At 35.0% G+C, this 72,089-nt stretch overlaps 3 protein-coding genes across 4 annotated transcripts in view; all 3 read right to left on the bottom strand.

The window, feature by feature from the left end:
- Nucleotides 1–14,437: 14,437 nt before the first annotated feature.
- Nucleotides 14,438–20,771, bottom strand: LOC140833016 (UDP-glycosyltransferase 74F2-like). The gene is given in 4 exon segments (XM_073197378.1): nt 14,438–15,306; nt 20,076–20,098; nt 20,101–20,455; nt 20,458–20,771. Coding segments are annotated over 4 exon segments (1,374 nt in total). The 5' UTR covers nt 20,722–20,771; the 3' UTR covers nt 14,438–14,574.
- Nucleotides 20,772–45,310: 24,539 nt separating this feature from the next.
- LOC140831759 ((+)-neomenthol dehydrogenase-like) lies at nt 45,311–48,012 on the bottom strand. 2 transcript variants are annotated; one of them, XM_073195507.1, is made up of 4 exons: nt 47,906–48,012; nt 47,404–47,662; nt 46,721–46,903; nt 45,311–45,843 (listed from the first exon to the last, which is right to left on the bottom strand). In XM_073195507.1, the coding sequence occupies exons 1-4, from the start codon at nt 47,962–47,964 to the stop codon at nt 45,442–45,444; spliced, it is 903 nt and encodes a 300-aa protein (XP_073051608.1). In that variant the 5' UTR covers nt 47,965–48,012; the 3' UTR covers nt 45,311–45,441. The 2 variants fall into 2 exon arrangements, with proteins under 2 accessions (XP_073051608.1, XP_073051606.1); XM_073195505.1 differs by having other exon boundaries at nt 47,404–47,665; nt 47,906–48,008.
- Nucleotides 48,013–68,585: 20,573 nt separating this feature from the next.
- The window catches only part of LOC140831374 (uncharacterized), a 4,161-nt gene continuing 657 nt past the window's right edge, over nt 68,586–72,089 (bottom strand). The window contains exons 2-8 of the mRNA XM_073195125.1: nt 71,048–72,089; nt 70,550–70,720; nt 70,341–70,508; nt 69,925–70,058; nt 69,580–69,807; nt 69,401–69,524; nt 68,586–69,214 (exon numbers count right to left, since the gene is read on the bottom strand). The exon at nt 71,048–72,089 is cut by the window's right edge and continues 104 nt beyond it. Of these exons, the coding sequence (XP_073051226.1) occupies nt 68,586–69,214; nt 69,401–69,524; nt 69,580–69,807; nt 69,925–70,058; nt 70,341–70,508; nt 70,550–70,720; nt 71,048–72,089 (2,496 nt within the window). The remainder of the gene's footprint in view (nt 69,215–69,400; nt 69,525–69,579; nt 69,808–69,924; nt 70,059–70,340; nt 70,509–70,549; nt 70,721–71,047) is intronic.

The following is a 72,089-nucleotide window of genomic DNA, read 5'->3' as shown; positions in this document are numbered from 1 at the left end:
CCCATAACTTGCGAAGAGGAGGTTCAACAGACAGTGTCACCACCATTCCCTCATGCATTGAAAAATACAAAAAAAATCAAATTTGAATTCTGATATATATGATATTTTTAAACAAGTAAAAGTTAATATTCCTTTATTAGATGCAATAAAACATGTACCATCATATGCCAAATTTTTGAAAGACTTGTGTACTGTGAAAAGAAAATTGAATGTGAAAAAGAAAGCATTTTTAGCCAAGTAAGTGCAATCATTCATAATAATAATACTTTGAAATACAAAGGCCCTGGTTGTCCTACTATTTCATGTATTATTGGAGAACGAAAGATTGAAAAAGCCTTGCTTTATCTTGGAGCTAGTGTGAATTTACTTCCATATTCAGTTTATCAAGAACTCAATCTAGGCGAGTTAAAATCTATTTCGGTAACACTTTTACTTGTCGATAGATCTGTTAAAGTGCCAAGAGGTATGGTAGAAGACGTATTGGTCCAAGTTGATAACTTTGTATATCCTGTCGATTTCATAGTTTTAGATACAAAACTTATCGAAGTTTGTAATGCAATTCCTGTAATTCTGGGTCGTCCATTTTTAGCAACTTCTAATGCTCTTATAAATTGCAGGAATGGAATAATGAAGTTGTCATTTGGTAACATGACCTTGGAGCTCAATGTTTTTAATCTTTGTAAGCAACCACATGACAAAGGAGATGAAAGTGAAGATGAAAATCTTATTGAAACTCTTGTGGAAGAAAACATTCAAGAAGGGAGTACTCGTGATCAATTAGATATTTGTTCAATTGAAACTGTTAAAGAAAATTTTGAAATTGATCTTGATGATTTTATCAGGTATCAATCGTTACCAGGATCAGAGAAAGAATTTGAGGCGAAATATGAGAACAAAGACGAACCACCCATATTATAGTTAAAACCCTTGTCTGAAGAATTGAAGTATGCATTTCTTGGAGAAGATGAAACCTATCCGGTGGTAATTTCTTCCAAACTAGAAAGTGATCAAGAAGATAAATTAGTTGATATGCTTAAAAGACATAAAAATACAATTGGTTGGACACTAAAAGATCTCAAGGGCATTAATCCACTAATTTGTACTCACAAAATTCACATAGAAGAAAATACAAAAACATCTCAACAACCACAAAGGAGATTAAATCCACACATGAAAGATGTTGTGAAAACTGAAGTTCTCAAACTACTTGATGTTGGGATTATCTACCCTATTTCTAATAGTAAGTGGGTAAGCCCAACACAAGTAGTTCCAAAAAAATCTGGCATCACAGTGATAAAAAATGAAAAAGGTGAATTGTTAACAAGTCGAGTCCCATCTAGTTGGCGGATGTGTATTGATTATAGAAAATTAAATGACGCCACTAGAAAAGATCATTTTCCATTACCATTTTTGGATCAAATTTTTGAAAGAGTAGCAGGTCATCCATACTACTGTTTTCTTGATGGATATTCAGGTTATTATCAAATTCCCATTGCACTCGAAGATCAAGATAAAACTACATTCACATATCCTTTTGGAACATTTACATTTAGAAGGATGCCATTTGGATTATGCAATGCCCCAGCAACATTTCAAAGATGTATGCTAAGCATTTTTTGCGACATTGTTGAAAATTGTTTGGAAATTTTCATGGATGATTTAACTGTCTTTGGGAATACATTTGATAATTGTCTTGAAAATTTGGAAAAAAGTTTTAAAAAGATGCGAGGAAAAAGGTCTTATTTTAAATTGGGAAAAATGTCATTACATGATTACTTCTGGAATTGTTTTGGGACATGTCGTGTCATCTCATGGAATTGAAGTTGATAAAGCAAAAGTTGATGTCATTGCCAATTTACCCCCTCCAAAAACCATTAAAGAAATTCGCTCATTTTTGGGACATGCTGGATTTTATAGGAGGTTTATAAAGGACTTTAGTTTAATCTCTAAACACATTTTAACCTCTTAACAAAAGACACTGCATTTGAGTGGACTCAAGAATGTCAAAATGCTTTTGATAAAATCATTCGACATTTAACATCAGCTCCTATCATGCAACCTCCTGATTGGTCTTTACCATTTGAAATCATGTGCGATGCGAGTGATTATGCAGTTGGTGCAATATTGGGTCAAAGAAGAAACGGTAAGCCTTATGTGATATATTATGCAAGTAGAACTTTAAAAAATGCTCAAATGAATTACTCTACAACTGAAAAAGAACTACTTGCTGTAATATTTGCATTAGATAAATTTCGTTCTTATTTGATTGGATCAACGACTATTGTGTTTACTGATCATTCTGCTATTAGATATTTGTTGACGAAACAGGTTGCAAAGCCACGACTGATACGATGGATTTGTTGCTCCAAGAATTTGACATTGTGATCAAAGATAAAAAAAGAACAGAGAATTTCGTAGCCAATCATTTATCGAGACTAGTAACAGGATCATCTTGTGAAATGACACCAATTAATGATAATTTTCCTGATGAACATCTATTTTCAGTTACTACTACACCTTGGTTTGCTAACATAGTAAATTTTCTTGTGACAGGAAAAATGCCACAGCAATGGAGTTCTCAAGGTAAAAGAAAATTTTTGAATGAGGTAAAAAACTTTTATTAGGATGATCCGTATCTGTTCAAGTATTGTCCAGATCAAATTTTTCGACGTTGCATACCCGACAATGAGGTAAGTAGTGTCATTAAATTTTGTCATTCAGAAGCATGCGGAGGACATTTTTCTTCAAAGAAAACAGCTGCAAAAATCCTGCAGTGTGGATTTTATTGGCCCACTTTGTTTAAAGACACCCACGAAATCTGCAAGATCTGTGAAAATTGTCAAAAATTGGTTGCGATTTCAAAAAGAAACATGATGCCTTTGAATCCTATTATTGAAATCGAAATCTTTGATTGTTGGGGAATTGATTTTATGGGACCTTTTCCACCGTCGTTTGGATACTTGTATATTTTAGTTGCAGTTGATTATGTTTCCAAATGGATAGAGGCAATTCCATGTCAAACAAATGATCATAAAATCGTCATCAAATTTTTAAAAGAAAATATTTTTAGTAGATTTGGAATTCCTCGAGCCATGATAAGTGATGGGGGAACTCACTTTGTTAATAAACCATTTGCTTCATTAATGAAAAAATATGGTATTACTCATAAAGTAACTACCCCTTATCATCCTCAAACAAATGGACAAGTTGAATTAGCTAATAGAGAGATAAAGAAAATTTTAGAAAAAAACTGTTAACTCAATTAGAAAAGATTGGTCTCTGCGACTTAATGATGCACTTTGGGCATATCGAACAGCTTTTAAAACATCATTGAATATGTCTCCCTATAGGTTGGTTTATGGAAAACATTGTCATTTGCCTGTGGAATTGGAACATAAAGCTTATTGGGCGATCAAAACTTTAAATTCAAGCATGGATGATGCCAACAAATTGCGTAAATTGCAACTTAATGAACTTGATGAACTCAGAAATGACGCGTATGAGAATTCAAGGATTTATAAAGTAAAAATCAAATCATTTCATGATAAAACAATTCTTAGAAAATCTTTTGAGATTGGTAAAAAAGTTTTGCTTTATAATTCTCGACTTCACATATTCCCAAGAAAATTACGATCAAGATGGACATGCCCATATGTTGTAAAGCATGTGTATACTTATGGAGCTGTGGATATTGAAAATCCTAAAAATGGTGATATTTTTAAAGTAAATGGACAAAGGCTTAAACCATTTTTAGAAAATGAAATCTTTCAGGAAGAGTTTATTTCTCTTTCTGATCTTTGAATTTTTTTTGTTGCATTTAAGTTTGTTTGTTTTTATTTCAGGTTTCTTAATCTTTTTATTTTCCCAGTTAAATGACGGATAACGGTACTCTGTGACTCTCATAGTCGGTTAAATCAGTTTCCCACAATTGCTGATACAAAAATAAAAAAAAATCATTTATTTTCTTTTCAAAATGGATGAAATTCTCTCAAAAATTTGTAAATATTTTCCCTCTGTTTCTGAAAATGTTCTAAGAAAAATTTATGCAGGAAGGTGTGAAAGATTGAGATTGCTAATGCAAAAAGGAATTCCAGAAGATATTCGTCTTGTAATAGAAGCTAAGGTCCGATTAAGAGGAGAAGTTCCACAATCATTGCTCATTCGGTATTTGCCTGGATTAGGAAAAAGCACTTATGCGAAAAAACGAAGGGCCAAAAGTTTAGGGGTTTGTCATAAGTGTGCAAGATGGACTTGTGACAAACGATGCAGATCTTTGGGATGTGTTTCCAATAACAGAGAAGATAAAATTGGTTTCATTAAGAATGGGCTGAGTAAGGAGTCTTTAGATAACATCTTATTGACTCTTGAGACGCATTCTAGTGGACATGTGCATATTGAACTTCTCCGTTTATGGAAAAAATTCCAAGATGAGCGTCATAATCTTGGGAATCCGACTAAAAAAGACCATGTTTGCCAATTTATAAGAAAATTGGATGGGAAGCATATCATCGACTCATAGAAGGCGTTGAAGCCGTTTCTGGACGTAAAACCAGAAGAAAATTGTGAGCCACAATCACACTACTGTTTATATGCACGTGTGTCATTATTGTTTTTACTATTTATTCTGTTTACAGCTCTGACCTATAGTTTTATCATGATAACATATTACCCCTATAAAATCTCTCAACTTTCTCTCTATTTTTGCAGACCAAAAAAGAAAGTTAAAACATGGTTGGATCTTCTGCACAAACATTGAAAAATATTTGTGTATTTTGTGGGTCGAATCCTGAAAAAATGAAGTGTTTGTAGAAGCAGCGAATAATCTTGGAAAGATATTGGCTGAGAGAAAAATTTACTTGGTATATGGGGGAGGTAATATTGGGTTAATGTGATCTATTTTAACATCTGCTCATCTTGGAGGTAGTCAGGTTTTGGGTATTATTCCTACAGCTTTAGCTGAAGGAAATATTACAGGTGTTACGATTGGGGAGGAATTAAAAGTTTCTTCTATGTATGAAAGAATCACTCAAATGATTGAAAATTCTGATGCTTTTATCGCACTACCAGGTGGTTTTGGTACATTAGAAGAAATTTTTCACACTGTTTCTTGGGCACAACTTAATATCCATAATCAACCTGTGGGCTTGTTGAATATCAATAATTATTATGACAGTTTGTTGACATTTCTTGATAAAGCTGTGGAACAAAATTTCATTTCAGAAAATTCACGACGGATGCTCATCTGTGCTTCGAATGCCGACCAATTAATTGATGATTTGGAAGCTTTTGTTCATAAGCTTGATCCGATGATAACAAAGATAAATTGGTCACAATCAAACAGTAAGAAAAGAAAGTTGGATCATTGATTCAAAAGTCGTGGATTGGTTTGCGTTTGTTTCAATTTGTTATCTTCAATAAAATTTCAGGTGATATATCTTTCATTATGTACTTTTTATTAATAGTTATTTCGACATTAGGGACAATGTCATATTCTGATTGGGGGGAGAAAAAATTCAATATATATATATATATATATATATATATATATATATATATATATATATATATATTTTGTAATAAAATCATGTTTATTGCTTGTATCTTTGTAATTTTTGCAAAAATATCATACATTACATATTTGAAAGTTTTAAATTAGAAAATGTAAATATATATTGTAATAAAATCATGTTTATTGCTTGTATCTTTGTAATTTTTACAAAAATATCATACATTACATATTTGAAAGTTTTAAATTAGAAAATGTATTAATCTATCTAAGGATGTTTAATTTTTATTTGAAAAAAAAGTCACTTTTTATATTCTGATCACTATAAAAATATGATTTATGAAATTTTTTTGAGTGATTAACCATTGTGATAAAATCAGGTATTAAAGTATATGGCCCAAGATATACCTTATAAGAGTGCCTAAAATTTTAAACTCACACATATTTTGTGAGTGAGTGGACAGGACTGAGAAAACAACTTTCGAGCCTTTATTGATCATGAGAGAGACTATCTATTGTTTAGATCTTGAGTTCTTATTTTGAAAAAAAAAATTATATTTCCTGAAAAAAAAAAGAGAAAAATACAAAAAGAAAGATATTGAAGATCTATGTAATTTTTAAGTTATATGCTACGACCCATACATCTCTCATAAAAAAAAAGAAAGAGAGAAATTTAGTGTACAAATTAAATAAATAAATATGTGGTCAAGAAGCATAAACTTAGTCTGATTCCGTGATGTTACGAAAAAAAATATCAGGAAAAAATATATAATAAGAACAACTAGATTTTGAATCAATGGATTTTCTATCTTTTGATTAGTTTGGCTCGTTTGTCTGTCTGCATTCTGTAAACCATTTTTCTGAGCATTTATCTGTATTCCAACTCCATGAGAGAAATCGTTGCCATAAATTGAAAAATTTATTAACTTGTGAGGATATGGAGTTGAGACTCTTAATAGGAATTTCTGAAGGCCGTGTACATTTAACTACCTGAAATAAGCTTTGAATTGATCATCTCAAATTATTTCATAAATTATAATTATGATGATCTTGATATAACTTTGACAGTTTTCAAATTTAATTTAAACAATTAGATAGTTCTGATTACATTTCTATTTAAATTAATCAATATGTTTTGTATTGCTATTAACGCTTAAATTGCTAGGGACTAGCAATAAGCTGGTTGGGAGGTGTGATAAACATAAAAACTGTACATTAATTAAATGTTTTATAATATAAATATATAGTTTTTTTTATTAAATTTTTAAATATTATATGTTTTATAATAAATTGTATAAAATATAAGTTGTTGTGTAATTATAAGTTTTTACTATTTTTACAGGTTCGATAAAAGAAGAATAACCTTGACGTTGAAAATGAGATTAAGATGATTCTTGGACCTGTATAAAGTTGATGATAATATCTACAATATTGGTGACAAATATGAGATAAAAATCCTCTCACAATTGGGATCAAATTAAGCAACAAATAAAGTTACCAAAGGAGTGACAGTTTTACCATGTTTTAGTATTTTGACCATATCTCTCAAATTACTTGGTCAAATGGTCTGAAAAAAATAGCACAATTAGACAACTCAATTATCCACATGTTTCTTTTTGTGTGAAGAAGCAAATTCGGAGAAGAAGATTTTCAAAAGTGATGTGTAATATAATATAATATCTTGGAACACCAATGAAGACTTATGTGTAAAAAAATAATATTTTATTTGTGGTTGTCTCCCCAAATTTGGCTATAAATAGGGGTGTATTGTAATGTATTGAGATATCCCTCATTCTATGAACAAACCTTTGAGTTCATAATATTTCTCTCTATATTTTTCCTTTATTTCTTCATTTAAATATAATTAGCATGATAATTTCATATTCAAAGTTTTACACTTTGAATAATGAATAGCTAACTTCCTAAAGTTGAGATGAAAAGGTGAAACTCTTGGCATGATAATAATGTTACTAAAAGGTAAGAATGTTTTATATTATTTAATCATTATTTATTGTTTATGTTATATTTATTTCTTTAAGTATTTTTATAACCTTCTTATAAGTGAGAGTTTTGATTTATTGTTGCTATATGTTACACTAAATTCTTGGAACCTTTTAAATGTTAGTTTGGTATTACCAACCATTTAAAGTGGATGTCTTGATTTATTATATATGAATATATTATAATATTAATTTCTTGGTACCATTTAAATGTTAGTTTGGTTTTACCAACCATTTAAAGTGGGAACCTTGATTTAGTGTTTACAAATATATATAGCACAATAAATACTTGACCACGTTTATAATTTTTAGTATATATTATATACTTATAAGATAATAATATATAACATAATATAAATATGATTATTTAATATATTGGAACCATTTTATTAAGTGGATTTCAATATTGTTCGTTAATGTTAACTTTATTAAAATACCAAGAGTGGATCCTTTAATCTCAACTATTTAAATTAAAATCTACCCATTAAAGATTCAAACAATTAAAATTAAAATAAACAAAAACAAAAACAAAACAAAAAGACATTGTAGTGGACTTGTAATTACCATAGCTTCCCTGTGGATACGATATCAGACTCACCGAATTATACTACTTGTGGACAACCTGCTCTTGGTAGTGCAACAATCAGAGTCGCAACACTTGGCAAAACAATAAGTCTCGTAGTACAATATAAAGCAAAACCGGTTTATATCATAGATACCATAAAATAGAATCGTTTTTACGTAACCTCTTAAATGATAAAATTATACGGAAACGTTTTACAACTTAAAATAAATACAAGCATATTATGAATGATAGAGATTGAATTCTGAGCACTCGAGCGATGGAAATAAATTTCTGAACGTGAACAGAACTTCGATGACTGCAGTAGCAATTGAGAGGGAATTTTCGAAAATATTGGAGAACAAACTCTAAAATTTGAGAGCTTGAGATGTGTTAGATTTCAAGTGGGGGTGCTGTCTTATTTATAGGAGTGTAGATGCTATCCAACTCACGTATTATCTTCATGTTTAAACTTTTGATTTAAATTCTGAATTTAAGATAGATTATCTATCATCTCTTATATATATCCTAAGGTAGTTCATTTTCCAAAATTACATTCCTTGAAATCCTAGGATTCAAAATCTTCTTGTCTAAGTTTCCATATCTTATAGACTTTTTGTTTTGCAGTACACGTTAATCCATGCATCTTGAAATTCAAAATTTTCTTATGGAATTTTCAAATTCTCGATGATAATTGCCCTCAAGATAGGATCTTGATTTTTTTGACATTCTTCTTTATCTTGATAAGCAAATATTTTTTTTCCTTCTTGGGCAGTGACTCTTGATTTTTTACTAGGAAAATTTTGAAATTCATGCATGTATCTCTTTATAGTGTAAACTTTTATTTATCATCTTTATATATGTAGTTTTTAAAAAATTCCATATATATATATATATATATATATATATGATAATTATAATCTTCTCATTATCCTAATCCGAATACACATTATATAATCATTAATTTTATCTTGTATTTTATTTCCCAAATTTCAAAATTATCATTACAAAAAAATACAAATCAACAACACTCATACGAGTCTTTTTTCTTTTAACAACGGTTTTAACAAAAACCGTTGTCGTAGCCTAAAAAAACCCGCTTATAGACAACGGTTTTTTAAAAACCGTTGATGTGTCTACGACAACGGTTTTCAAAAACCGTTGTCTATGAGCTTTTTTTTTTGGGTTAAAACAACGATTTTTAAAAACTGTTGTCTAACAGATTTTTTTGGGCTCCAACAACGGTTTTAACAACCGTTGTCTATGAGCGATTTTTTTTAGGCAACAACAACGGCTGTTAAAAACCGCTGTCTTTCGGATAGGTTTTTTGGGCTACAACAATTTTTGTTCAAAAACCGTTGTCTATATAAGATTCTGTCAAGGGTCAAAGACAATGGTTTGTGTAAACTGTTGTCTTTCGGATGGTTTTTTAACTACGACAACGGTTTTTTAAAACGTTGTCGTTTCTTAGTGTTTTATTTGGTTAAAGACAACGGTTTTTGAAAAAACGTTGTCGTAGTTTCTAATTTTTTTAAAAAAATCGGTTAATATTTAGCGACGGTTTTATAAAGCACCGTCGCTAATTTAACATTAGCGACAATTTAAACAAAACCTTCGCTACAATTAGCGACGGTTTTCGTCTGACCGTCACGAAAATTAGCAACGGTTTTCTCCATTCCATCGCCGATTTAATATGCACCGTCGAATTTTTAAATTCTTGACGTTTTAAATTAGCGACGAAACAACCGTCGCTATGTGCGACGGTTGTTTAAAACACCGTCGCTCATAGCGATGGTGTAGATAACCGATACAAATAGCGATGGTTTTATTACAGTAGTCACTACTAGCGACGGTTTATTTAAAAATCATCGCTACTAGCGACAGTTTACACAAAAATCGTCGCACATTGTCAATAAATATCCGCATCTTTAGTCATTTTCTTCCCACACCAAAGTCAGAACTCTTCCACAATTTTCATTTCACTTTCACTTTTCAAATTTCTTTTTTCTTCCACGATTTGTCCACGATTTTCATTAAACTTCAATTTAAGTGTTAAAAGATTATAAATATATTAATTTAGTAAGATTGTTAGGTTTATAAAATTATAACCGTAAATTTTTTTATTTTACGAAAAACAATATTGACGGAAATCATACGAAAAACCGTCGTTAGTATGAAAAACCGTCACTAATTAGCGAAAGTGAACATAATAAAAACTGTCGCTAATTGGCGAAGGACAACCTAAAACCGTTGCTATTAGCGACGGAGTTGTTTAGAAAAACCATCGCAAAATTTTGTTTTACAACGATTTTTCAATGCTACGAAAACGATTTTTCACCGTCGTCTTTAGACGTCTACGACAACGGTTTTTCACCGTTGTCTTTGAGCGCACCATTTAACCACCGGGCCTTTAACAACGGTTTTACAAGACCTACGACAACAGTTTTTCACCGTCGTCTTTGATGTCTACGACAACGGTTTTTCACTGTTGTCTTTGAGCGCACCATTTAACCACAGAGGCTTTAACAATAGTTTTTTTGACCTACGTCAACGGTTAAAAATCGTTGTCTTTCGTCTTTTTTCTTGTAGTCTATACACCCAAAATTTGGAAATACACATATACATAATTGTATATAACCAATATCGCTTTATTTAAATTCTTGAATCTTGAGAAGACAGCGAGCGATTTATGTGTTTGGTGAGTTTATTTAATGGGGTGGGGCTCACACATTAAATAAATCAATTCAAAACTTGTTATTCCACATCGAAAAAATCTGAAAACTGAACGAGTGAATTAGTTATAAATAGAGCTCAATTCTTTCAGTTATTGTATCCAAAAATCAAAAGCTTTTCAGCTTTGATAAAAGAGAGTGCATAGAAAAAAAGAGTGTATTTTTTTCTTGAGTGTGGGTAATCTCTTGTGTGAGTTAGAGAAAATATTTTCTCGGTTATACTCGGATTGGGAGTGTGAGATATTGAGTGTATTTTTGTATACACTTATTGTAATATTTCTTCCAGTTATAAAAGTTGCAGTAGCTCCGTGGACGTAGCCTATTTTGGGTGAACCACGTAAATCTTTGTGTTCTTGTTGGTTATTTTATTCCGCATTTTTGGGTGCTATTATCATCGTGATCGGCATCACTTCGGGGTAATTCCCCAACAACTGGTATCAGAGCCTTGTTGTGAAAATTCTTAAGAATTCTGAGTATGCTCTGTGGTTGCAGCGTTGTCTGATCTTCCACATTAGAAAAGAATTTTTTAGATCTTTTCTAAGGCTAGAGAAGTGATGGCCGGAGATGATGGATCGGGACCGAGAATCAACAAGTTCGATGGTACAGATTTTACGTTCTGGCGACTACAGATAATTGATTATTTGTATAGCAAGAAGTTGCATAAACCTCTATCAGGAAAGAAACCGGAAAAGATGGAGGACGATAACTGGAAGCTTCTTGACCGACAAATGTTAGGTGTAATACGATTGACCTTAACGAAGAACGTGGCACATAACGTGGCGGAGGCAAAAACAACGGAGGAAATGATGTCCATTTTGTCGGACATGTACGAAAAGTCATCGGCAAATAATAAAGTACATCTCATGAAGAAGTTATTTAACTTGAAGATGAGAGAAGATGCATCGGTGGCTAAACACATAAATGAATTCAACACGATTGTGTCACAGCTAACATCTATTGAAATTAAATTTGATGATGAGATTCGAGCACTTATTCTTTTGGCGTCTTTACCAGACAATTAGGAACCAATGCGGGCGGCGGTTAGCAACTCTGTTGGAAAAAGAAAGCTACATTTTAATTATGTCAGAGATCAAATTCTTGCTGAACAAGTTCGCAGGATGGATTCGGGTGAAGGAACATCATTGAGATCTTCTCTAAATCTCGAGAATAGAGGAAGAGGCAGGAGTGGCGAAAAGAGTTTTAACCAATGGCATGATAGATCCAAGTCAAGAAATAGAAAAGACAATAACACATTTGAAAAGAATGTGAAGTGCTGGAGCTGTGGTGAGACTGGTCACTTGAAAAAAAATTGTAAATCAACAAAGAATAACGCTAATGTTGTTACTGAAGAGGTACATGATGCTCTATTATTATCCATGGAAAGCCCGGTTGATTCTTGGGTTATGGACTCGGGAGCTTCGTTTCATACCACTAGTAATCGTAATGTATTCGATAATTACATTGCGGGAGATTACAGAAAAGTTTTCTTGGCTGATGGAAAACCTTTGGAAATAATTGGTATGGGTGATATCCGAATGAAGATGACAAATGGATCTGTCTGGAAAATCAACAAAGTAAGGCATGCACCAAAGTTGACACAAAATCTGATTTCAGTGGGACAGCTTGACGACGAAGGTCATAAGGTGACCTTTGGTGATGGTTCCTGGAAAGTGAAAAAGAGAGCCATGATTGTTGCTCGAGGAAAGAAAACTGGAACACTTTATATGGCTTCCAGTTTGAGAAATAAATTAGCGGCTGTGGATGCTGGAACTAATTCAAGTCTATGGCATAGTAGGCTTGGGGATACGAGTGAGAAGGGAATGAAGATGTTTGTTTCAAACGGAAAGCTACCAAAATTAAAGATCGTTGAACACAAGCTGTGTGAAGCTGTATTTTTTGGAAAGCAGAAAAATGTGAGCTTTTCAAAAGAGGTTAGAGAACCAAAATCGGCGGATTTGGAGTTGGTATATACTGATGTATGTAGACCATCTCCTGTGACATCCCTGGAGATCACTCAGGATATTATGGCACTACCGTTGACGATTCGAGCAGGAAATTTTGGGTTTATTTTGTGAAAAATAAATTGGATGTTTATGAGACCTTTAAATAGTGGGATTAGCCATGGAAGATGTGATGGATTCACTATCATCCAATCACATGTGGGAGTTGTCAGAACTTCCTGAAGGTAAAAAAATTTTACATAGCAAGTGGGAGTACTGGTTAAAAGACGACGGTTGCAAGCGGTACAAAGAAATACTTGTTGTAAAATGTGAAAAGAAAGTCATTGGTTACACTGATATTTTCTCTCTGGTGGTAAAGTTAACTACTATCAGGACTGTACTTGGATTGATTGTAAAAGAAGATTTACATCTGGAACAATTAGATGTAAAGATGACGTTTCTTCATGGTGAACTAGATGAAGAAATGAATCAATCACAGGGATTTGAAGTACGAGTGAAAGAGAAAATGGTGTGCAAACTTCAGAAGAGCTTGTATGGTCTCGAACAAGCTCCAAGACAGTGGTACAAGAAGTTTGATAGTGTAATGAATAATGATGGTTTTCTGAGGTATCAGGCTGATCACTGTTGTTTTGTGAAGCTTGATGGTTATTATATCATACTACTGATATATATAGATGATATGTTGATAGCAGGAGCTTGTCTGGAGGAGATTGATAAACTCGAGAAAGAGTTATCAAAGGAATTTCCTTCGAAGGATTTGGGTGCTGCAAAACAAATCCTTGGAATGAGGATCCTTAGAGATCGGGTGAATGGAGTCTTGAAGCCTGAGAAGATTCCTGGAAGAATCAAGCTGATATGCTCATGAAGGCTGTTATCATTGAAAAACTGAAGTTGTGTTTGACTTAAGTTGGTCTCCTAGACTAACAAAGGAGGTATGAGCCAGAGCTGCTGCACTGATGGTGTGAAAACATGATTGAAATCAAGTCTTCAAGTGAGAGAATTGTTAGGTGAGTTTATTTAATGGGGTGGAGCTCACACATTAAATAAATCAATTCAGAACTTGTTATCCCACATCGAAAGAATCTGAAAACTGAACGAGAGAATTAGTTATAAATAGAGCTCAATTCCTTCAGTTGTATCCCAAAATCAAAAGTTTTTCAGCTTTGATAAAAAGAGAGTGCATAGAAAAAAAAGAGTGTATTTTTTTCTTGAGTGCGAGTATTATCTTGTGTGAGTTAGAGAAAATATTTTCTCGGTTATACTCGGGTTGAGAGTCTGAGATATTGAGTGTATTGTTGTATACACTTGTTGTAATATTTCTTCCAGTTATAAAAGTTGCAGTAGCTCCGTGGACGTAGCCTATTTTGGGTGAACCACGTAAATCTATGTGTTCTTCTTGGTTATTTTATTCTGCATTGTTGGGTGCTATTATCATCGTGATCGGCATCACTTCGTGATAATTCCCCAACATTATGTTCATCGAACCATGTCAGGGTTTCCTATTTATCTAAACTATCTAAATTTATTAGGTAAGATTTGAACCCAAATCAATAGGTCTCGCTCCTGCCACTGAACCAATATATTTTTTGAAGTTATTTCGATCTATTAATTCATCAGTCATTAAACCAAACAACATAACGATAATTTAGGCAAATACATCAAATCAATGACAACTAAAAAATTTAACAAAAAGAAGTTATAACATAGACTAAACCCTTTTTGACCTCAAAAACACTAACATTATATTTTATTTCAAGAATCGCATACCCAAATGGCTATGAAGAATCTTTTACACTTAAATTCAAATAAACCATCACCCACGCTTTCCACTTTCAAATATAAATTTGTCAATATTTGCATAAGTAGTGCCACCTTCACTTACTGCCTCCGTAGCCAAATCCCTATATTTAATAGCATTCCTCTTAAATTCTTTACCCATTTCTCCCACCATCACTTCCCTCAAACAAGTCTCGATTTCTTCTCTTCTAACAATCCCGTCATGGTCCACGCGGACCCGTACACCGACCCGCCAAACGTCTTGCACGAATTTCGCGACTGTCGGCTGATCAGTCCATTGGGGCATAACGACCATAGGCACGCCCAAACTCAACGTCTCCGTAGTCGAGTTCCACCCGCCATGCGAGAAGAAACATCCGATAGCATTGTTAGAAAGCACTTGTAGTTGGGGACTCCAGCTTACGAGCAAACACTTCCCCGCGGTCTCGTCGATGAAATCTTTAGGAAGCTTTTCTAACTTGTCCGATTCCTTGATAACCCATAAGAAGTGGAAATTAGTGCTTTTCAAAGCATATGCAATCTCTTCCATCTGGGGTTTTTCTAAATTGACCATGCTCCCAAAAGCAACGTAAATGACTGAGCCTATTGGCTTTGTGTTTAGCCAATTGATAACGTCCATGGAGGAGTCTAATTGAAAGAGGTTGAGTCCATAATCACAATCGTTTTCGACCCTTTTATCCAAGTAAAATGATGGCAACGTTGGGCCAATTGTGAGCAATGGACAAACTTTGTTCATTGCATCTACCACCTGTTTCATAAACGTAATAGAAGTAAAATTAAAATACGTACATACCTTTTCTGATCAAGGGCATACAGTCCATTCGAGGATTTCGTATATATTCTATTATATGTAGGAGTCTCTGATCAGAGCAAGTCGTAAGTTTCAGAGAAACTATAGGCGACGTCACCAACATTGTGAGAGGATGATACATCAGTCAATAAGAGGCCATCGGATTAGTAGTCTCTTTTATTTTCCAACCAACTTGGATGACAGAGGATTGATAATTAATCCTATTATCGTCATGGCTACCAAACAGTTTAATATCTTTCCCTTATCTAGTATATCTCGAAATTTGTGATAAAATAGGCCATTGCTATAAGTCAAGTAGGGAATTATGCTACAAATGTTGGGGATAAACAAGAGCGGAGCCAGGATCTTGGTTCGACGTAGGCAACCATATATTATAATTAATAAAGCAAAAAAGAGAGCAATAATTAATCGACAACTGAAAATAATGTGTCATAAAGTTTGAACCCAAGTTACGCACAGCCAGTAGCATTGATAATTGATGGGAAAACGTCAAAAAAATGAGGAACAAAGACGTGTACAAAATCCGAAATCAAAACAAAATATGTTATAAAATATACGTTCGAAAAATAAGTATTAATTCATTATCGATTGGAAAAACCATAAAATTATAAAACAATTGAATGATCGACAAACATTGAACGAAACAACGAACCTAAAATTTGGTAACATTTTGGATTTTTTAGAGATTATAAAAGATTAAGCAGTAATTAAAATGAATTAGAATGATTGTTACTCAAAGTATATGACGTTCGTGACTCGAGAAAGAAAATACATACAGAAGGCTATATAAAGTGTATACTTAGATACTAATAACAAGTAAAAAATTGAGTGTAAAATTTGGGTTTACAAATTATTAAAAAAATTGGATCAGTATAAACAGCTAAACATGTAATAATAGCATACATAAATTAAAAATTTAGACAAATATATATATATATATATATATATATATATATATATATATATATATATATGTGTGTGTAAACATATAAAAAAAAAAATTTGGCCCAGTGTAGGCAGCAGCCCACACTGGGCCTATGCTCGCTCCGCCCTTGGGGATAAATGCTTATAAAACATTGTAATTAGACTATATTTATATATTAGTAATAAAAATGACATTTATTATTGAACATGTTTGCCTGAAATTATTATCTTAAATATCATAGAATCTCCATAGTTTATTAGATGTAAGCATGATTTTAGTATATATAAAAGTTATATATACAAGAAGATTAAAATTATGGATAACAAACTTAAATGAAATCCGTGATTAAATTAATTAAATTATTATATTCTTAATTAAAACATCACTAATGTTGTCCATGAATATTATGAATATGACCATCTTATGTGGATTGTCGATGTGAAGACATATAGATGGAGTCATTTATATATAATGAGATTATATAGGGCTTGGACTGATTTAATTAGATATTTCATTATAAATTCTGTTTTTACTATGAAGTTAAAGGTAAATCTTAAAATGATCACATATGGACAATTCTCAATTTGATGTGGTTATAAACTCATGTTCATTTCAATGTAATTTTCGATTTGCTAGTTTAAAGTTTGCAATTACGTATTTTCAACACTTGCATTTTAGATTTGTATTTGAAATGAATGACTAAAAATAGAAAATTACAGGCATGAAATTTATCCCTTCTTGGGAGAAGCAGAAAGACAATTCTCTTATTTGTAATTCTATATCTGAGTGTGGTCCTGATCAATTTATAATTATAAATTGAACAACTCACTTGTGAATTAATGGTAAATGATAATAGAAGTAATTGAATAGGCAAACGGAAATTCTTAGCTTCAATTACAAATTGTCTATGCATGACTAATCTATATATGTATGTTTGGTTTAGAAACTCACTACAATCTTGATTTTGATGATAACAAAACTTATTATTTTACTTCTAGCATATTTACTGAAGTGTGAAGTTGGTAACTCAAGATGAAACCTGAAACTCGAATTTAGACAAACTGAAAATTTGGTGAATTCAGTGTTTCGATGATATCTCATAGCTCGGTGATGCAAATGACCAACCGCAAAAAAAAAAACTGAATAGAAAATTCAATTTGGGACAAGTCATATTTCATTCTAGTTGGGCTAAATCAGGTGTAATCTAGGAAAAATGGTGGTAGTAAGGCTTATCATTTTGGTTGATCAACAATGATAAGTTGGGTATGAGTAGTTGCGGTATTTTGATCAGCCTGATCAACTTAGATATCCAAATGAAACGATTGAGTATGTGTTACGAAGTTAAGACGATGATCTACAAATCATATTCACAAGTCAAAGTCTGAATCCGAGTTTAAGATGTTGATGAATGACGAAGAAGACACGAGTTTTTCGGAGACTGAAATCAATAAGGCAGATTTCAGCAGACCTCGTCGGTTTGGTTTAGTCTAGCTGATAAGCCCAACTGAATGATCAGTCTAGCTGACAAGCACAACTGACAGTAGACCTCAAAATCAGTTAGGCTCGGGAAAAGTGTCAAACCAAACGAATTTGACTAATGCAATTTCCTAATTCGTACCCCAACACTTTTAAACAGTCATATTCTTGTGTCTAATATGTATATAATTCTTGAAGAGTATAAATACAACATCTTGAAGATCAAATACAAGTTTTTGAAGGGGATTCAAAGCATGGGTAGCCTATATGAAGAAATTAGCTTGAATGAGAGCAAGCCCAAGTGTGAGGATACATTTGGGAGATACAAATATTGTAATATATTTAAGTCCTCACACGCAATTACTCATACATATAAATGACAATTGAGTTTTACAGTTTAGTTGAGTGAGTCCTCACACAAAAACATGAAAGATTGTGTTTGTAATATTGACATAAGAAACATTAAACATTATACGGATTGTGATATTGCGGCCTACAATCGAGAGTGTGCTAGCAGTTTCAATTAGACAAGAGATAAGTCCTAAGTTGAAATGGATTTATACTTATATAGATTAAAGTCTTCTAGTAAATCATTCTCAATGGGAAGAAGGAGTGACGTATGACTCGTTAATCTACGAAGAATCCATAAACAAATTTGTGTATATTTACCTATCATATTTAATTATTATTTCTACTATTTTAAAGATGCATTTTTGAAGCATTTTATGTGTTCTTCAAATACCAAAATATTGGATATCAAGTGTTTGATAAAATGCTTCAACCAAAAATGTTTTTACACAATCAACTTTATATTTTTTAAATGTTATACCAAAATATTTATTCATTTTCTACGAAGAATTATTTTGAGTGTATTCTGCTTAGTTTCAAAAACAAACTCGATTTATTCATCGATGTTTAATATTTCAAGAATCGAGTTATTGTAACTCAATGATTATTTCCTAATCGGTCATGTCAAGTGGTGTAAGAGCAAGTTGTTATTGAAAGATAATTTGAAACTGATTTTTAGTTTTAAAATTAGTTTTTCATATTTTTCAACACATATATGCATAGTTTAATTTTCGGACAGTTTGCAACAATCGTGGAAAAAAGGCAAAACTCCTTGCTCGAGTTTCGAAGTGACGAACCACTTTTTGCACTGCAAACTAAACTCATAGAAGATCTTAGCGGTATAAAATTTGCAGCCTGGTCATGCCCGTGGAAAAGCAGATTAATCATTAAAATAGTACCAAGTGTGTTGTGGCATTAAACGAGCTATGAAAAAAATTTGGTTAGTCATCCCTCCACTTTTATAAATTTCAAAATTTTAGAGATATAAAGGGAGATTGATTTTAAATATTGAGGGGAGAAAAATTTTGTGCTTAAATTCTTAGGAAAATATGACTTTTTGATTCACACAAAAAGAGGAAGACATATGTTAGTTGAAATATTTGTTTATCCAGGTTTTGTGATCATAAACAAAAGGAGATTGTTGGGTTTAGAAACTCACAACAATCTTATTTTGCTAAAAAAAACTTGTTATTGTGTTCTAAATCATATGTGAAAGATGGAAAAAATTTGTTTCCATAACTTCAAGGCTTGGAAATAAAAATAGTTAAATATAAAATATTAACTATATTTAAATGATATTTTTAGATTTAGATTATTATGATAATATTTAAAATACGTTAATAATATCTTTCATGTATTGAGAATATATATTAAATATTATTTGATATCTAAAAGATGTTATTAAAATGAGATTTAAGAAATACAAAATTTCATATATTAGAATTGGTAGGATTAGAGAAATTCTAAATAAAAGAAAATGAATAAACATAAATTTATTTATTTATTTATTTTTGTTTGTTTGCTCGTTAATTTTCAAACAAGTAACAAAAATTTCTTTAGACAAAAGTTGTTAAACAAATCTTCTTCGGTTTTGGCTTTTGTCTTTTGAAAGTTGAATGGCAAGTTGTACGATTTTTTTAAATTTTTCGGATTCAAACAAAACAACGGGATTTGGACGGTTGTGAATTAATTAAAGAAAGAGAAAAACAAGCCTTCTCTGCAATATTTATAAAAACAATTCTTCCCTATACATAATAAAATTTTCAAGAGAAGAAGGGAGAGAGTTTTTCTGAGAAAATAATTTTGTTTAAATTCATTATCGATTTATATTTAAATGATCTATTATAATTTATGTAATCGCCGTTTTTCGATTTAATCGAAAAAAAATTTAGCCGGAATTGTTCCAGAGGCTCTATATTTTCCAACAACAAATATATAAATAAATTACTTGACTTACTTTCTCCTCCAATTTGTACCAGTATTGACAAGCACAAAATCAGCCTTGTCTGAGTTTGAGAATTGATTCAACACCATCTCAAAATAAGCAGGATAAGTTCCATGCTTGTAGATGAACGACGGCATATCCGGCAAATCGAGCAGAGGCATGCCCGGAATTTCGATCGGAGTCGATGTCACCGGAAGTCGTAGCATCCCATGATATGCATAGTAAAACACATAGTTAACCGCACAAGCTTGTGTGAAAAAACAAGCTCCCTTGATCCCACACCTTTTAGCCACATCCAAAGCCCAAGGCAAAAAGGCATCATACACTATGCAGTCCACGGGGTGACTCGATTTTTGATTAGCTACTATGAGCTCTTCAAGGGTTCTCGAGCCCTGCTGACTTCCATTCGAGCCAGATAATCGGCAATACTCTCCGCTTCCATGAAACCACCTTCGTCGTAACCATCGGAAATCGTAGCGACCGAAACCGAATCCGAATCGAATTTTTGTTGGGTGGATTTGGAAATAAATTTGGTGATTGCAAAAGTTGTTTTGGCACCTTTAGAGGCCAAACTTTTGCAAAATTGGAGCATGGGATTTACATGGCCTTGGCTTGGGTAAGGTACGGCCAAGATGTGAGCTCTATACTCCTTATTCATTGTACCAATATTTTTTTTTTCTCTCTTCGGTTTCTGGGAGTTACCTTTAACTTCTTTATGTATAGATTAAACCAAATACGAGGCATAACAAATCATACGTCATGCTTAGTCATGGTTTGGAAGTATTTCTTGTAATAAAATATTTTAAAACTCCTCCTTTCAATTTTATATATTTCTTCCATTTATTTTAGAGTAGGTTATTGTGAGAGGGTCTCATGAATTTTTATCTGTGAGACGAGTCAACCCTACCGATATTCAAAATAAAAATTAATTCTCTTATCATAAAAAGTGATATTTTTTCATTGATGACCTAAATAAGATATACGTCTCACAAAATACGATCCGTGAGACCGTCTCATATAAGTTTTTGCCTTTATTTTATATCAACTTTCGATGATTTCACAAAAATAATTTTCCATTGTAACATGTTGACTATCTGCGCTAAAATTCAAACTTCAAAAATATATAATATATAGATAGTAACACTTTGATAATTAAAGTTTAGTTGCTAACTCAACTAAAATATATGCCCTATAGTTCAACTTTCCATGATTAAATGTATATATTATTAAAAATACAAATAAGATATAACAATATTTGATTTCATTTAACAAAAATGAAAATAATTGAAAGGTGATTGAATGACCAAATTTGATTTAATTCAGAGATTTCAAAGTCAAAAACTTATATACAAACAACACATGATATTTATATATTATTATATATACCGGTCATGTCATTTTGAGGCCTATTTAATGAAAACAGCTTGAAATTAATTTTGTTTTTTCCTCTTGCCATGTTCACGACTCACGAATAATGCCATTTTTTTTAATAGATTCTTCTCTTGTTAATTCACGGTACTAATCCCTAAAAATAAGGCAACAAATCTCCAAAATTATTCATAAAGAGATATTTGAAATATATTTAACTAGCAAAAGTGAACCCACTCACCTTCAAGTACAATGATTAATAGAATAAATATTTGAATAATTATTTTATTAAATATTTTAATTTCTAAATTTGTCATTTTTATCTGATAATGTGGTAACCTGACATAAATGATTGGTCAACAACCACTCTTATTCTTCCATCACAAATATTTCTTTACTTTTCGTATGTATATGATAATGTGCGTGTTGCATTCCAAATTGTTTTCCTATGTAATGAAATTGTTGATAAATATGGGAGTGGGGTCCACTCTTATTTATGTCTTCTTTGACTTGTTTCCCTTAAAAAAAAATTTGCAAAAATGATGTGAGAGATGATCATTTTGAAAAGAGTAGGTATCTTGTGAGACGGTTTCACGAATTTTTATTTGTGAGACGGAACAACACTATCGATATTCACAATAAAAAGTAATACTTTTAGCATAAAAAGTAATACTTTTTTCATGGATGACCCAAATAAGAGATATGTCTCACGAAATACGATCCGTGAGACCGTCTCTCACAAGTTTTTGCCTTTTGAAAATATGGAAAAAATGATTTTCTATGCTACTTCATAGTGTTTCTTCACCTATAATATTATTCAAATTTTCACATTTAGATCATCATGTGATGTTTGAACATTTATATTTTGATGTTAACAAATGACTTAAGGTAGAACTGATGTATGCTAAACTGAACTAGACTTTCCGCACATGTTTTGTTTAATCCGTAATTTTTCACAAATTTTCAGTTTTTCACTTTATCAATTTCAAAAACCATTAGTTTATCATATATTTGCTATCAGAATTATTCATATTGTTTTTGTAGAAAGACAAACATTTATCACTTGATTTTGTATAACACCAAAAAATGAGAATTGTCGGAACATTTATGTTTTGGTTTTAACAAATAATTTAAGACAAAGCTGACGTAAGCTAAATTGAACTAGATTATCTGAGTCATCCGAACTAAACAGAACTGACTAAGTCCACAAGCTAAACTGGTTTACCTAATCTGGACTAGTCAAAGAAAAAATGATTCGGACCTAAACTGAAGTATATTAAAGCACGTTTTGACTAGTTATCAATTTAAACATCTTTATTTATTCTCAAGGACACCAATTTACACCAAGGACTAAATTGAATATTGGATAAGTTTTTCTGTACTTTGCTGATACAACTTAATCCAACCAAATTACAATTTTGTATGGATGTCATAGAATGATGACCTGGACAAAACGCATCAACAACTATAATTATTTGGAACAGATCTTTTTTGAAGTTTGTGACCGTTGTATCTTAAAGTTTATAAATAGAGATGCAGATCGGTTGCAAAAAGCAAGGGAAAAACAGACAAAACAAAAGATTAGATAGACAGACATCTCATTCAAGCTTACAAGTAAAAATGATCACACACTCAAGTACACTTACATAGTTGTATATGATCATTAAGGATCATCAAATGCTAGGAGAATTCTTTGTAATTCATTGTATTCGAAAACAATTTGTAGTGTTTCTTCGTTCAGTTGAGTAGACTGAGAGTTTCAGTTTTGGCAGTTTTAAACCGAAACTGAACTGAATTTTTGCAAATTGCTTGTAAAAATCAAAGCCCTCTAGTATGAAACTTTCCAAAAGGATGAAGGGGTGACATAGGAGATTGATTTCTCCGAACATCCAAAAACAAACTTGCATTCATTTTTCTTTAAATTTACCAATCAGTTTACATAGCTAGACCATTATTTGAATTGTTCTAATATATTATTTTGGCTACTTTCCTCACATATTTTGTTAGCTAACTGATATTGACAATCGAGAATATTAAATTCAATTTCTAACCAGACTGAATTATTATTGAAGAAAGGAATTATAGAAAGTGTTTATTCAGCCCTGTCTATACACTTCAACAAATCCTATCAAGTAGTATCAGAGCAGGATTATTCTCGTCTTTGAAGATGTTCTAAAATGGCTTCATTCAACAAGATCCTAATTTTCTCCAAAGAAGAATATGATGATTGGAAGATAAGGATGCATGCTCATTTAGCTGCACAAGAAGTTGATATGTGGTACTTCATTACTGATGGACAAATGACAATTGTGAAAGCAAACATTGTTATTGTTGTAACTTGATTGGGCACCCTAGAAAATTGAAAAGCCCAGAAATGAATGAATAAACAATGATCAGAAGAAAGCCAACCTAGATAATGTGTCTAAAGACATATTGTAAAAAACTCTTAACAAGAATAATTTCAGCAAGATCAAGATGTGGAAGACAACAAAGGAAATTTGAGAAAAACCGAATCAGTTGTGTGAGGGTAATGAAAAAAAAAAAAGAAAACAAACTTTCTATTGCTACATAGAAATTTGATAGCTTCAAGATTAAGCAAGGAGAATCAATGTCTAAATTTGATTAACGTGATAGGATCGGTTAATCGAGTAAAGAGTGTTTAGAAAGGGGGGGTTGAATAAACACTGCTCGAATTTAAGATATTCTTCGACAATATAAATTCAATTTTGTTACAAACTGAAACTGAATATCCCGTCGGTCAATAACAATCAGTTAAACTGAATAAAACAGTTGCGAAAAACTAACTGACTGAAAAATTGAGTATCTAACTGAAAATGGTAACTGAAGTAATGACAAACCAACCAGCTACTCAACGTCCTCCTCCTGCTCCTCCTGAGCTGTCCAACCTGAGGCCTGCCCCGTGGGAATGGGGTGTCCAAGAATAAACAAAACCGAGGACGTGAGCGATAAGAACGCCCAGTACAAAAGTATGAGTATACAGACCTATATGAAATGCACATGCTATGATCATGATACCGGGGTAGTCAAGAAACAGGAATCACAAAAGGATCTCAACAATGCTCAGTCTAGAGGCGCCAAGTGGATAGTGCCGCGCGGTACACCTCTGGGTCACTGCATCCACTACAAGACAGACGTGGACCTAAAATGTCCCGGACCACCGAAGCCCTCCCGACCCGTCGGCCACTGTGTACTCTCGGTGTCCATGCGTCCACAAGACAGGGCTGAGCGGCCCCAAGATATAGCTTATCTCGAAAGAGATACAGCTCAACAGCAAAGGCTATCTCGAAGGAGAATACGGCTCAACATGAAATGCAATATGCATCATAACTCGTGACATAATAGCATGCAACATATGACATATATCAATGCACCACATAATCATGCAACACATATATGAATGTATACTCAACCAGGATATCTCGGATAGTACTTTCGTACCTCTATCACAGCAAGCCTAGCCTTACGCAACACCGCTAATCAGGTCTAGCACAAGCCTACGCAACAAAAGCATACCCAATGAACAATACTACCATGCTCGGCTAGCAAAACCAGTACTCCCTAGTACTACCAAAGGTTTAGGGTTTACCTTCGTCCGTCGACAGCCCTTTGATGTCGATTGCCTCGAAACTCCGGCGCTGCTATGCTACCAATCCCGGCAGCTCTTGGCTATCGCTCGAACAACAACTAGCCCTAGAATCCTTCCAAAACTCTCAAAGAGGAGACTTAACTCAAGGAATGGCAAGTCACAAATGAGAAATCCGAGCACTATTTATAGGCCATGTTCGGATCCTCCGAACACCACTTCGGAACGTCCGAACGCTACGTGTCCATTGGTCTTGACTCATGTTCGGATCCTCGTTACGGACAGTCGATCATCTTGAAATAATCCTCACTTCACCTCCGAACTCTTCGTAACATCTCCGATAGATAGCGTTATTACCCATTTTGAAGATACAGTATGTTCTGGATGTTCGGAGAATTGAAATAACTCCTACGTCACCCCTTCTATCACGAAGATAGGATATCCATTAAAAGACTTTGATCAAATACACGACACTGTACTGACCCACTTCAGTTTGGACTTATCACTTTGCCAAAACTGAAACTCTTAGCATACAACACTTTTATAGATCGTAACTGATCTTAGCACAACTTAGAAAATCTATTAAAGATTACAAAGTACTATATAAACTCGAGAATGTAGTCTTGAATACTACTGATACGACTAATAAGCGTGAGCTTTGATTTCTGATTGTGAGTAGATATTTTTGCAGCGTAACAGCAAGTAGAATGAGATAACTGAAAGTCGGTAGTTCTTCAGTTGCTGTCTTCGACTATTTATAGGCTCTCCTCTCAACGGTAACATTAAAGAATGTTTGAATATTCTAACCATTGATTGCCACGTCGATATATTCTGACAATCGTACACTGTTCATTCTGCAATGCGGCGTTCCACTACTAGTTGCAGGTATATGTACTATTTTGTCTGTTGTCGCTTTCAATTGATGGCGTGTACAGCTGAGAGATCAGCTGGTAACGAATCAGTTGCCGAGAATGAACTTCAGTTGTATAGAACAGTTGACTAATGTTCAGCAGATGACGTGTTCAGTTGATGATCAGTTCAGTTGCTTAGTTCAGTTGGTAAGTCTTTTTGTCAAAACACCGGAATTAAGTTTCCAAAAATTTCCTCCTTTATGGTGTTTGACAAAACTTAGAGTAAAAAATAACTGAATAACTGAACTCTTGTAGATAAAATAAGATGAAGATTCAACTGAACTCATATTCTTCATGATTACAAAAATTTAAGATTACTTCTACTTCTAAAATCAGTTCTCTTCTCCCTTTTTGTCAAACAGCTCCATCTTAGAAGATAATTTTCTAACATCAATAGATAGGAGATGGACATAGTCGGAAATATTGCTGATAGCAGTAGTCATGGCAACTTGAAGCAAGTCGATTTTTCTTGAAACAAGAGATTCTACACTGTCGACTCGTTTGTTGATAGAGTCTTGGGTGATAGTGAGACTGGAAAATATCCCTCGGTTTTTCTGTATATCGTCAACTGCAAAAGTCAGAGAGGTAACAGCTGCTTGTATGACGTTTAGTTTTTCTAAGTTGAACTGATAGGAAGAGTCCAACTTCAGAGTATGTGACAGCTGAGTGTTCTGAATCTTCAATATGGCAGTGATTATTTGTAGCATACTTTCTTGCATATGATGAACTTCTTCAAAAATAAGATCAATATCTGATGAAGATGGAGGAGGAGACTGATGAGATGTTCCTGGTTCTCTTGTTGTCTGTTCAGAAATGACTAAAGCTTGTTCAGTTGAAACTGTATCAGCAACATTCTAAACTTGGAACATCAGTTACAATAATTTCTCCTTGAACTGGAGGCGGTGAGGGTGGATTCTGATCGGCAGAAGAACTGGCTAGATGAATGGCAGATGGTGATGAGATCAAAACTGGTGCCTCTAAAGAGTGAACGTGAGAATCAATCGGCACATCAGTCGAAATAGCTTGGTCAGCAACTGGATCTGGCTGATCAGCAGAGTGATCAACTGTATTAGACATATGTTCACTCAATTTAGTATCCTGCACCACTGCTTGGATGATTTCTTCAATGTTTGCAAAAGAAAGCTCGGCTTCAGTATACAGTTGTTGTTCAGCAGGAGATGCTTGAGGCATGTCCTGAACTGACTTTTCAATTGGAACCAAAGCCTGTCCTGAGGATGGTTTTTCAACTGTATCCTCTTCAACAGTATCTGAATTTCCTTGATGAAGAACCAATTCCTGATCCATTTCCCAAAATTTGATCTGAGATTGTAGCCCAAGAAAATCGGTATCAAGCTGAGTGATTACTGCTTGATCAGCAAACGCAGTAGGATTTGTTGGAAAGTAGTTGTCTTTCAATTTGCTGACAATTTGAGCCAACTTCTTTGCTCTCACCTGATCAAACAAATAAGATTTCCTTTCCATTGCCTGAGCAATTGTGGCAGCTTTCACCATTTTTAGAACATAAGCTTCCAGTTTGATGAAGGTGTTCAGCTGAGATTTCTTCTTTAGTTGCTTGGCAAAAATTTGTGTGCGAAAGGCTCTCCAAGCATCGTAGGACTGAATTTTTGAAGCTGCATAGCTATTAACCTTTGCCCAAACAAGGTCAATATGTATCTGAATGGCATTCGAAGGTCTGGGCTCTTCAATCAGCTTACCCTTGCCTTTATCAGTGCTCAGAATGTGAGGGATTTCCAATCTTGTTCGAGTTGATTCCACCACCTCTAAAAATTTTATCCCTTTGGATCGAGCAGGTGCCACAGTGGTAGGGCGAGTGATTTGAATCAGAGGCGCTTTGGTCCTAACTGATTCCTTTTTGGCACCAACTGAAGCTTCTGGTGGAATGATTTTCAAAGGAACTGCTTCTATTGGTTGCTGAGCATCTGAAGAAATAATCGCATCAGAAGGAATGGATACCTCGGCAGTTGTTGATTTAACCCTTTGGGTTCTCAGTTTCTTGGAAATCTGTGGAGATGGAGTTTTCTCTGAGTCAGAAGTACTCAAGATTAATTTCCTCTTAGCCATCTTCAGTTGAGCCAAAGTTTTGGCTTTCTTCACTGATTTTGGGGCTGCTTTCTCAGTCCCAATCTCCTGTTTGATCTTGATAAACTGAGCAGGAGAAATGTCCAGTTTGGTTCTCTGTGGCTTAGTGTTCTTCGCATTAAAAACTTTAAACCTTGATGATCTTTCTGAGTCATCAGCCACTAACCCTTTCAATTTCAGCAGATAACTAAGTTGCACAGCAAATCCCTTGATTGTTTAGAAGACAGAAACATATTCTTCAGAACATTAAATATAAGGTGCTTCCAGTTGAATTGACGATCAGCCATAATGACAGAAATGGCATTGAAATTTCTCCAAAGTAAGGGCAGCAAATGATCCAGCTTTTGCCAAAAGCCTTTTGGCCACAACATCAGCAAGTAACTGAACTTCATACCTCAGTTCTTTCTTTGGATCGGAGACTTTGATCTTCCGTTCATCAGCAGAGAGTGCGGTTTGCATCTCTTCAATATCAGACGCCTTAACATCCGAGAGTTGTGCCAATCCAGCAGAAGGTAGAGAGAAAATTTATCCAAAGGAGTCTTCAGAAATGGTCAGAGACTGATCATTGACCGTAGAAATTATGTTGCCATCAGAGTCGACCTTACCGGTGGAATAGAAATCTTGAAGTTCTTTTGGGTAGATTTCTTGAGATGATTTACCCAAAAACGTCCGTAATCCAGCAGTCTCAAGTTTTTGGAAAACTTTCTTGTACATCATCATCACCGAAAGATAGGATGGACCCAAAATTGATAGCCATAGCATTTAGCATATAAGCGAGAATTGGAGTTGCCATTTCGAACTGATTGAATTCCTGAAAGAAAAGTTGAAGGATGAAACTTGTTCTTGCTCTAAAAAATCTGTGGATAAAACCAAAGTAAAACTGAAATGAAGCGGGGAATGGTACATATGTACGTGACTATTCAAATTCTGGACACGTGTCAGTCCATAGAAATTCTGAATTACAACGTGTGTACGTGTGCCAAATGCGTGTGTACTTGAACAGTTTCAAAGGTGTCCACGTTGACACTAATCATTTACTGAAAAACAGCATTTAATGCTTGAAAGACAGTCACGTCGCTTTATTTGGAATATAATGGGTTTAATTAGTTAACTTATATGAGAAGATGAGTGAGACGCTCAACTGAATGAATAGTTGTCAGACTGTGTCCTTTCAGTTGAGAGCTGACTAATCAATTGTCTTCTCATTTAACCTCTTAAAAACCAATATTCCCCCTTAATAAATGCATTAAAGAAAATTATGATAATATAAGCAAGATTAATTAAGGAAATCCTGATGCTTGGTAGAGTAAACGTCATTAAAAGATTGTCCTTTCGTCTTCCTCGACCTGGTCTATAAATAAGAGTTAAAGAGTTAGTCACAAATATATCAGCAGAAAAAAATGGAAGGTGCAAGTAGCTCAAACATTTCTCCATTCTCTCTGCAGACCAGAAAATCTGCCATTGAAGACGAGGTCTTCTATGCTAGTCTTTCCTACTGGGAAGAGTTACAGAAGCTTGAGCTCCTGTACAACTCTGGAAGGGCTACCACCTTCAAACGGATGGCACAGCTGAGAGAAGTGCGGGAGCACTTAAACATTTCTGCGGGTTGGACGTCTTCAAAGATGGTCATCTCTACCAACTGATGCTTCGAAAGGAGCTGGAGACTCTCAATCGCATAGCTTCTTCGCACAGCTTCTGCAAGACATCTTCCTCAGCTCTAGCTGTTTGGTTGAGGATGTAGATAGCTGATGTAGAAGAAAAGTATGAAAATGTAGTCCTGGCCAATATATATGGTTAAATAAAATGTTTATTTTGTTTTAACGTCGTTTTTCTTGTTTCTTCACGTAATGAGCTTTGTGAGATACTATACAAGCATATGAGCTGATGAAACGCTAACTGATAGAAGATTAACTGACATCAGTTGAGAGTTATAAATTAAACAATTAACTGAAGAGTCAGTAAGTGACATCAAAACTGAAGAATGAATTAAGAACCAAGACAAAAATAACAACTGATTAGGATAAATCAATTAATCCAAGTATATTGTGAAAATGAGAAAACTTAGTCTCAGCCAATGGTTTGGTGAAGATATCAGCTGCTTGCTGCTCAGTTGATACGTATTCCAGTTTGATGTTCTTCTTCAGGGCATGATCTCTGATGAAGTGATGTTTGACATCTATGTGCTTAGTCCTGAAGTGAAGAACTGGATTATAGGTAATAGCAATTGTGCTGGTGTTGTCACAGAATATAGGAGATTCCTTTGCATCAACACCATAATCTTTCAATTGCTGCTGAATCCATAGCAGTTGAGCACAGCAGCTTCCAGCAGCAAGATATTCTGTTTCAGTTGTGGAAGTTGCTATGGATGTTTGCTTCTTACTGAACCAAGAGATCAGTCTGTCTCCAAGAAACTGACATGATCCACTTGTACTTTTTCGATCAATCTTGCATCCTGCATAATCTGCATCTGAATATCCAACTAAATTGAAAGATGAATCTTTAGAATACCATAATCCAACATTTTGTGTGCCCTTAAGATATTTCAAAATACGCTTGGCAGCAGTAAAATGTGATTGCATAGGATTTGCTTGAAACCTAGCACACATGCATACAGCAAATACAATATCAGGACGACTAGCAGTTAGGTCCAATAATGAACCTATTAAACCTCTGTAAAGTGTCGTCTCAACTGATATTCCCCCTTGATCAGTGTCCTAATTTAACTGATAAGCTCATGGGAGTGCTTGCAGCTGAACATGATTCCATACCAAATTTCTTCAACAATTCCTTAGTGTATTTAGTTTGACTGATAAAAGTTCCTGAATCCAGTTGCTTCACTTGTAAACCAAGAAAGAATGTCAGTTCACCCATCATGCTCTTTTCGAATTTATCCTGCATTAACTTAGCAAACTTCTCGCATAATTTGGGGTTAGTTGACCCAAAAATAATGTCATCAACATAAATTTGAACAAGTAGAATATGATCATTCTTGGAAAATTTGAACAAGGTCTTATCAACTGATCCAACAGAAAAATCGTGACCAGTTAGAAATTTTGAAAGAGTTTCGTACCAAGCTCTTGGAGCTTGTTTAAGATCATATAAGGCTTTGTTCAAATGATATACATGATCAGGAAGGTGATGATTGATAAAACCTGGAGGTTGTTCAACGTAGACTTCTTCCTGCAACTGGCCATTCAGAAATGCACTCTTCACATCCATTTGATATACTTTGAAGTTTTTGAATGAAGCATAGGCGAGGAATATCCTGATTGCCTCCAGTCTTGCAACTGGTGCATATGTCTTATCATAATCGATTCCTTCTTCCTGCCTATAGCCTTGTGCTACTAGCCTTGCTTTGTTACACACAACTGAACCATCTTCGTTCAGTTTGTTCCTGTACACCCATTTTGTACCTATAACAGTTTTCGAAATTGGTCTTGGAACTAAGTTCCAGACATTGTTATGGATAAACTGATTTAGCTCTTCTTGCATTGCATTTATCCAGTTTGGATCAGCAAGAGCTTCATCAGTCTTCTTGGGTTCTAGTTGAGATATGAAAGCTGAATGAATAAATAGATTGATCATCTGATTTCTTGTTCTTACTGGATCAGATGGTTTACCTATTACCAACTCTGGAGGATGTGATTTCTTCCATCTGAGTTCAGCATTTATTGCTTCTGAATCAGCAACTGCTTTTGTGGGTAACTGAACATTTTCAGTTTCTGTTGGAGCAGTTTCAGTTGGTAACTGAGTGTCATTTGGTTGCTCTATTAACTGATCATTTGGAACAGCTTCTGGTTCTTCTGGTTGATCCAATACTTCCGGTTCAGGTGTTTGGAGATTGCTTTGATTGATATGGATTTCTTCTTCATCATCATCATCCAAGCTTATATCAGTAAATCTATCAGCTAGCTCAACTTGATCAGTTGGCTTATCAGTTAATATAGTTTCATCAAAAACAACATGAATAGATTCCTCAACATTTAAAGTATTTTTTTTGAAGACTCTATACGCTTTACTCACTGAAGAATAACCAAGAAATATTCCCTCTGCAGATTTAGCATCAAAGGCTTTTAAATGAGTTTTACCATTGACAAGTATAAAACATCTGCAGCCGAATATTTTGAAGTAGGAAACCACACATTTTCTTCCATGCCAGATCTCATAAGGTGTTTTCATATGATTCTTATTAATCATTGATCTGTTTTGAGTGTAACACGCAGTGTTCACTGCTTCTGCCCAAAACCTTTGAGAGATACCAGAATCAGCAAGCATTGTTCTAGCAGCCTCTTTAAGGGTCCGATTTCTCCTTTCAGCTACACCATTTTGCTGAGGAGTTCTAGCTGCTGAGAGCTCATGCTTAATTCCGGCATTCTCTAAATAATTTGAAAGAATTTGATTGATAAACTCAGTTCCTCGATCAGATCTGATTCTATCAATTCCAACTAATTTTTCATTTAATAATCTTTTGAAAAGCTTAATCAGTTGAGCAGCAGTTTGGTCTTTGGACTTGAGAAATATAACCCAAGTGAATCTTGAAAAATCATCTACAACCACCAAGGTGTATTTCATTCCCCCTAAGCTCATGACTGGTATTGGACCAAATCGATCCATATGTAACAGCTCTAAGCATCGGGAAGAAGATTTACGACCCTTGTTCTTAAAAGAAGATTTGATTTGTTTACCAAACTGACATGCTGAGCAAATTTTGTCTTTGATAAAACCCATTTTGGGCAGCCCAGTAACAAGATCGTGATTACTCAAATATGCAATAGACTTGAAATTCAGGTGATTTAATCTCTTATGCCACAACCAGTTTTTAGAAGATTTTGAAGCAATAAAACATACTGGTGCATAAGGTTGATCATTCCAACTGACTTTATAAGTGTTTCCACACCTTTTGCCAGTTAGGATGATCTCTTCAGTTGAGTTTTTGACTGAACAAGAATGTTTGTCAAACTGTACTGAGAATCCATTCTCGCATAACTGACTGATACTGATCAGATTATACTTAAGATTCTCAACTAATAATACATCATTAATGGTGAAGTTACCATGGATAAGCTTACCCTTACCCACAGTTTTACCTTTAGAATTATCTCCAAAACTGATGTTTGGTCCAGTGTATTTGACCAGTTGAGATAATAAATTTGAATCTCCTGTCATGTGGCGTGAACATCCACTATCCAAGTACCATATAGATTCAATGCTTGTACCTTTTACTTGCAATCACACACAAGATAAGATTCTGGTACCCCTTTTTTTATTTGGGTCCAAACTTGATTAGTCCTTTAGGAATCCAGACTTGGGTCAATCTAACTGACCGTCCAGTTGCTGTATTTCAGATGGTCTTTCCCTGTTTGTGTGTGCTTGATGTATGGTGTGCAGGAGATACAACATGTGATTTGCCCTTCTTCAACTGATTGTTCAGCCAGTATCTTTTCTGAACTGGCTTACTTTTGTAGTAATTTGAGTAACCATTTGAGTATTTTTGCTGAAAATTTTTGGTTGCTGACTTCGAGAGTCAGTCACAACTTTTGGGCTATAACCAATTCCACATCTCTTGCCCTTGTTCATACTTTGAGTTGGCTGTTCAATCAGTTTACTCGGCTCAGCTTGTTCTTGTACCATAACTGATTTTACAATGTGAATGTATTTCCCTTTGTTTATATTCAGTTTTGGCTGAGTATCTTTGGAAGGCGAATCATCTTTACTACAGAATCCTAAATCAGTTTTATCAGTAACTGATTTTTGAGAATTCTGTATATCAGTTAAAGCATCAGACGATTTGTTCCAAGCCTGAATAAGCTCAGTGTGCTTTGAATTTTCAAGCAACAACTTTTGAATCATTAATTGATCCCTGCTTCTTTCATTTCTGAGCTCAGCAATTTCCCTTTTCAGACTCAAAGCACACTGAGCTTATTTGATTTTAGTTCAACTCATTTTGCTTCGCTCTGGCTTTTTCAAACGATAAAGCAAGCTTTTGATACTCATTAACCATGTCATGCAATGTTGAAATAAGTTCTTCTCTGGTAAAATCAGTTGAACTAAAATCAAATACCTATTGACTTCTGGTCTCTAGTTCTGTATCAGCAGCCATCAGACATTTTACTTCTTCTTCATCGTCACTAGAACTGCATGAAGTTTCTGGTTATGATTCCTCGCTGTCAGTGTCTGCCCATTTGGCTTTGCTATCTTCAGCTAAGAGTACTTCATGTTTCTTTCTGTAAGGCTTCTTGTCATCCTTAGATCTCCTCTTGTGCTCATACACTTTCTTCTTTCTTTCAGTTGAAACTTGGATGTCCTTCTTAGGCTTGGGACAGTCAGCAATATAATGACCTGGTTTGCCACAGTTGTAGCATGAATTTGATTCATCTCTGGAGTTGTTTCTTTGATATTGCTTCTGAAAATTCCCTTGATTCTTCCTCATGAATCTTCCAAACTTCTTAATGAACAATGACATGGCATCATTGCTTAGTTGATCAGCAGCTTTCTCAACTGAACCAGTTGGTTCTGTTCTTACAGCAGTTAAGGCAGTAGTAGCTGCTGGGGTAGATGGTTCTCCCTCTCGAGTTTGCAGTTCAAACTCATATGCTTTCAAGTCAGCGAATAGGTCATGGAGTTCAACTTTGTTCAGATCTTTAGACTCCCTCATTGCCATGATTTTCACATCCCATTCCTTTGGAAGACCTCTGATTATTTTCAATGCAACTTCTTTGTTTGAATACACATTTCCAAGTGCATTTAGTTCGTTGATGATGCAGCTTGTTCTTCATCATATTCATGCATTGTTTCTCCAACTTTCATTCTGATGTTGTCGAACTTCTGCACGGCAACAGAAAGTTTGTTTTCTTTGGTTTGTTCGTTGCCTTCGCAAAGCTGAATTAACTTCTCCCAAATATCTTTGGCTGTCTTACACATCTTGATTTTACTGAACGTTACTTTGTCCAGTGTTTTGTACAATATGTCATTTGCTACATTATCTAGATTTGCTTTCCTCTTGTCCTCAGTAGTCCACTCATCTCTAGGCTTTTCAATTCTGTGCGGTGCCCCATCTGTGATTGCAACTGCTGTATTGGCTTTCAAAATATTCATGGGTTCGTCAGTTATAACGTACCACATGTCATCATCCTGTGCAGCTAGATGAGCCTGCATCCTGATCTTCCAATCGTCAAAGTCTTCTCTTGAGAACATAGGAATCTTGTTGAATGAAGACATAGTGAACAATTTAAGTATAGATAATCTTTGATAGGATATGACTCGCTCTGATACCACTTGATAGGATCGGTTAATCGAGTAAAGAGTGTTTAGAAGGGGGGTTGAATAAACACTGCTCGAATTTAAGATATTCTTCGACAATATAAATTCAGTTTTGTTACAAACTGAAACTGAATATCCCGTCGGTCAATAACAATCAGTTAAACTGAATAAAACAGTTGCGGAAAACTAACTGACTGAAAGATAGAGTATCTAACTGAAAATGGTAACTGAAGTAATGACACAGTATGTTTCTGGATGTTCGGAGAATTGAATAACTCCTACGTCACCCCTTCTATCACGAAGATAGGATATCCACTAAAATACTTTGATCAAATACACGACACTGTACTGACCCACTTCAGTTTGGACTTATCACTTTGCCAAAACTGAAACTCTTAGCATACAACACTTTTATAGATCGTAACTGATCTTATCACAACTTAGAAAATCTATTAAAGATTACAAAGTGCTATATAAGCTCGAGAATGTAGTCTTGAATACTACTGATATGACTAATAAGCGTGAGCTTTGATTTCTGATTGTGAGTAGATATTTTTGCAGCGTAACAGCAAGTAGAATGAGATAACTGAAAGTCGGTAGTTCTTCAATTGCTGTCTTCGACTATTTATAGGCTCTCCTCTCAACGGTAACATTAAAGAATGTTTGAATATTCTAACCATTGATTGCCACGTCAATATATTCTGACAATCGTACACTGTTCATTCTGCAATGCGGCGTTTCACTACTAGTTGCAGGTATATGTACTATTTTGTCTGTTGTCGCTTTCAACTGATGACGTGTAAAGCTGAGAGATCAACTGGTAACGAATAAGTTACCGAGAATGAACTTCAGTTGTATAGAACAGTTGACTAATGTTCAGCAGATGACGTGTTCAGTTGATGATCGGTTCAGTTGCTTAGTTCAGTTGGTAAGTCTTTTTGTCAAAACACCAGAATTAAGTTTCCAACAGAACGAGTAAGCAGCATTAACATTGAACTGAGTGCGCTTGGAAAAAGTGGACAGTAACCGAGAAGTTATTTTCAAAGTAATGCATGGAAGCCCAAGGAGTAGGATGTGAAGACAATGACAATGAGAGAATCAAAATATTTAAAAAAAGATAGAACTACATGATCTTTTCGCAGATCTAAAATCTTATGAATTTGAGTTGCAAACCAGAGAGGATAATCAGTCCACCTCTCAGTTGACCAAGGCCTTAACTGCAGTGAAATTGGAACCATCAGGTTCGAGTGAGAAGTCTGCCGAGTAGTGATGTCATTTCACTGTTTGTGAAGATTTTGGCAAGTTTCTAAGGAAGAATCAATGTAACTTTCAAAACTCTCACTAAAGATCTTATCAGATGAGAGAATCAACTGATGATTCCAACGTTTGTTTTAACTGTGGAAAAACTGGATATTTTATAGCTGAATGTACCAAATCAAAGAAGGATGAAAAGATATCAGTTGAGGGCAAGAAGTCTTTTGACATAAGTAGACCCAAAGATGAAAAGAAATCATTAAAGAAGAAGCATAAGGTGTTGGTGGCAAAGGAAGGCACGTCAAAGTAGGATAATTGAACTAGTTTCATTTTTGAACAAGTCTTCAGTTTCCTTAATTTAAATAAAAGTGTCACGCCCCGGGACGGGGCTTGGTTGACACCGGCGTTGCTCTCAAATATTACATTCGAAAACAACAAGCCTCAGAAGTACAAAATTCAGAAACCAGTCTTTTATTCATAATAATCATTGTCTGATACAAACTCAAAGATAAATGTTTTACAGCGAAAATGTAAAACCAAATATAACAACTTCTTGACAGATGCAGCGGAAAACATAAACATAAACTAAGAACAACAGTCTTCTTCACCAGCCCCAGAACTGGATCTGCTCTTCCTCTTCTAACATTTCTTCAGTACTCTTATCTGAGATGGGTTTGGTGGGTGAGTGATATGATTGTCACTCAGTAAGCAGGGGCGGAAATAACTCCCAGTTTTCGAAATCATTTTCATACAGAAACAGTAATTCGAAATATACAGAATTCTTATTTTCATAACGGAAATCAGTATTCAGAAATCAGTAATCAGTATTCAGTAATCGGTAATCAGAAGTTTAACAAGTAAGCACTGAGCACGTTCGTGAATTTCATGGCTAAACTGATATCAGTCCCCTATATGTACTCTCCTCTAAGGGGTGAGGCCAGTAATCAGAATTCAGTAATGTTCAGAATATATATTCCTACCATTAGTTCACTAAGTTTCAGTGCTTCGAAATCAAATAACAGGATTCAAGAATATACTTTGCTTTAAAACAGAAATCATCAAACGGTTTTCAAGATATTTATACATAAGTCCACTTACTGTAATTTGCTAGAGTTTTTCGGTTGAAGTCTGGAAATCTGCTTGCCTCGCTACTGGATTTTACAGCTTCGAAAATGCACTCTCTTAGCTCTAATTTCAAGTTATAATCTCAAGATTTGTGTAACACCAATTCAGAGATATGAGAGTGTTATATATAAGAAAAATTCTGACTGTTAGCCTCCCAATTAATGGCCATAATCTGCCATTAACAATCTTTATTACGTGTTAAATGCTTCAGTTACAAGTCATGGCTGAATTGGTAACTGTCTGCTGGTTTCTCGCTCTTCTGCTGCTGGATCCTGTCTGCTGGAAAAATACATGTCTGCTGGAAAAATACCAGCTTCTGAAATATTATCTTCTGCTGGAAATTTTGCATTGCTACTGAAATGCTGGAAATTCGGGTTCTCACAAAAAGAGTCTAAAAAATCATTTGGAGACAAAACTGGTATTGGTTTTAACAACAATAAAAGAATTTCTGAGTCTAGTACTCAACCAAAGCTAAACATTTGCAAAGAGAAGTACGTTCACTTTGTGAGATCTAGTTCGATATATGAACATAATTAACCCATTCCTCAAGTTGCAAAGCTTGTTGAAGTTTTGATCCTAATTGAAACATAAACATTAAGCATGTTCATAAAAAAAAAGGCCTATCAATGAAGTTGGAAGGGCCAAACAAAATTTTGCATCTAAGGTACACAAAACACATCACACACATGCATATGCAGAACCTCTTTGGAACATAACAAGTGGTAGATAAATTAGAGTGATCCAAGTTTGAGTTCCAAAAGAACTACTCCCATGTGGACCCAAGTAAGTATGGGTACCAAGAGTTATTCCTCATTTCTGAACCGTGCACAAAAACTGAACTAATCAAGAAGTCGGTTTGGTATTTGGACAGTGGATGTTCAAATCACATGACTGGTGAAACTAAACTGCTATTTATTACTTTAGGAGATGCTTTTCAAGGTAGAACCGTGGGTAAGGATAATCTTTCCACGATTACATTATTATTTAAGATATACTACTTGTTGAAAATCTGAAATACAATTTGCTTAGCATAAGCCAACTGTGTGATCATGGCTGTTTAGTTGAGTTCCATAAACCTATTTGTACTGTCAAAGATATTTCTAAATGCATTATAGTGATAGATGACGAATGTCGAAATACATACAAAATCGGTTGGAGTAATCAACCTTGTGAACCAGTTTGCTTCATTGCTTCTAACTTACCAAAGAACTGGTGTGGCACAAGATGTAAAACAATTTAGATTTATAAGTCACTGCAAATCTGAGCGAGAATTATTTGATCACTGGTTTGCCCAAAATGGAATTTTCGAAGACAAAGTTTGTTCAGCTAGTTAGTCTGGGAAGCAAGTTAGGTTATCTTTTAAGAACAAAGAGTGCAACTCATCAACCTGAAGCTTAGAACTATTGCATATGGACATGTTTGGTCCTATTCCAGTCATGTGCTTGGGGAGACTGAAATATACTCTAGTTATTGTTAATGACTTCTCAAGGTTTACTTGTGTAATTTTTTTAAAATCAAAATACCAAACTGTTGTTCAATTAATCAAGATTTTCAAAAGACTTTTAAATGAAAAATCAAAATGGATTGAAAATATCAGATCTGATAAAGGATCTGAATTTATCAACCAAATTTTGTCTACCTTTTTAGCAATCCATATAATCAGACATGAGTTTTCTACGGCTAGAACACCTCATAAAATGGAGTTGTCGAGAAGAAAAATAGAACTCTTAAAGAAACTGCTAGAATAATGCTTTTTGATTATGGTATTTCTCAACAGTTTGAGGCAGATACAGTGAAAACTTCATGCTATGCTAAAAACAGATCTATGATTAACAAAAAACATGGCCAGAAACCATATGAGATATGGCATGACAAGCAACATGTTGTATCCTATTTCAAAATCTTTGGTTGCAAATGTTTTGTCCACAATAATGGTAAAACTCATCTGACTTCTTTTGATGCCAAGTCAGATGAAAGCATAATTGGTCATTCTTCAATTAGCAAAGAACTTCAAATGTTGAAGAATCTGTGCAAATTGTTTTTTATGAAAAAATGTCAACTAACCAGTCAATTGATCCAGCTCAACTAACCAATTGATTTTAAGAGATCAATCTGGAAGATGAGAGTGAAGATGAGGTCCATATTAACAAAAGAACACTTCAATCTCGAGAACCTGAGCTATTTGATCAATCAGTTGAATAAGATGGTGTTCCAGTTAAACAGTGTGCTAATGCAAAAGAACAGTTGCAAAGCAAACTGATGCAAACCAAACTGAAGTCAACTCAATTGATGCCAACCAAACTGATTCAGTTCTATAAAACAACATTTTTCAACCCAATTATAGACGGAACAAGAATCATCCCCCTGGCTTAGTAATAAGTAACACATCTACTACAGTGACAACCAAAGGACAGATGCTCAATCTATTTTTACACTCTACTTTTATTTTTAACATTGAACTTAAAAAGATTGATGAAACTTTGACTTATAGAAGATGGATTTATGCTATGCAAGAAAATTTAATTCCATTCTCTAGAAATTATGTCTGCAACTTAGTTCCAAGCCTTCTCATCAATCAGTTATAGGTACAAGATAGGTGTACATGAACAAACTCAATGAAGATGGCACAATGTAGCTAGACTGGAAGCTATCAAGGTATTTCTTTCATTCGTTGCAGAGCGGCATACCGGTAAGACCGGAGAGAGAGTTCTTTTATTGGGCCCAGAAGGAACCGCTATAATGACCACCTTCATGAACCCAATTCAATTCAGTGGGGCTTTTTACCTTTGCCTCTTACCAGAATTTAGAGTTTATCAAATGGATGTAAAGAGTGCATTCTTGAATGAAAAATACAAGAAGATTCTTATGTTGAATAACAACCGGGTTTTATCAAAAATTTATTTTATGATCATGCTTATAAACTGAACGAAGCTTTACATGGTCTGAAACAGGCTCTAAAAGGTTGATATGAGACACTAGCCTGGTTTCTTATTGAATATGATTTCATTATATGAACTGTTGATAAGACTCTATTAAGTTTACTAAAAGAGATCATACTTTATTAGTGTAAATTTATGTTGATCACATTATTTTTGGATCAATTAACCTCAAACCGTGCGAAAAGTTTTTAAACTGATGCATGACAAATTTGAAATGAGTATGATTGGTGAACTGACATTTTTTCTTAGGTTGCAAGTGAAACAATTGGATAATGATATTTACATAACTCAAACTAAGTATACAAAAAATTACTCAAGAAAATTGGAATCGAAACATGTTCCGCAGATGCAACCCTAATGAACTTATCAGTTAAATCAAATAAAGATGAAGGGGAAACATCAGTTGATGTAAAAATGTAACGAAGCTTAATAGGTTCTTTATTGTACCTAACTACCAGTCGACCTGATATTGTATTTTTCGTCTATATGTGTAATCGGTTTCAACCTAACCTAAGAAATCTCATTATCTAGCTGCCAAAAAAATTCTTAAATATCTTAAAGGTACACAAAATGTGGGTCTATGGTATGCTAAAGATTTTTCTTTCAATTTAATTGACTATTCAGATGCAGATTATGTAGGGTGCAAGCTTGATAGCAAAAGCATAAGTGGATCGTGTAAGTTTCTAGGAGACAGTCTAGTCTCTTGGTCTAGCAAGAAGAAGACGTCAATTGCAACATCCATAACTAAAGCAGAGCAATTTGCTTTTGGAAGCTGTTGTGCTCAACTGCTCTGGATTATCAAAAATTAAGTATTATGGGATCATTGCATATGGGTCTCCAATATTTTGTGATAATATAGCAATCATTTACAATCCAATTCTACCCTTAAGGTTCAAAGACATTGATGTCAGACATCACTTCATAAGAGATCATAGATTGAAGAAAGACATAAGACTAGAATATGTCTCAACTGATCAACAAACAGCTGATATTTTCACCAAACCACTACTAGAGACTAAGTTTTCTTACTTTAAAAATATTTTATGGCTAATTGATTTATCTTAATGCTTAAGTTATGGTAAATATTGAGTTTTAAGAAGGTCAACTGATAAGACATAAGTCAATTTACCTTGAGCTCAACTGACTATCAGTTTAGTTCCCTAAACTGATCTTTTGTGCTTTTGGACAAATTGATCTTATCATCTAGTAGAATGATTCTTAACTCAGTTTAATTTCATATCAAATTTAAGTGACGTTTGAATAATCAATTTTCATAAAATCAGTTTCTTAATCTTTCAAAAATATTTTTTTTATTGTTCCAATGGCACGTGTCTTGTCAAAATAAATTCAAAAAGCAACCGTCTATAAGTACCTCCGTTTAGATCCTTATATTCTTACTTCACCGTTCAAAGCGTTTTCTACATTTGTTTGTGCATTGGCTTCTCAAATTCTTATATAGCAATTTTTAAAATCTGTTAAGATTTCCTTCGAAGTGACATCATCTTCACCAGCTTACATATGAAATGCTCTTGCTGTAGATTTTGATTCAATTTATATCATGGAAGAAAAAACAATTTCAGGAGTTTTCCAATTGTTAAAGTTATCTGGACTCAGAGGATTTTTTCAGCTTCTTCCTTGGATATCTTTGTGACAGAGTTGCTCAGTGTCTATGAGAAGATTGAACTAAAGTTCTCTGCATCTGGGTAGGCTGTCAAACTTTCGGACGCTAAGAAAGAACTTAAAATGGAGTAACAGATTGTGGCAGATGTTGTGGCCAAGGGATTAATTTCTAAGGCATGTTCTTTTGCTTCCCCAACTGTTAAAAAGTTATAAGTGATGACAGCCATAGTAAAGGGAATGAAGATCAACTGGCCTCTTATTCTGTTCAGTACTCTGAAGAATATGGTGGAAAAAACCAGGAATCTTTCGATTTTGTTGTTTAGTTGAGCAAAATTTTCGAGGATTTGTAATTTCTGTAAATGCAGCAAAAAATATCCACAAGCCTAGGATGCTCAATGCACATAGAATTTGGGCTTTGAGGCCAAAGTCCAAGCCTTGAGTACTTCACCTAGTGGCAAAAAATAAATAAAAAACTAGTATAACATCTACGATTGGATTAAAAAAAGCATAGGCTTCAGGCAATTTTCCGACACCTTTTACTGTTCTATGAAAATGTGAAATGAATAGATATATTTATTGGATCCATCGGGACTGGCGGGGCTCGAACCTACAGTTTCTGCCTTGACAGGATGGTTCTCTGACCAATTGAACTACAACACCAAGAAAAATGGGATCTAGCAGAAGATTTTCTTCTTTTTTAGCTTCATATGCGGTATTTCTGAATGACAAGGTGAGTTATACCATCTTATGGTAGATTGGAGAATTATTGGGCCGAGCTAGATTTGAACCAATGTTGACATGTTGCCAACGAATTTATAGTTTGTCCCCATTAACAACTCAGGCATCGACCAGGAAGAATCAATTTGAGGTTTATTGGTAATCCATGATCAACTTCCTTTCGTAGTAACCTACCCCAGGGGAATTCGAATCCCCACTGCCTCAGTGAAAGATAAGTGTCCCGAACCACTAGACAATGGGGGCTAACTTGCTCAACCGCCCTCATATTATGATCATAGTATGATCTGTTTTTTTTTTTTTGAAATTGTCAGTATAATGGAATTTTATGATTAGTTCTGAGAAATCTTTACATTTTTCAGAGTATTGTATCGAATTTTTTGATTCGCTGTTGATATTAAAGAATATTAGGATAAAAAAATACTAGGGTTAAGAGTTTTTTTAGATAATGATTGGTCCAAAAGCCAAGAAGAACTTAATCACCTATGAAAGTGATTCTGACAAAGTACCTTATCCACCAGTTAAGTAGGCTAGGACAAAAAAGACTAAACCGGTTTCTACTCTGAGCAAACTAGCACTTTTCCCCATGGAAAAGGCCAAGTGAGAAGAAGAATAAGAAAGAAGAGAATGTTGATGAAGGGAAAACTGGTCTGAAGTTCACCAAAACTGATGTCAATGCAGCTAGTTGATGACATTTTGAAGACAATAACTAAAGCATTGAAGTTTAAGGAACTAGTGAATCTATAATGGAAACTGAGGAACCCACAATGGAAGAATCAATTCAAATTTTAGAAGAGAATGTGGATAAGGAGATTCTTAGTCACATTGAAAGATTTGTTGCTGAAACCGCTTTTACTCCATCTGTGGGAATTATTGACTTGCTGAGAACTGAAGAACAGTTGGTAGTAAAGACTGAAGAAGTGGAATTTGTGAGAGAAGTCGTTACTCATGTTCAACCACTTCCTACTCTCGTTCATCATGTAAAAGTTCAATTTACTGAATTTGTAATTCCTGAGACATTTTTATGTCTGAAACTACGAGGAATCAGCTAGCTTTAAACTTTAACATTTTCCTCACCAGTCGCAAAACATCGTTTGATCTTCATCATCTAAATTTTCTTTCTCTTTTCTGGTGAATGAGAGTAAAGGATGAGTATTTAATTAAATACTCACCACGTGGAGCAATGCCATAACAACTGTTACTATCTCATAATATAAGGGACCATATCATATCAAAGTTCGGAAAACTTTCCCATATCAAGTTAAATTCTAATAGTACTCAAACATAGGGTATTTTCAACCCAAAACGAAACAAATAACTCATGTTCGAACGAAACATTTGAAAACTTAAACAATTCATATACAATTGTTTTTTAAAAATAAGCTCACTTACCTTAGTATGATCCGAAAACGATAAGGGAACAAGCTGGAATTTTTCTCCCGAAATCAGTCACATTGACATATTGAACCATTGAATCAAGCTTCACTTGGACAGTACGTTCAAAAGTAAGTGAACTAGATTTTGAAACGGTGCAGATCTTGTTTGGAAGACGTTTGGACCACTTTATGAACGAAAAACAATATATATGTTATTCTCGCTTAGAATCTGAGCAGTTTTATTGCGGATGCTATATATAAAAAACGAATAGTTGATATGATGTTCAAAACATATGTTTTTATATTCTGAACGATGAAGATTGGATTTGTGTACTGAAACGATGAATATAATTTTCTCTACTTGGACAGAATTTTGTCCTACAAGTATCACTCGTAGATAAAATGTTGCTCGAAAATTTGACAGCACTGGGAGACCGAATTTGCCCTAAATTTCCTTGGCTAGGCTAGCCTTTGTATGGTATTCAAATGCCCATGCATGATGAGTAAATCCTTTCACTCTAGCATAACGGTGGCCGAGATTTAGGTTTAATATTGCACTTATAGGGCCGAGTTCCTAGGGTCCACTAAGCCTTGTTGATGGATTGTCTGCATGTGATTTCTTGGGCTTCACAGAAATCAGCAATGCATTAATGCTCATCAAATAGAGTTGTATATATATTTGTCTCTTATATTGTGAGAATTAATTATGCACATCCATAATTCAAATTATCTACTCATCCAGTGAAAAATCGACAATTACCGTGTGTCTTACTTCCGCTGAAAAGATATACATAATTTACAGTTTTTAGGCAATAAATTCTAACAATTAGCTATGTTAACTAGTAGCTAGCTATATGTATGTAGGCTGCATGGGTCTTATATTATTTGGTGAACAGAAAATTGTTTTATTTTACATGTTAGATATTCCTATACCATGCACACTAATTCAAAATCACCGTAGAATTTACTAACTTAATTCTAATTACGACAAGTTCGCAAATGCCAAGAAAAAAGAGACATGCACACAAAACAGAAAGTGATATGGAAAACCAGAATAATTTAACATAATCTCAGTTAACTTATAAATTACAACTTTGAATGATTACTACGGTTATGAGACCCCAGTACGTAAAACTTCCCGGTCTGCAGCTTCTCCATCGGAAGTAAAGCAAGCCATGCACCGACGTCCGCCACGGCATCGGCTGTGTGCATTCCCTTGCCACCAGTCATGGATGTTTGAGTAAATCCGGGGCAGAAGCAGTTAACACTTAAGTCATTCCCTTTATATCGTTTGGCCAAAATTTTAGAATATGAATTTAGAGCCAATTTTGAGACTGAATAATCAGTCCAATGTTGAGGCCATCCGCAACTTTTCCATGTTCCATTTTTCACACTTTGCAGAAATAAATTAAGCATACCCTCAATTTGGTTTTCTGATAGATTCTCCTCATCTTTGAGTATCTCTTTGAGTTTGGGGTTTTCTAGCTTCTGCGCTTAGACATAAACATAGAAATCTATAATCACCGTCACATTTCGCATGCGATTCCGAATGAGAAATATCAGCAAATTTATTTTATAAGTTTGTCTAAATCGGTTTTTGATCATCTAATTTGTCAAAGTTTTTGAAAAACATTAGAATGATTTAGATCTTCATTGAATATTTTAAAAATAGTATTGCATGATTTAAAATAATTTAATTTTCTAAAACATGTAAAACAATTAATAAATAATAATGAAATATAGTCTTTTATAGTTTAAAATTCCTAAAATCCATTAATTATCCTTTTCTCAATCAAAATTAAGTATTAGAACTTAGTGAAACAAGATTCTTCATAAAAAAAATAATTGAAATAAATTTAGTTCATTACGCATTATTTTTTTTATTTTTAAAACATATTAAAAAATAATTGATTGGTCAAAATGGAGTAAAAAAAACAAAGATTATTCTTTAATGCCACACCCACCCTCTTTTTTCTTTTAATTATTTTGTTTCTTAGTTAATAACATGATTAATTTCAGAAACTATAAGAAGAATTCTAAAAAACATAAGAAATAAATTAAATATATTATTCTAAGAAACGAATTAAAATAATTAATACTGTTTATAATAAGATTATAATAAATAATTTGAAATAAATTAATGTAATTAAAAATTAAAAATCAAAATCCTAATATTACCGAAATTATGATTGCCAAAATTTATATTAAAACGAAATAATTGACCGAATCGATTTTAGGAGACCTTGGATGAAAATGTCACCATTAATTAACCTGATTGTTCAAAACCACACTTCAAAAATTGGTCAAATTGATTGAAAAATATAATCAAATATAATTTGAATTAATTAATTGCTCACATACGTACGTTTAGCAATCCAAGCCTCGAGCTAATGTTGAGAACTCTGGAGCCAACAGGTGAGCAGCGGAACAAAGGAAAGAGCGCCTCCGTCAGTAATTTTGGTCCGTAGAAATTAGTTCTGATCACTGCCTCGGCATGTTTCACCGAGTTCTCTTGCAGATCGTTGAAAGATACAGCAGCATTGTTGATCTAAAGGAAACTAGAAACGATTAGAAAGAGAGCAAGAACAAAAATTTATTCCCAAATTGCTATTTTTAGATTTAAAAAATATGTCACATCAGTATTTCGTCGAAAATTTGAAATAAAAATGGCAAACATTAATGTTTCATACTAAGACTCAATTTTGACTGAATAGATGATGAAGCCCTATTTAGATCAAACTTAAATCACCAATTCAGAAATTTCACAGATATATACTCAGTACAAGATATATCTATTATTTCTACTTGGTTTGTTCAAAATTGTTTTTTGGTAAATAACTTGTGAAGAGTAAGTATATATGATTTATAATTTTGGCCTTTTTTTCCATCGTGACGCTGAGTTGACACATGTGTAGCGCTTATATATGTTGTGTCATTTCAACATTCTCGATGAAAAAATTGCCAAAAACGGAATGATAGTACTCTTACCAATTCAGACAGACGGTAAAAAAAAAAATTACATGAGGACAAAAGTGTGTTGGAACTCACAAGTATATCCAAAACTCCAAAAGTGTGTTGGAACCATGAAGCAAATGTTTTTATAGAATTAGGGTTGGAAACATCAAGGCAAAAGAAATGAACATCAAGGCCTTCACCCTTAAGTGCTCGAACAGCTTCAAGACCCCTTCCACCATCTCTGGCTGTTAGAACCACCGTTAGCCCTAATTCCGCTAGCCGTTTGACGAGCCCAAAGCCAATACCCTTGTTTGCTCCAGTAACTATCGCCACCGTCTCCTTTGACCACCACCTGCTATTCTCAAATCAAATTTCTTTATATGTTATTGATTATGTGAGTAAAACTTTCTCGTATAACTTATTAATGGCGCGCACTATTAATTTTTCTCCAGTTTTAGGCAAATGGTTTGTGTGTGTTTGTGTGTGTTTATATATATTAGAACAAGTTAGACATATATATTGTCAGATAATAGGAAGGTCTTAATTAAATGGATTAAAGTTACCAATGAACAGGAAGAAATGAGAGTTGAATTACCTTGCTGTTGTGGGAAGAGAAGAAGCAACAAATATTGTGGTGGTTTCTTCGTCAGACATGATAGCCTGCTAAGCTTTTTTATGACGAGAAATGTGATGTACTGTGTGCATATATATATACATATATATACATATGGTGAGGTTGGGAGATAAGGTGACACTAAAAACGCAAGGGAAACACAGTTTGAATAAAAAAATTGGCATTGTGGGATCTGCCTAAAACAACTCATAGAAATATATTTTAAATAATACATTGATATCAAAACAAATGTGTGGATGGCTGTGATCATGAAAAGACTCGTGACACAAATTACATATTTATGGAACTCATTGCCACACTTCTTTTTTTAGTTCCCAAAAAGTTTTTTTTCTTCCTTCCTATTTTAGTTCATACGTCCATGCCAGAACAAGCGCGTACGACAGATTAACAACTCTTAATTAAAATAAAATTTCAAATTTTTATATTTAGTTTTCGAGAAAAAAAAAACATTAGCGTTTTGCTCGCCGTCTTTGAATTATTGTCTTCTATCTCTGCTCATTCGTTGAGGTGCTTATGTTATGAATTCTTTGGACAGTATGTTCACATATTATTGATATTGATCATATAAAAATATTTTTGAATTCTTAATCAACCATGCAGCAACTCTGATTTTTGTATTAATATTCTAATTAAAGTTATAGAGTATTTTTTATTGTTGCTCCTAAATTTTTTATTATTTATTTGAAAACCAGATTTTTTTTTGTCATATTAAATATAAAGTGTTTTGTATAATCACTTTATTGTTGGAAGTATATTATATAGGCATGTTAAATTTAAGTCCGGTCCCCATTTTATTGTTCTTTTAAATTTTTTAAATTTAATTTCATGTGAACAAATTTTTTTCCCCCAAATTTATGTTTCGGTCTATTTTTTTTCTTAAATTAAAGTTTAATTTTTTCAATCAAATTTAAATGTAAGAAGATAAATTGTCAAGGTTCCAAAACTGGAATAATCATAAATGTAATAGTATGTACTCTCGAATCATACTACCAAAAATCACATTTGTATATGAGTAAGTCTCTTGTGAGACGGTCTCAAGAATCTTTATCTGCGATACGGCTCAACCATACCGATATTCACAATAAAAAGTAATACTCTTAGCATAAAAAAGTAATAATTTTTCATGAATGTTCCAAATAAGAGACTCGTCTCACAAAATACGACCTGTGAGACCGTCTCACACAAGTTTTTTCTTTATCCTAAAGTAGCATGACAGTCATAACATGTGGCTATACCTTGAATCAAATACTTTTCTATGTTCATTTTAAATGCATTATTGTATCTATATATCACATTTGTACATAATTGGACAGTTAGGCATAGTTTGGTGCATGGGATAAAGAAGAGATTGATAAATAATCCTCATTATCTCATGTTTGGTACATTTATAAAAAGCTCATGATAATATCATGGGCCCTTGATAAATAATTTTTTAGAATGATAAAATACCACTTCTATTAGGTGTGATAATTTTTATTTAAGGATAAAATACACTACAAATGACTTAATTACCCTCAATTTATATATGATTTTTATAAATCTATGCTATTAGGTAAAAATTAAAATCAAATAAATATTTTTATTTATTTTTATAAATTATATAATATGATAATTATATAAATGAATTCGAAATAATTATATAAATAATTTTTATAAATCTCAATAAAATTATTAGTATCACCCAATTAACATTAAAAATTGATATTTGACTTGACTCACAAAATCAAGGGCTCAATTATCATATTATATAATATATAAAATTATGTAAAAATAAATAAATCATGCAGCACTATCGGTCTATGAACAAATAAAAAATATGAACTCAAGCAACAACTTTGAAATTATAAAATTTATTATATGATAAGGTTAATTTTGTCATTATAATCTAATATATAAATTTAATCACTCTTATTAAAATCATACCAAACATTAAATATAATATCCTACATCTTATTTATCCTTTAACTTATCCTTATATTATATATCACATGTTTATCCTATCATATGTATCAAACTATGCCTTAGAGTTTAAACATCTCATGATTAATGCATTCACATTTGTTCATTCAAGATAAGTGGTTTTGAGTGAGTGCTACTCCCATGCATCTTTATTTTAACAAAAGGATGCCTTTAAATAATATATAAACTTATAATATGGTCAAAATGATACACCTTACTTTAAAAAATAAACCAATAAAGTGCTTCGCCTCAATGGGCAATAAAAATTGTTTATACATGTATAGATTTAATCTGTATGAAATGATTTCATTTGAGATTGATTTTAATTTTAATTTCAATTGCCTATTTCATCGAACGTGTTTAGTATGGTGATAAAGCTGCAACGCTAATTTTTTAAAGGCAAAAACTTGTGTGAGATGGTCTCACGGGTCATATTTGTGAGACATATCTTTTATTTGTATCATCCATGAAAAAATGTTACTTTTTATTATGAATATCGGTAGGATTGATCCGTTTCACAGATAAAGATTCGTGAGACCGTCTCACAAGAGACTTACTTTTTTTTAAAATATACGTGATCCCAAATGTAAAATTTCGATTTCTCTCCTAGTAAGAAAAATTATTATAACTCCAAAAATCTTCCTCCCAAAAATTACATTACTTTAGGATCTTCATGGGAGTTTAAAAATTGACCTTAACTCTAATACAAATTATAACATTGAGGGCTAGCTTGTTGTTTTACCAAAGACTGTAACTCGTGATCACGGTGCAACTCTAATCTTTTAAAACCGTTCAACAGTCGTTACATCATGTTTGAACCGTTGTCTCACTAATTAGACATCAACAAGTACACATCCTTGGTCCCAAGTTAATATACCTTCGATCATTCATTGGTCTAATTAGAGCTTGCCATGTTTTGACTTTTGGACAAAGTAAAATGCTCCAATTAGAAAAACTTTGATAAAAAAAGCTGTCGGTTCCAAAGTATTATATATGTTACATTATAAATTAAACGCAAACGAAAGGTGTTGTACCTACTTAGTCGTTTAGACTTGTACGTAGTTCGTTAGTGTTTTCGATCACATGGGCACAGTCCACATAATATAATATATATTAGTCTCTTTTTTTTTTTCCTTTTTGCTATGCATATTTTAAGATAATGATTTTTAAGTTTGAATCCCATTAACATATAAATGATTAATAAAAAAATATTAAAATTAAAAACTCTAGGGTTGATTTTTTTATTAACTAGCTAGAATAATATTTTGATTAGGTTATTTAAGTGTGTAATTGTTTTATTGATTATCATTATTGTTTTAGGGACGGTAGACTACTGCTTTTTTGAGAAAAATAGTAAAATTTTTCCTATAAGTTTTTTAAAGTAGGCTTTTGATAATATGATCAGTCATTATCATAAGGACTAAAAGTTTGTCGTTTTATCAAAAAATATTGTTGATGGTAATGATGCAACTCAAATCTTTAAATTTTACAACAACTCAAGCGACACGTTTCGATTGTTCTATCCAGTAGAGACAATATTATTCCACCTCAAAAATATTTTTCTCAATAATTTCACTTTTTGCAAACAATGAGAATCAAACTCTCGGCTTTGACCGACTCTGATATCAATTATAAGATCAAACTTTTTTCGTATTACCAAAAGCTATATATAGATGATGATAATGGCGCAACTCAAATCTTTTAAAATATACAGTGACTCACAAGAGTTCATATATGACTACTATAATAGTTGACATGACATCACACATTATTGATGTCTCTTAAATCATTTCAGCACTCTTTCGAAAAAAGAACTATAATGCAAAATACACCAAGTCTTTCATCAAATTAATTTGGTTAATTAAAGGAGCAAAATCCAATCTGAAACCAAATTTACAGAATGAAAAAAAATACCATTTTCCCTTGAAAATTTTTCAACATGACACCATATATATATATATATATATATATATATATATATATATATATATATATATATATATATATATATATATATATATATATATATATATATATATATATATATATATATATATATATATATATATGAGCCCTCATTGTTCACATTCTAATTCTAATATTATTTAAAAATATCACTAATCTCCTACATATTTAACTCTCTTCTTAACAACTCAAAAATGTTTATATATTAGAATGTGAAAAATGAGGGATCTTATTCAAACATACACGAGTTGTCAATAAGATATTCAAGTACATAGAGGGGGTTAGCGAGCGGCGGAAAAGCTTCTCTAAAACGTAAACAATTAAGGGTTTAAACGACCACTTCAGTTTAATATAATTTAACATGTTTGGACAACCAATAAAGTTAGCTTAATATTTTATTTTCGAAATTGTTAGTTTTGGGCCGTTCAAAAATTATTTAAATTAGTTAGGAAAATTACAATTTTAATCTTATAAGTTTACATATCTTGGGTTTTAATCCTCTAATTTTTTAATGTTCGTTTTTCTTCCAATAATTTAGATTTTTTTTCTTGGTTTTAATCATTTGTGAGCCCAAAGTCACTAAATCTATCAAATATTATTTTTTTGGAACCGATCATCTCCTACATGGATTATATAACGAGAATAATCCATTTTGCTCCAGAATAATTAATATTATAAAAAATGAAAAATATTTCTGAAAAACAATCTTAATTTAACATGATAACAATTGAAAAAAAAAATAGAAACTATTGATTTAATACAAATTGTTGGGATCGAAATGTTTTTGAAGAAATGTGAATAATAACTTTAAAATATTTTGATTTGAAAAGAGCTACAATTCTTAAAATGTTAAAATAATGAACTGAGTATCGAAAAAATTTCGGTTCTAAACCGAGTGGAAGAAACTCTACATAACCCTTTAGAAATAGTATTAATAATTTTGTAACTGATTTGAAAATAATGCAATTTTAATTTATAAAAACAGTCTGATTGAAATATTTTATCGCACACTCCGTATGCAGCATTTGAAAAAAACACATAAAATATTTCAACGATATCTACAAAAACAGTAACGATAATTAAATACGATAAAATAAATATGCACAAATTTGTTTAGATATATACTTGTTTAAATCCTCAATATTATTTTCTTTATCTTGTTCCGTGTTCTCATCCTTAGTCTATTGGTTCTTCATTTTACGAGTTACAAAGAAAGTAATCTAAAAAATACAGAGACAATACCTCAATAAATCTATAGCTAAGAAACATAATTCTAAGTTTTAAATCCATTGGTTAGCAAAGTCCCCACGAGTCAATAATCATTGCTTTTTAAGACTAACAAATTAACCACAATGCACATCTTTATCAGCATTAATTGTTTTTCCTACTCACCATCTCATTGTTGGATAAGTGGTGAGTGAATAAAAAAGTGGAAGTTGTTTCATATTGAGAAATGAGTCAAGTATAATCTTTTTTATTAGCTCAAAGTTTGGACAAAATTTATTTGAAAAATAATTTTTAATCGGAAACTTTGTGTCCCTTCCAAACCAGTGCGTCCAAAAGTTTGCACCCACCAGTCTGAACCAGTGCATCTCTTGTGACTGTCTTTTGCTGTAGAACCGCGCATCCCATGCTTTATCATAGAAGGATGTGTCCCCTAACTTATCGCAGAAAGGTGTGTACCCTGGCTTATCACAACATTTGACTCAGTCTTTAAATAATCTCTCTGCAAGCATTCATCATAATACTTTTTGCATACATTTTCTTCCTGAAATTTGTAAGTAAAGCATACATGTTGTTTCCTGACTCCCAGAACTTGAGGTGCAGCAATTTCTGGATCGGAGTTGTTGTATCTAGGGAAGATTGTCATTTCATATAGCACTGACATATGGGAAATTTCGTCTTGTCGAAAAAAGCTTTTCCTTGCCTCAACTCATACTCGATGTGCATCGAAGATCAAAACAGAAAGATATATAACAATCACTATAATACGTGAACATTAAAATACCTAGCAAATAGAATTTCTATCATAATTCTAACAATTTGGTTCACGTTATTCTATTTTTCCCCTCATTCTTTTCATTGTATATGTCACATGGTCACGAAACAGTACAAAACATACATGAATCACATGGACACAAAGCAGTTTTGGGCTATATATATTCAAGAAAACTTGTCTAAATTATGAAATCGAGTGCATAAGAAAAATATCCACAAAGGACACAAAAATAATTCATTTTGTAAAATATACTAGGGTAAATTAGAGATAATTCTCAATTCAATTTTTACTTTAGGAAAATTCCCTATGACAAAATTTTAGTTTGAGCTTCCAAATTTGATAAAATGATTAAAAAAATATCCCTTATTTTATAACTGGGACATAAATGATATTAGAGCCGAAGTAAAATTATTTCAAATATACATTGTTATTATTATAGTGTAAATAAATGCTTCAGAAGGTGATTTTTCTAAAAAAATTATTGATCCTAACATAAGTTCTAGATTAAACATTTACATGACTTATTCCAATATTTGCAAGAAAAGCTAACAAATGTTAGACATCAGGAACAAAGAGGAACACATTATAATCTTAAGGTAATTTTATGATTCAAAGTAATAGGTTTCTATAAATAGTCCTGAATTCCCTAGATATAAAAGAAGCTACAAAACTATGACAATCAGCTATAGTATGTACTATATAAAATTGAAAAAATTCTTGATAAACAAGAATAAATTCTTAAAACATTAAAAGATATTCAAACAAGAATCCAAACTCTAAAGCAACAACCAAGTTATAGTAAAAGGATCTCGGAAGAAAGGTTACCAACATCTTTTAGTATTGAACCCTTATTACACCATAGAGGGAATATCAAATTAATACCAAAACTTTTAAATGACGAAAAATATTATTAATCTGATTAAAACTATCTCATAAAAGAAATTTAAGGTGGAAAAAACTATAGAAATGATTGGTCTAAAAGATCTTTAAGACCTTGCAGAATCTTTTTTGAATCTTAATCTCGTACATATGAAGAAGAATACAATAGAGGTGAACCTCTCTCAACAACTTGGTCATCTTCTCATGAACCACTAAGAGAAAATGTGAGATCTCATAATACAAATATGAAAGAACCCCAAACAGATTTTCAAGTAGGTGGAGAAGCACACCCAGCAATAACAAGGTCAAGGAGAAATCAAATTCTCTTGCACCAAACACTCTATAGAAAGTCTGTTTATGAACCAATACATTATTATATGGCTATGCTTAACTTTGATGTTATGGATTTCAGAAATAGAGAAGATATTATAAATGATTGGACATCGACTATGAAAATCGCTGCAGGAATACTTGATCTCAACAAAGAAGGATTAATTAAATTTTTGGAAATGAGCCTGATGGGATCAATTAAAATCGACTGGGACATGACTTGACAGAAACCAAAGAGTCAGTCCTAGCTGGAGAATCTCTTAATGAAATAACTAGGATAATAACAACCATATTTAAAGCACAATTTATAAGATTTGACTATTTTAACAATCAAGACACATATAAGAATAAGAAATATACTTAAGTTCTGTATATTCTTATATTACATGACATATGTTTAGTGGATGAATATATTATATGTTTTCACTAAGTATAGATGGAATTCAGATGTCGAAAAAAATATAACAATGTAACTTTTCTTCCCCAAATTGAAAAGTCCCTGGAGAGAAATGCTAATTAGAAAATATGTCCATGACAATCCAGATACTTCGGAACGAAAGACCTCTCTTCTCAAATGAAAATTGGCAGAATGGTGTGACAACATTACAAATGAATTACAAACGATTAATGCGTATTAATAAATGTACTTCTTTATGTTGTAACGAAAATGATCTTCTAACTATAATTGGAAGTAAGCAACAAAGGTAGAGAATGAAGAGTTTTAGATCTCATTCTTATGCCAGAAGTGGAAGAAGTAGAAATATTTTTGGGAAACCAAGAATATTATGGTCTATAAAAAAAGCCAGATCTTACAAATCTGGGCAAAGAATTGGATCATAGAGAAGTAAGATATCATCCCAAACACCGAAAACATCTTGAAGTACGGGACGTACACCAACAAAAAAAAATTCAAAAGATTTTGAGCTAGTGAAAATTCTAAAAATTGTAATTGATGGATGTGGAGCAAGATGTCATATTTCAACCAATTGTACAAAAAATGACAGAAAGAGAATAAAACGCTTCGAACCAACTCTAGATATTGAAGAAGCGGTTTATTGCCAAGTCTAGTTCAAGTATACCAGTTTGAAGATATTTATTCAGGCGAGAGTATATACCACTACAAGAAAATACTGAATACACAACACTTAAAAGAGAACTATTTTTTTGAAAAACCGTTGTCTTTTACTTTTTAAAAATGGTTTTAGTGAAAATCGTTGTTAAAAAGTAATTTTTTTAAGCAAAGATTGTCTTTTACCTCCACCCCCCACCTACCCATAAAAACAAATACTAAAAGACAATGGTTTTAGTGTTTTTATGGGGTCAAAGACAACGGTTTTAGAAACCGTTGTCTTTGAGCGTGTTTTTTTGGATAAACGACAACAGTTTTAGAAAATCGTTATGGATTAGCGTGTTTTTTTTAACAAACAACAACGGTTTTGTCAACTGTTGCTATATTTAGGGACGGTTTTAATAAATCCGTCGCAAATTTTAAAATAGCGATAGTTTTAACAAAAACCGTCGTTAATAGCCGCTACAAGAAAATACTGAATATATAACACATAAAAGATAGTTTTTTTTAAAATCGTTGTTTTTTTACTTTTTAACAACGATTTTAGTGAATAGCGTTGTTAAAAAGCAATTTTTTTTAGGAAAAGACAACGGTTGTCTTTCCCCCCAAAAAAAATGCTAAAAGACAACGGTTTTTAGGTGTCAAAAACAACGGTTTTAAAAACCCTTGTCTTTTAGCGTGTTTTTTAGGACAAACGACTACAGTTTTAGAAAACCGTTGTGGATTAGCGTATTATTTTTATAAACAACAACAGTTTTAATAAAAATGTTGCTATATTTAGCGACGGTTCTGCTTAACAGCAAAATCGTCGCTCTATTTAGCGACGGTTTTATTAGTGTCGGTAACAGCGACGGTTTTATAAACAACTGTCACTAATAGCGATAGTTTAATAAAAAATTGTCGCAATATTTTAAATAACGACGGTTTACACAAACGGTTGCTAATAGCGACGCTTTTGTTTAACCATCGCTAATAGCGACGGTTTAATAAACAACTCTCGCTAATTACGACAGTTTTTTATAAACCCGTCACAAATTGTCAATAAATATCCGCGTTTTCGGTCCATATTGGACATATTGGGCAGCTTCCAGTTTTAGTGAACTCTTTCACAAAACAGGCAGTTCCACTCTTCTTACTTATTTAGCAATCATGACAACTTTTATTTTCTTCTATCCTATGGAATCAGCTCATAAACTCCTTTATAAGCTTCTTGTTTGATCTCCATCAAACTATAGTCGCCAAATTCCAACTCCTTGAAGTTTGATTATCTCAACGGGAACACAAAATCCAATACTGGTTCAGAGATACAGCTAGTCGTGGGTTTACATCTCCATGTAATTTAGAATAACATTTATTCTTATTCGGGTTTACCCTAGTTAACACCATTCTTTTCATCAACTATTTGATCAAGAATGTCAGAACTCATTTCTGATTGCACCCATCGGATCATGGTAAGAGCGTCTAGTTTCATCGCCCATGATCCCCTAGGTATAACTGATAGTGCCTGCAAGAACCTTAGTCATGGTTAGCGTACAGTACGGTCCCTTCAACACATATATCTCGATCAAATCTGCAACTATTGGTATATCGAAAGTTGCATATGAATTCGATAATAATGCGATTTATCTTTGAGTACTAATAGTGGCATGACATGTATAACTAGGAAAATACCTTTCCCTAAAGCACATTTCTTGCTCTGGCCTGAGACTCCTTGCACTATTAACTCATCATATCACATTGGATATCTTCACCCGCAGGTGAACGGTGAATCCCCGACTACAATGCATTTGCTCCTACGTATTTCGAAACTACACCCAACCTCGCCACCTAATGACCATCAATGGAGTCGGTAAACGAATCAAAGTGCATGCTAGTATGTATAGCCCCTGTAGAACCCGTAACTTAGACTACGTATAAGCCATGCATAATTATTGTATTTAAATTTAAAATTATTTTTATTACATGACTATTTAAATTTAATTATTTTATTATTTTATGCAGTCGTTTAAATTTTATCATTTCAGTTAATTCAGTGAGGCCGGACTGGAGTTGAAGTTTTGAGATAGAATTTAAGATTCAGAAAACATTTCCAGAATTTATTTTAGCTAGCTAGTAAGTTAATTTAAGTTAATAAGGAAGTTTAAGGAATTATTTAAGTTACTTGAGGCGAGTAAGAAATAAGTTCATTTAAGTTCCATAATTAAGGGGTTAGTTCACTAAATTAATTAGGGATAGGTAAGGCTCTTAAGGTATTAAAATTTATCAACGAAACAATATTTCTTTCCATTTATTAGATGAATTTTCGGCCCCCTTAGATGACGAAGCATTACCTTGCTAACTCAACACCTTTGACTCTTTCTTTGTATTTAATTAGTAGGATAATCTCTTCATTTTTTTCTAGCACCATTTAATTAATGATCAATCTTATCCTAGCCTTGTTGGACATGCAACAATCGGCCACACTCCACCCTTGTATCCCTCCAAAAATCATTTGATAACAAGCAAATTCAAAATTCAAAAGAGGGAGACTTGGTCATACAATTTGGATCCCTTTATTATTGGATCTCCCTCACTCTCCTAACCATCATTCTCCCTCCCCCCATGACCGAAATTCAGAGCATTTAGAGTAGAAAAATCGTGACCCTCATAGCTAGAAACAAGAGAGAAAAATCGAGCAAGAAGTAAGAAAAGAAAGCGCTCCACCTCCTCCGCGCCGTATCGTCTCATTCTTTCGTTTTTCTTTCAAACGAAACCAGGCATGCATATATTCTTCCTTGACTCTTCAATCAAGTCCTATTATCAAATTTTTACAGTACATGATCATTATTTCCATGACAAAACCGAAACACATCAAGAATTTTGAAAACAAATGTTGCAGATTTTGGGCCCTCCATTTCAAGCTTCACGGTTTCTTTTGTTTTGTGGGTTTCAGGTATTGAATCGGTTCCAGGCTCCCAAGGCTGCTGCTAGGCATGTTCTAGGACATGTTAGGATCACATTTGTTCATTGGTTTGAGTCCCATTCTAGCCGTAATCAAGAAGATGACAACAACCTCCCATTTGTGTCCATATGAGTTTTGAAAAATTCAGTTTGTGGTCAAGGGAAAAGTTTCTGATCATGGCTGCCCCAAAAGGCCTATAGCTATGTTTAGATCACTTCCCTAGCATCTCTAAGACGTGACTAAGTCGCCCTTTTGGTGGCTTGGTCCATGGTGAATCGTTTTTTTACAAAAAAAACGCAAGAACAGCCCCAGCACCCCCTTCGGCCCTCATTTTTGACATCATGTGTGTTTCGAATTTGGTGGAATGGTGTGGATCTTGTTTGGCCTATGGCACTTAGCTACAGGTTCATACCATACCCCTAGATGTCTAGATCATGCCATGGTCAATCAAATGTCCAATAGAACGACACGAGACAGCAAACGAAGCACAACACCACACACGCATGCAAGGTGTTCTCGGGTGAACTTTTCTGATGTTTGCTAGAATGTTGCAAATTGTGGCTGGCCTAGGGCCCTTAGCCATGGTTCAAATCAATCTTTGGGATGTTGGTAAGAGTCTTTGGTTGGTGGTTCAAGCCCCAATGGCCGGTAGTCTTGAAAACGACACAAGAAAAACAAATGTGCAGCTGCTGTAATTTTGACAGCAAGCGTGCTGTTGTTCTCAGGCGTCGTTTGAGTTCTTGATTGGATTTTAGCATATGACCTTGGACTGGACAGTGCCTCACCAAGTTAGGAAGGTCATGTTTTTTGCCGTTCGTGATTCGGATCATTTTTGAGGTCATACGAGAATTTACGGTGAAATGTGCCAAATTGACTCTCGAAAGAGCGTTTCATGTTTTGGCATCCATTCACTAAAATTCGACTTGCATCATTTTAGGAGCATTAATTCATCATTTTAAGCGTATTTTAATCATGACTATATGATGTTTCAGGGTTGGCTCGGGTTGGTTCGGAGTCATGATCAAATACAAAGTCGTTTGGTGTAATTGTCACATTTTCGAATGTTATTGCATAGTTTGGTCCCATAAATCTATTGCATATTTTTCATGGCATATTTAGGTTGCAGCGAGCCTGGGAGCGTTCCAATCCAAGCAGTAAATTATTACAGGATATTTAATTGTGCCATTTAATTATATTACGTGCATAAAAATATAAAATGTTCATTTTTGAGATTATGCGATATTGCTTGTGGCCATTTCACTATCATGGGATTATTGCTAAATCCGGTCGCCAGTTACCGGTCAGTTCAGTTTGTACCACCCAATATATTGTGGCACAGTCTGATCAGACGTTCTTTATTTTACCCGGTCGCCAGTTACCGATCATGGGAGCATTTTATTATCCGGTCGCCAGTTACCGGTCAGTTTCAGTACAGGGGCCACTTGCGTAGACCATAATCTCAACAGAAAATTTATTACAGGCTATTTCAGTACAGGGCTCCAAGAAGCAAACATTTTCACTATGACTGTCAGTTCAGTTATGAACGTATTATAATCGCTCATGATATGTTACATTCACATTGTGCCTCATGACATGATATTTTTACTCACATGAAATTTTTACTACATTTACTTGTTATTTACGATATATGCATGTTGAGTCTTTAGACTCACTAGACTTGATTGTTGTAGGTACTGATGATGCCGGGGCCGAGGGCGGGGACCAGTGAGCTAGCTTGGGTCGGCAGTAGTGGAACCCGAGGACCTCATTTTAGCATTTACCATTTTTATGCTCAAACAGTTTATCCTTTGTTGGATTATTCTTAAATTGTTCTTTTGCAAACAAATAATTTCTTCCGCTGCTATTTTTAACATTTAAACTTTATTTAACGGTCTATTTTATGAAGGAGGCGTTTTACTTACTTTACGAAGAAAAATTTTAATTTTTCCGCAAATATTCAAACACGAATTTTCGGCCGTTATAGCTGGTATCAGAGCAATGGTTCTGTATAGGGTTGTACTACTACTGACCACGAGAAGCTCATTAAGTCACGTCTTCGGTCTGTAAGTTTACATTTACGCATTTTATTTAAAGCATGAATTATTTTTTTACGCCATGATTTCATGAAGCATTTTATGTCCAGATTCATTTTATTTGTTCAGTATTTAAATTTAAATAAATTATAGAATTATGCATGTTAGTTACGTATGGGTTATGTATGGAACAGTATGCCCCCTAGACACATCCTTGAGCGCCCTATTGAGGATGAGCCTCGCCGAGAAGACAGGGAGGAGCTGAGGCAGGAGAGAGACTTACCACCTCCACCTCCACCGGACATGAATGCCCAGATTCTAGCTGGGATGACGCAGTTCTTCGCACAGTTTGCGGGGAACCATGCTGTGGCGACCAGGCCGACAGGGCCCGAGGCTGTCTACGAAAGATTCATGAAGATGCGTCCGAAGGAGTTTTCTGGGACGTCTGACCCCATGGTTGCTGAGGGCTGGATCAAGTTCCTCGAGGTTATCTTCGAGTTCATGGAGCTTAGAGATGCAGACAGAGTCCGATGTGCCACCTACTTATTCGGAGGAGATGCCCGCTTATGGTGGGAAGGAGCATCGGTAGCCCTGAACGTGGCTACGCTGAGTTGGGTGCGCTTCGCGGAGGTGTTCTACTCCAAATACTTTTCTGAGGAAGTGCGCACCAGGTTGACCACTGAGTTTATGAGCTTGAGGCAAGGAGATATGACTGTTACGGAGTTCATCCGTAAGTTCGAGAGGGGTTGTCATTTTGTACCCCTGATCGCAAATGATGCTAGAGCCAAGATGATGCATTTTCTGGTGGGTCTACGGCCGATCTTGCGCCGTGATGTTAGGGTGTCTGACCCTACTTCTTATGAGGTCGCTGTCTCCAAAGCTCTAGCCGCAGAGTAGGATCAGCGTGATATCGAGAAAGATCGCTTGGGAAGGCGACCAGCCCAGGTGCCGCACCACCCTCCTCCTCAGCAGCAGAACAAGAGGCCTTTTCACGGGCAGCCTAGAAACAGAGGCCAGCAGCAACAGCAGCAGCAGCGGGGACGCCCAACCCCGAGGGCTCTTGAGCGCCCAGTCTGTCCTAAGTGCTCACGTCGCCATCCTGGAGCATGTATGTACGGCTCAGGAAAGTGTTATAGGTGTGGTAGTCCATACCACTTATTTCTACAGTGCCATCAGAGGAATCTGCCTACCCAAGGCAGAGTGTTTGCTCTCCATGCCACGGAGACGAACCCAGATACGATGCTTATGACAGGTACCTTAAGCTTTGAGTCTGCATTTGGAACTTAATGTTTTGGGTTAATATTTTGAACATAGAATTGCGATAGGATTGCATGCTCTACTTTGTAATATTTTGGAAATATAAGTTAGAAGAACTTCAACCTTTGCATGTCTATAAGTTTAGTCTTTGTAACTATTGGGTTCAACTTAGAGTTCCGATCTTTCAGGGAGAATTTTTATATCAGGTTCCGCTACGAAGGCCTTGATAGATTCAGGGGCCACTCACTCATTCATTTCAGAGGTCTTTGCTAATTTCCTCAAAGTGTAGACCATTGGGGTAGATATAGCCTATTCCGTAGTACTGTCGTCTGGCGAGGAGATGGCAGCCACCAATGTAATCCGAGACATAGATCTTGAGCTCCATGGTAACCTTGTTTATGCGGATCTTATCGTACTGCCGATGCCAGAGTTTGACATTATTTTAGGGATAGATTGGTTACTGCAGAACGGAGTTTTGATTGACTTCCAGCGGAGATCTGTTCTAGTCTGACCGCCTGGAATGACGCAGTTCTTATTCGAGCCAGACAGGTAATTTCCTCTACCACGTATTATTCCTTATGTCCAGGCTAGGAAGCTCATGCATAGAGGGTGTCGGGCATTTCTAGCAACCTTTGTATCTGTCCCCGAGGCGCCCAGTCAGTCAGCCTCAGATGTTCCGAGTGTTAGAGACTTCTTAGAAGTTTTTCCTGAAGACGTCTCTGGTATGCCACCGGAGAGAGAGGTGGAGTTTTCCATCGAGCTTATGCCAGGTACGGCTCCGATCTCAAAAGCACCGTACCGACTTGCACCGACAGAGATGGCATAGCTTAAGAAGCAGATTTAGGAACTTCTTGACAAGGAGTTCATTCGCCCTAGTTTCTCACCTTGGGGCGCGCCAGTCTTGTTTGTTAAGAAGAAAGATGGCTCTATGAGGCTTTGTATTGACTATCGGGAGTTGAACAAGGTTACAGTGAAGAATAAATACCCACTTCCGAGGATTGAGGATCTGTTTGACCAGTTGCAGGGAGCTTCGATTTTCTCTAAGATAGATCTGCGTTCAGGTTATCACCAGTTGAGGGTGAGAGACGCCGATGTTTCGAAGACAGGTTTCAGGACTCGTTATGGCCACTACGAGTTCCTTGTGATGCCGTTCGGTTTGAAGAATGCGTCAGCGATCTTCATGGATCTCATGAATCGCGTATTTCAGCCGTATCTCGACCAGTTTGTGATAGTGTTCATAGATGACATTCTCGTCTACTCCAAGAATAGGGAGGATCACAGCCGACATCTGACCACAGTGTTGCAGACATTGCAGAAGCACAAATTATCCGCAAAGTTCAGTAAATACGAATTCTGGTTAGAGAAGGTGGCGTTTTTAGGCCACATTGTTTCCAGCAGTGGAATTGAGGTAGACCAAGCGAAAGTTGCAGCAGTCAGAGATTGGGTTGTGCCGCAGAATGCATCAGAAATCCGCAGTTTTCTTGGCTTAGTAGGATATTATCGGAAGTTCATTAAGGGATTCTCTTCGATTGCAGTTCCAATCACAGCACTGACAAAGAAGAATGTGAAATTTGTTTGGAGCGAGGAGTGTCAGAAGAGCTTCGATACTTTGAAGCAAGCTCTTATCTCAGCACCAGTTTTAGCCGTGCCGTCATGGTCCGGTGAGTTTGTACTGTATACCGATGCTTCAAAGCTCGGTCTTGGCGCCGTATTGATGCAGCATGGGAAGGTAATAGCTTATGCTTCTAGACAGTTGAAGACTCATGAGAAGAATTACCCTACCCATGATCTAGAGTTGGCCGCAGTAGTTTTTGCCTTGAAGATTTGGAGGCACTACCTGTATGGAGAGAAATGCCAGATCTTTACCGACCACAAGAGCCTCGAATATGCGTCAGAGGCGTTGGTTGGAACTTGTGAAGGACTATGATTGTGACATTAGCTATCACCCGGGTAAAGCTAATGTAGTTGCGGATGCATTGAGCAGGAAAGTTGCAGCGATGGCCCATTTGACAGTTTCTAAACCTCTTCAGTTTGAGATGTAGAGGTTTGATCTTGAGACTTATCCTCAACGTAGAGTTCCCCGTCTATCTACCTTGACCATTCAGTCTTCCATTTTGGACCGCATTCGCAATGGTCAGTCAGCAGATGAGGAGTTGGCCAAGTGGAAGCAGAGAGATGAGGCCAAGGGCAATGTCTTGTATTCAGTCAGTGATGATATTGTGAGGTACCGAGACAGGATATGGGTTCCTAGCAGTGATTCTATCCGAGCAGATATCTTATCAGAAGCCCATACGTCGCCGTAATCTATTCATCCAGGGAGTACGAAGATGTACAAGGATCTGCAGCTATTGTATTGGTGGCCTAGGATGAAAAAGGATATCAGACGATTTGTATCAGAGTGTCTGACTTGTCAGTTAGTGAAGGCCGAGCATCAGAGACCAGCAGGTTTGCTCAAGCCTCTCCCTATTCCCGAGTGGAAGTGGAAGAATGTTACCATGGACTTTGTGACCGGATTGCCGAGGTCAGCCAGAAGATCGAATGTCATCTGGGTGATTGTTGATCGTCTTACCAAATCAGCGCATTTCTTGCCTATTAAGACGACTTTCACCATAATTCAGTATGCAGAGTTGTACATCCGGGAGATAGTCCGACTTCGTGGTATTCCAGTTTCTATCGTATCTGACAGAGATCCCAGATTTACTTCCTCATTTTGGAAGAGTTTGCATTCGACTATGGGGACTGAAGTTGCTGTTTAGCACAGCTTTCCATCCTCAGACAGATGGGCAGTCAGAGCGAGTCATTCAGATTTTAGAGGATCTTCTCCGTGCTTGCGTCATTGATTTCTCTGGGAGTTGGGAGTCGAACTTACCATTGGTTGAGTTCACTTATAACAACAGCTTTCAGTCATCTATTGGTATGGCTCCGTATGAAGCACTATATGGCCGTAAGTGTAGATCTCCTGTTCATTGGGATGAAGTAGGAGAGCGAACAGAGTTGGGTCCAGAGATTATTCAGCAGACTGTCGACGTAGTAGCTCGGATCCGTGATAGAATGAGGACTGCTCAGAGTCAACAGAAGAGTTATGCAGATCAGAGGAGGAGAGATTTAGAGTTTGCTGTCGGCGATCATGTCTTTGTGAAGGTGGCACCTATGAAGGGTGTCATGTGATTTGGGAAGAAAGGGAAGCTCAGTCCGAGATTCATTGGACCATTTGAGATCCTTGACAGAGTTGGGACGCTAGTTTATCTCGTGGCTCTTCCGCCGAATCTGGCCGGAGTACACAATGTCTTTCACGTCTCTATGCTGAGGAAATATATGGTGAACCCTTCGCATGTCCTGAACTTTGAGCCGTTGCAGCTTACTCCGAACCTATCTTATGAGGAGAGACCAGTGCAGATCTTAGACAGACAGGAGAAGAAGCTTCGGAACAAGGTGGTTGTGGCGCCCCAAACCTCGCCACGTAATCATACAACATCTGACGTCATATGCATAAAAATTTTCTTTTCGACGACGTAATAATATAATGCATATACGACAAAATAGTGCAATCACCACACTATCTACGTCAGTGTAGCAGAAACAGTATAATAAATACACACATACAACTCAAATAAGACAATAAGCTATACTGTCTCTATCTACTATCAACTACAGGACTGTTTGACTAGACACACCTAGTCCTTCACCACTATCCTGTCTCACGCATAGTCCTGTAACCTGCGCAACAGAAACAGCCCTCAAAGGGTGAGCATATACAACAATCATCATCGTAATACATAACAGTTATATTAACAATATAAAATATAACTGAAATCATAATAGAGATACTCCCTTTGCCGTTTCTCGACAATCAGCCAACAACAACCTCAACAACATCACAATGCAACAAAATCGATGATACGTCGCACCCCAACACCGGCGACAGCAATATCGTCGAACGAACAACAACATCGACGATACGTCGCACCCCAACACCGGCGACAGCAATATCTTCGAACGAACAATATCAACGAGACGTCTCCCAACAACGATAGTCAACAATATCAACAATAATAACCAACAACAAATATAATATCAAATCACCCAATTCCGGTGATTTATCATAGTTCATCAATACTAAACAATAACAACATATGCTCGTACATCAACACGTACCTGATAATCAAGTATATATATAGTCTGGCTATTTCTTTGATCCCGAGGCTTGTGTTGTATCTAAATAATTCAACAACAATTATCAGATCATTGTCACTGTATCAACACAGTCATAACAGCCTCAATATATAACACCAAATAGTCCAACAACAATTAATTCAACAAAATATAAAACTCGATTATAAATTCGTATTGTTCAACAATTTAATATTCTGGTGTATTTAATTCACAATACTACCATCAAATACACCCTAATTAATTAACTTCAAATAATAGGCTATTTTACAACATCCGTCAAATTACGAAAATTTTATATCAACGTGTAGCCTATACTTCGTAGACTCCGAATATATAATCAGAATTAATAACAACTGACAAACAACTCTCCAATCTCAACTCAACGATTAAAATCCCTAATTATTATAAATTAGGAATAATTCAAAACAACAACACAATAATCTTCTCTACTTCGTTAAAATCATACACTACTCAACAATCTCCAATTTCAGTATGATTTAACAATTTATCACATTTATTCCAGAAATCGACAAATTTCAAACATCACCAAAACTATAAAATTTATACCTCAAATCGAAGACCTCGTGTCAACGATCTCAGAACTGAAGTCGGTTCGTCGATTGGATAAACCAATAAATCACACGATCGAAAAAAAATCTGAAAACTCTTTTCTCTCACCTCTCCGTTTCCTCTCTGTTCACTGTCCAACGTGAATGAAACTCACGTGAATTTGAGTTTCAAATTTATCCTCATTTCTTCTTTTTTTTAATATTATATTATATTATATTATAATATAATATAATATAATATATAATATTTAACCTTGAACACTGGTATATCTCTTTGGGCCAGTCAAACGATCAAATCGTTCAAAACTCAAAACATAAAACTTCTATATCCTTGAGTTTTCTACGTTATATACAAATCTCAAATCATTTGGCCTTCATATGTCCAACATATGTCATATTTTCCTCTTTAAAATTAATTATTATTTAGTAATCTCACATTACTAAATCAACAACTTGTAATATTTACTTCAGGCATTACATTTATACCCCCTTAAATGAATTTCGACCCCGAAATTAATCAACAATAGTAATAACATGCATAAATAAAGATACGTCATACCATCAGAATAAGTAGGGGTAGAGCTCCCTCATATGCCGCTCTGTCTCCCAAGTGGCCTCTTCGACACCTCTATGCTCCCACTGAACCTTCACCATCGGTATAAGCTTACTACGAAGCTTTCGTTCAGATCGATCCAAAATACAAACTGGTCTCTCAACATAAGACACATCAGGATCTAACTGAACCTCAGAAATATCCAATACATGTGAAGGATCCAGCTCATACTTCCGCAACATCGACACATTAAATACATCATGAATACCAGATAAAGATGGAGGTAGAGCCAATCGGTAAGCCAAAGTGCCTACCCGCTGCAATATCTCATACGGGCCAACATACCTCGGTGCCAACTTTCCTTTCATACCAAATCGCACTGTGCCACGAAAAGGAGACACTTTCAAAAATACTCGATCGCCCTGCTGAAATTCTAATGGTCTTCGTCTTTTATTTGCATAGGCGGCCTGTCTATCTTGAGCTGCTTTCAATCGCTGCTGTATCAACTTTACTTTATGTTCCATCTCATGAATCATATCAGGACCGGTAACTGCAGCTCGATCAACATCATCCCAATATAACGGAGATCTACAACGTCTCCCATACAATGCCTCAAATGGAGCCATCTGAATACTACTCTGATAACTATTGTTATACGCAAACTCTACCAATGGAATAGATGACTGCCAAGCAGATTTAAAATCCATAACATAAGCACGCAACATATCCTCCAGCATCTGAATAGTACGCTCAGTCTGACCATCTGTCTGAGGATGATAAGCCGTACTCAATCTCAACTCTGTCCCCATCGCAGTCTGCAATCCTTCCCAAAAATGAGAAGTAAATCGAGGATCTCTATCAGATATAATAGACACTCGAATCCCATGCAAGCGTACAATCTCTCGTATATACAACTATGCCATCGTCAAGTACGTACTACTCATGCTATATGGTATAAAATGTGCAACTTTAGTCAATCGATCAACAATCACCCAAATAGCATCAATAGTTCCAGTGCTTCTTGGTAAATGAGTCACAAAATCCATCGATATGTGCTCCCATTTCCAAGTCGGTACTTCTAAACTCCTCAATTCACCTCCCGGCCTTCTCCTCTCAGCTTTGATCTGTTGACAATTGAGACATCGACGTAAAAAATCAATCACATCATGTTTCATTCCCTTCCACCAAAACTGAGAGCGTAGATCCTTATACATCTTCTTGCCACCAGGGTGGATAGAATATCGACTACAATGTGCACGCCGCAACAGGCCCTGGCGCAACTCAGATATATCAAGAACTACCCATCTATCATTCATCCTCAAACTGCCATCATCAGCCACTCTAAAACAAGTATCTTGTTTCCGAGAAACCAACTCCTTCCATCGCTGAACTCTCTCATCTGTCATCTGTGCATCACGAATACAACCATATATATCAGGTTCAGCTAATAAGGTAAATACCTGGATAGGAGTCGTCGAGATATCAAAATCATATCCCAAGGAACAACAAGACATCATCATAGCTGATAAACGACTCACATCCTCTGCAGTACAACTCACTTTACGGCTCAATGCATCAGCTGTAAGATTGGCTCGACCAGGATGATATTCAATCTCACAATCATAATCCTTCAGCAAATCTAGCCATCGTCTCTGTCTCATATTCAACTCTGTTTGTGTAAACAGAAATCTCAAGCTCTTATGATCAGTATAAATCATAAACGAGGTACCATATAGATAGTGTCGCCATATCTTCAAGGCAAAGATAATGGCTGCCAACTCCAAGTCATGTACAGGGTACCTTGTTTCGTGTGGTTTCAGCTGTCTCGAGGCATATGCTACAACGTGTCGATCCTGCATCAAAACACATCACAAACCATGTAATGATGCATCAGTATAAACAACAAACCTCTCGTTTTCTGTAGGGATTGATAACACCGGTGCAGTCGTCAGTCGGTGCTTCAACTCCTGAGTGAGAGGACCACTGAAATCGCACACCTTTCTGAGTCAGTTGTGTCAAAGGTCTAGCAATCTTTGAAAATCCCTCGATAAATCCACGATAATAACCTGCTAAACCCAAGAAACTACGGATATCTGGTACAGATGTAGGTGAAGACCACTGTAACACTGCTTCGACCTTCGTTGGATCAACAGAAATCCCATCTCTCGATATAACATGACCCAAGAAGACCACTCGATCCAACCAAAACTCACATTTACTGAGTTTGGCATACAACTGTTTGTCTCGCAACACCTGTAACACTGAACGCAAGTGCCCTGCATGCTCAGCCTCATTCCTGGAATATATCAATATATCATCAATGAACACAATAACAAACCGGTCGAGATAAGGCTGAAATACCCTATTCATCAAACTCATTAACACAGCTGGAGCATTCGTCAACCCAAACGGCATAACTAAAAACTCATAATGCCCATATATGGTTCTGAATGCTGTCTTCTGAATATCCTCCTCTCTAACTTGTATCTGATGATATCCTGACCTCAAATCAATCTTCGAATATACTGAGGTTCCCTGTAACTGATCAAACAAATCATCAATACGAGGGAGGGGATATTTATTCTTAATCGTTACCTTATTCAGCTGTCGATAGTCAATACAAATTCGCATCGTTCCATCTTTCTTTTTCACAAATAAGACTGGTGCACCCCAAGGTGATACACTAGGGCGAATGTATCCCTTGTCCAGCAAGTCCTGCAACTGGGCTTTCAATTCTCTCAACTCTGCTGGTGCCATTCTGTAAGGAGTACGAGAAATAGGGGAAGTACCTGGCATCAACTCAATCCCAAACTCCACCTCACGAACTGGTGGGAAGCCTGGAATCTCATCAGAATACATCGGCAAACTCAGCAACTACATGTATCTCCTCTGTTCCCACCTACCTTCTTCTTCTTCTCTGTCACATCTACAGCATAAATAAGATAACCCTCATGTCCATGCTCCAATAACCGAGACATCCGGATGGCAGATACCAACGGAACACGGGGACGAGAACCCTTCCCATAAAATGTCCAACGCTCTTTCTCATCTGTATAAAAATATACCACCCGCTGATAACAATCAACTGTCGCACAATATCTCCTCAGCACATTAATTCCCACAATACAATCAAAATCAGTCATCTCTAGAATAATCATATCAGATCTCAGCTTGTAGCCCTCATAAGAAATAATACCATCTGATATCATCGATACAACTGATATATCCACTCCAGAGGGTGTCGAAACAGAAAGAGGTGTAGACAATAGAGACGAGCACATATGATGCTCGACTACAAACCTCTTCGATATAAATGTATGCGAGGCACCAGTATCAATAAGAATATTAGCAGGATAAGAACATAAATAACACTTACCCGCTATCATCTCCTCTCGTGCCTCCTCTGCCTGCTCTCGTGTCAAAGCATACACCTGTGCCTGAGACGGACCAGCTCCCTGCATACGTGGCTGTCCTCCAGAAGGTCGTGGTGTAAACTGCTGAGGCTGTCGTCCTCCTCTCTCTGAGGATCTACCTCTAGAACTCCTAGGCTCTCGCTGTCCCTCACGACTAGGACACTGTCTCGCCAGATGACCAACACCGCCACACTCAAAACAGGTGATCTCGGTCTGTGTACAATCTCTGATCAGATGAGGTCCCCCACAACGAAAACATCTCACTGCTCTGGACTCTCCTCTCTGCCCCTGAACAGACTGAGAACTGCTCCCACGACTCTCAACACGTCGTGAATCAAATCTGCGCTTCCCAGATGAGGATGAGGAAGATGAACCCTTCTGATATTTAAAAGATTGTCCCTGTGGTCGCAATGACTCCCTAATCGGCTCTGATAATCGTCCCTGAGCCCCATACTCCTGCATAACTAACTCAGCCATCTCAGCCCTCGTCACTGCATCCTCAAATGATACCGGGTTATTTGATTGCACACGATCAAATAACTCTAACTTCAACCCTCTCAAGAAATGTCTCATCTTAGCGTGAACATTCGTAGCAACATGTGGCACATATTTCAGCAATGTAGAATATCGAGTCTCATACTCAGCAACAGACATACTACCCTGTCTCAAATCCTCGAATTCTTTCTCTTTCTTCTGTCTGGCTGCTATAGAAAAGTACTTATCAAGAAAACGAGAGCGAAACACATCCCAATCAACAGTACGGCCCTGGGCTCTCAATCCGGCCTCAGTTGTCTGCCACCACAATAGTACATTCCTCGAAAGCTGAAATGTAGCCAATCGTAACCAAGCAGACCTAGCACACGGAGCAGTCACAAATATCTGCTCTATCCTCTCAATCCACTCCTCTGCTCGCTCACCAGTATCAGAAATATCAAATCTCGGCGGAAGATAACTGCTGAACTGTGCCAAAGTCAACTCATCGGGCAATAAAGGCTGATCTGCAGG

The sequence above is a fragment of the Primulina eburnea genome, chromosome 5 (assembly GCF_022965805.1).
Source record: "Primulina eburnea isolate SZY01 chromosome 5, ASM2296580v1, whole genome shotgun sequence".
Lineage (NCBI taxonomy): Eukaryota > Viridiplantae > Streptophyta > Magnoliopsida > Lamiales > Gesneriaceae > Primulina > Primulina eburnea.
Note: the sequence above shows the minus strand (reverse complement) of the source record. Positions and strands in the feature narration are given on the sequence as shown.

Excerpts from the sequence above, each read along its gene's own strand:
- LOC140831759 (XM_073195505.1), bottom strand. The coding sequence starts at position 47,964 with ATGTCTGACGAAGAAACCACCACAATATTTGTTGCTTCTTCTCTTCCC. Across the intron at positions 47,666-47,905 it reads TCTCTTCCCACAACAGCAAG|CAGGTGGTGGTCAAAGGAGA; the intron begins GTAATTCAACTC and ends ATTTGAGAATAG. Across the intron at positions 46,904-47,403 it reads TTGGAGTTTTGGATATACTT|ATCAACAATGCTGCTGTATC; the intron begins GTGAGTTCCAAC and ends AGTTTCCTTTAG.